The sequence below is a fragment of the Stegodyphus dumicola genome, chromosome 3 (genome assembly GCF_044657685.1).
Source record: "Stegodyphus dumicola isolate Sdum_Otavi_A_Nest chromosome 3, ASM4465768v1".
Lineage (NCBI taxonomy): Eukaryota > Metazoa > Arthropoda > Arachnida > Araneae > Eresidae > Stegodyphus > Stegodyphus dumicola.
Window position 1 is genome coordinate 100,107,936 of NC_140770.1, and position 72,089 is coordinate 100,180,024.

Consider the following 72,089-nt stretch of genomic DNA (forward strand, 5'->3'; position numbering starts at 1 on the left):
ATATCCCCACGTTAAAGTTAATCCCTTGGCTTCCATTTCAGCTCTTGTACGCTCATTCGCGGCAAATTAATCGCCGCCCTCGAAATTTCATCTGTTTCCAACGCCCGTATTACGACTTCATTTCCATCTAAAATATTTCTCAATCTCACTTCAACTCTGCGACATGTTTGCAACCTAGGATCCTTTGCTCCAAATGAATAAATCTTTAATGTTTCTGACCCTAGACATTTTAATCCCAACTTCATAGATACATTTCTTTTAATAAAACTCTTCTCACTACCGTTATCAAACATTGCAATAACTGCACCTGACGATTTACGACCAACAATTTCTGTCCTAACACACTGCAATAAAATCACATTCCTATCATTTACGACTGAATTCGAAATAGTAGGCTGAATTTCCAATTCCTTTGGTTTTTCTTCTTCCGGTTTTGAATTAGATTTACACTTGCTAGAATTTTCAAATTTAAAACAAATAGCTTTGGCGTGTCTACCAAAGCAGAATGAACACTGTTTAGCATTACATTTTTTCACAAAACAGTTTGTGTTACAACATAACAGACATCTCCTTTCATTAATTAATTTATCCCTTTTTTGCTGTACAGTCATGCTTTCACATTCAGTCTTACAGTGACCTTGACCGCAGAATAAACAAACTTCGGAAGTTTTCGCCATAAATTCTGTTACTGACGCGTGTTGATTATTGCGACTCGGATGAAAGTTTCGTTTCTGATTTCGAAAATTGTTTTGTTTGTGTTGGTTAGAATGAAAATTATTATATGAAGATACATTATTAGAATTAAAACGGAATGCCTTTTCTCTTGCACTAATAGCATTGTGTAAAAACTTCATCAATTCCTGTAAATCATGACAATTATTTATATTTTGCTTAGAAAATTCAAGAGTCAATTCTCCTGGCAGATTTTTTAGTATTATGTTAGTCAGTATTTTTGTGTATGTTTCCGATTTGACATTTAATTCCTCTAAACATCTAATTTGAGTTTGGGCTTCAAAATAAAGGTTACGAAGGGCCTGAATGTTAGAAGCATTTTTTACAGGTGCCAGATTTAATAAATTTGACAAGTGAGCATTTATTAAAATGTCTCTTTAGCCAAATGTTTCCGAAATTAATTTAACAGCCTGTTTATAATTCTCTGGAGTAATTGAGAATCCTTTTATGCTAGCTGGGGCTTTACCACCTAATAACGACTTTAAATAGCAAAATTTGTCAACCTCAGTTAAATTAGAATTATTATGTACAGAATTCTCAAACTGATTCCAAAAATCTAAATATTCTGAAGGCTCACCATAGAATCGAGGAAGCGAAATTTTAGGAAGTTTAGTTCTGTTTTCTAAATGCAAATTTTTATTTTCTACGTGAACATTTTCTGGATTTACTGTTTGTTCACCTGACTGATATGGAACTTTTCCAATTGATTTAATTTTGTTTTGCAACTTTACTTTAACTGGTATTATTTTTTCGTTATATTCATCTACTGTGTTAATTTCATCCTTAATTTCTTGTTCTTCTTTCAACAATTCATCAATGTCACTATTTAGTATGTTAATAATTTCAATTTTACTATTCAGCTGTTCTAAATATGAATCACATACATCTATGTTAATATCTGATTCATTCAAATATATGTTTATTTTTTCTACTAACTTTAATGTTTGTTCACGATGTGTGTCACGCTTAGTTCGAAGCTTTAACAATTTAGCCATTTTCACAGTTTCTAGCAACAAATTTTACCCCTCAAATACTTTAACAATAAATTCTAATTCTAGAATTCTAAGAAAACAAACTGTAATTTTCAACAACAAATCACAAACAACAAATCACACTTCAAGCATTAACTACAAGTTCTAATTCTAAGAAAGCACAACATTTTCTTACTTGCAAATACCAATGCAAATATTCAGTAAATGCGAAACCTAAAGTTGTAAATTTTTACCAAACAAGATCAACAACATCAAACAACCCTACTACTTCAACAATTACAAAATATTCTATTCAACCAAATTTTCAACAAAACTATTTACTCACCCCACCATTACGATAATTCCCGGCGACAGCACCACATGTTACGAAGCGATTAACGATATCTAATGCGTAGTTCGCTAGGCTAGTAATACCTTGACTATTCTTGTTCGAACTACATTTTGTTTAAACGAGTTTGCATCAGTGGTAAATTTGATCTTGATTTGGATACAAAAAATTCATGACGATATCTTTCATTTATATTTAATGAAAGCACCAAATATATCTCAGTAATACACATTCGCAATGGCGAACTACAGTTACATAATGTAAAATAAAAAACAGAATTCCTTTGGCGCAACAGCGCCCTCTATCCTATGAAAAGTTCTAACAGACGGTTGAGAGGTAAGTCACAGGTATTCAAATACTTCTAGCAATATTATTAAAACCTGAACACTCAATTAAAATATGGCGGACTGATGAACAAACATTACAATTTCAACAAACAAAGCTTTCAAAAGGTGGTTATATGTTAATTTATTGTGACCATTTCTGAGGCGAGTCAGAAGAATTTCCTCCTTACGATTTCTAGTAAAACCTCAATGCTCAATTCTAGGATTTACACTTCTCAACTTCTTATGAAACTGACAGTCCCAAAGTTGCTGCTATTTTCTAGAATCTTCTCTTTGACGACACAGCAGATATCTGTAAGAGGGACGATGGCACTGGACAGTTCAGCAGCAGATTTCACTGTGATATCTGCTAGCTCCCTTTCCTTTATATCCCGCATAGCCAGGAAACCAGCAGTGCAGTATTTCATATCCACGATCCGTTAAGTTTATATTTATCTTGAGAAAATCCACTATTACGGAATTCTGAGAACTTGAAAAGATTCTAATGTTTTCAGCCCGGAAATACTATAGTGTATAAACCATGAAAATTTTTTGGTAGAGCTTTGAGATGTACAGAAGATAATAATGTATTGCAGTTAGTTCCGATTTTAAGACTGACAAAGCGTGATGCAACCGTTTGCCGTCTATGTGATCTGCAATTACAATTGCCATCCCAACATGAATGTTTGACTCGGATCCATCTGTATACATCGGATAACTGCTATATTTATGCATGTACTCAACAAAGAGTTGTCTGTAAATGAATTCGCTAGTGCTTGTCTTCACGTGATGATAGAAAACATCAGGAAGCTTTATCCGTACACTTTTCCAATGTGGAATTTCAAAATTCTGCACTGTTTGGGGCCACATATCAGAGGGGAGTGATCCTCAATGACAGGGCGAACTCTTAAAGGAAAGCACACAGGATGGATGTGCTTCAAATAAAGTGTTACACACATTATCAAGTACGCACATCTTATTAGGATGACCAGGTTGCCACAAAATATTAAAATACTGCAAAAGGGACAACTGCTCATGCTTCAGATGAAGTGATGGTTCGTTAGTCAAAATAAAGGCTCTCGATATGATATTTCCTGAAAGCTTCAGAAAAAATCCGCAGAGGTTGATGATGAACAGGATCCAGTTTTAACAAAGCTGAAGACCGAGCGGATCCGTAAAAAATTGAGCTACAGTCAAGTGCTCTGTAAATGCGGAGCATACAGGAGTGCTCTGCACCCCAGTACGTGTTCGCTAAGTCTTTAAAAATATTTAGTGTTTTTAAACACTTCTTTCTCGGGCTTAAGACACGAGAAAGGAAAATCAATTTTCGGTCGAATATCACTCCTAAAAAATTTATTTCAGGTGTAACTTTAATAATCGAAACATTCAAATGTGAATCAGGCTCAGGATGGAGACCTCGCTTTTTACAAAATTGGACGCACAAAGTCTTCTGCTTCGAAAATGTAAATCCTCCTTGTTTGTCTAACCATTCTTGGATCCTGCACAAAGCGTTCTACAATTGTCTCTCTATACGTTTCATGTATGTCTCTCGAGAGCTACACTATAGATCATCAACATATAAAGATCCCAAGATGAAGGTTGGAAGATTTTTAATACACTGTTTATTTTTATGCTGAACAGAGTTACACTAAGACACAGTACTGGCAGTTGATTTACCAGCACTCGCAAAAGACATCATTGGTCGTAGCTGAGTGCTTTGAACGAGCCTTCTAGCTTCTGCATACGAGATGCTATTAGCTACCTTCGCGGTCTGGACTTCATTTTTCAGTTTCCATTTTTGGCAGAGCGAGAAAATGTTTTCTGCTCACCCTTAAAATTAATGCACAGTGGCACAGATTTTCAGATTTCACTCTCGTGGCCAACCATCGAACAACATTCACATGTCAGATTACCACGGCATGAGATTTTAGAATGACTAAAACGGTGGGACTGGAAGCATCGCATGGGGTTTGGAATATATGAATATATGGTATTACGCGAGAGTTAGGATACCCAGCGTTAATATTCTTAGGCAGAACAGACGAGTTGAAGGTTAGGATTATATGCTTTGTGTCAATCAACTGACCTCCCTTACGCATCTTGATACATCTAGCAGCACGGACATTTTGATTGACAAGCTCGGAAACGAATTCTTCTTTAGAAACAAACCGACGGTCGATTTCTGAAAATACGCCTCGAAACCTGCATGTGCTGAAACGTTTTATGTCCCTCCTTTCCAGTTTACAGTTACCAGGACCCTCCTTTCCAGTTACTGTAGCATGCCAAAGTTTGGATACTCTAAATAAAGAATGAGACTGGGTGGCTGAAATCGTATCGATTACCAAGTCTCCAGAACGAAGACGTTTTACATGTGTTGGTTCACCAATCAATGACTGAATATGTTTATTTATTACAAATGGAGACCTGTTTTGCAATTCACCAGAAGGGCTACATATCACAAGGAAACGGGGCTAATATTAGGTTCACTAGCATTTGCGTATACGTATCTCCTTGTTGTTACATGAATTGCGACTCTCAGCTTTTGTTTCCTGAATTTCGCTATGCTTGTTTGTCACTGTTATAAGTTTTATATTTGTTGGAGCCATATTTGAAAGATATGATTCCGCCCCACCCACCACGCAGCCCTACAAGGGAACACAGAATCCTGTGTTAAGGCTAGCCAGACCAATACGCAAACTGAAGCCCCACAGAGGACTTTCCCGAAAGTAGATACAACTTAGAGCTTATTTCCAAGCCACTGACACAAGACTTAGTGACCAGCCGATTGACATCCGTGAGGAATACATGGGGCCTTCCCTCTAGCTGAAGCAGAGCCCAAAGCAGTGTATTGTTTAGCTGAAGCAGAGGCCAAAGCAGTGTACTGAAAGCCAGAAAAACGGGTCTCCGCGCACGGCAAACACTTGGACAGATTTCTCGCCACTTAAAAACTAGAGACAAGGGCTGTTCCAGTTTTTTGCGACGAGCTCCAATTTCCCAACTTCCGAAGAGGAAACTCACCAGAAAGAAGGCAAGGAAAGAAGTTTCAGCTCTGAGGAGAGGAGACGGAGAACAGGATAGATCACTGGGTCTTCAGGATCTTGACACCCTCCTCACCAAGAAGATGATGGGCTTGTGCTAGGGTACCTCGGAATTGCCACTACCATACTCACAAAAGTGAGTTCCAGAGAAGCTATAATCATAGATGTACAATTTTGTTAAATTTTATGCATAACGAAGTAAAATAATTAGTGACAACGTTTATATGTCAGAGAATGTAATAAATAACGTTTCGCAGATTGGAGGTAGAGCAATTTCTCCATGTTAAAAGAGAGCAGAATGCACTATTTATTATCATTTGCAATTTTTTAAGATCCTTCAGGATACCAGGTCTGTATCTAGATAGTTTAGGAAAGGGCTTCTAAGAGGCACGATGCTCAACGGAGATCGGTCAGCACTTTAATCAGCACTTTTAATCAGGCTCCAGAAGATTGCTTGACAATTAATTCGAGAAAATTTTTATTTCCACTTAAACATTAGATTGGAGCATTAATTTTCGCCTAAAGCTTTGCAAGAGAAGGATTTTTTTGCTAGAAAACCCAATGTTCGAGTGCCGCGCCGGACGAGTGCTCACACAGGACAGGATACCCGGCATGAGGCAAAGAACATCAGCCTTGAATACAAATTTAGTGACCCCTAGGTTTTGCCAGTGACGAAGTCTTGGCTGTTAATTCTCAGATAGCTTCATCACTAAAGAACCTGAGACCTGATACCATTCCTCGAGGATCAGAAAACAATATTAAATAATACTATATCAGTGGTGGCGCCATTGATTTGGCAAGATCATGTTCGTTGCCCAATACCCTCCATGTCTTTAACACACTCTTGAGAGATACAGAGATCTTGAGAATACCTTAGTGCATTATGTGCAACGTTTTAAGAGAAAGCATGAGTCTCATTTACATTTTGGACGATAATGATCATCCACATAAAGTTTAAATATCTGATAAATTTCTTCAAAGCCAGTAAATTCAGCCACTGGATTGTCTAAAAAGACCTCTACGGGACTACCGAAAGGAGAAGATGCAGTAAAGGATTAAATTATAAAAAACTGAATAATTAACATATTCACTATGAAAAATAATTAAATTTGGAAATTGAATAACGGATTCTAAAGTAAATAACTTTTCGTTTACAATTTTAAATACTTGTAATCTTTCAGATGAGTAACGTTTTAAATATATTAGCAAATTCAATAGGTTAAATTTCTTTAGAGCATATTTATAAATATTAAAGTTTTTCTTGTAGACACAGTACTAAGCTTTATTCAAAGCGTTTAATACACACTTACTATTATAAAATCATGGAAACAATGTCTGTAAAAATTAAGATTTTGTTGAAAGTTACTTCATATTACTGAAACATTCATACAATTCAACGTGCTTGTTTGCAAAAGGATACTATTAGCATAAGTAATATCTCAAGAAATGAAAAATTAATTATTGCACTATTAAAATACTTTTAATAAAGTAATTAAAGTGATTAAATTTGAGGAAATTCTCTGTTCATTCCTTCCATGAATGCTATCGTCCGTTGAAAGGTGAAGTTAGTTAAAACCCGTAGGCTGGTAAAGTAGAAATCGCTAAAAATTCCATGCACTTGATTTAACGGTTTATATGCAACTGTTTGACTGTTACAAAATAAATACGTCTAAGTTGCTATGCTATGAAAGAAAACAATTAAAAAAAAGGGGAAATAACTCATATGAGAGTTTCGAGATGTTCACTCGTCTTTATGGATTATTCGAGATGTTCCTCTATGAATATAGATTTGTTTTCTTTCCTTAAATAGCTCTTGGTCACTTAGGACGGATAAATTGTTTCAAAAAGAGCTGTCATAGCTGGATGCCATGCTCTTTATCAAAAGTGGTGCTATATATGTTCCACACTTCTCTTTTCCATTTTATTCTTAGATATAATAGGATCATTTTGTAATCTGTACTCAGGAAGATATCAACGGGCATGAAATTTCAGCGCATTAAATTGCGACAACAACATGCCTGATGTAAAAATGTCATCGAAATATATGTAATGATTTGAAGGAACTTTTCATCGTACTTAAATGATATGTTATATCTGCACATAATCCAAGATCAGACAATGTCTTTGAAGATTATCTTGAATATAAATCAAAATGATATAAATGCTCATCATGGAACATAAAACACCAGACATTGTACTCGAAACGAATGTGCTTTCCTATTTTTGTTTTTTTTTTTTCATTTGAAAACATGCAGACTCTCTGTGCACCACATGTACAGCACGGGGCTTACAGAAATAAGTCAACTAAAACATTAAAAGTTACATGCATAAATAAAATGAACAAAAACAGAGAACAGTGGTCTGGACTTCACGAAAAAGATAAGTTCAAAGGCCTAATCACTCCGAACACTTTCAAATCGTTCTGCTAGCATAATCTAGGGCCATCAAATGTAGGGCATGAGAAAATCAAATGTTCCACATCATGAGGTACTCTTTTTGAACATTCACATAAACTGCTTGATCTTAGATTAAAACGAAACAAGTAACTTGCAAATTTACCGTGACCAGATAAAAACCGAGAAACTTTAAAATTTATAGAGAAAAAATACTCAGAATGCAGTCTATGGTAAATAGAAGGAAAGAACGTTTTGATGACCTCAGCATTACAAGATGAAATATATTCCTCATTCCACTTAGCTAAAAGCTTCTTATAATGAAAGGATTTGCAATAGCTCCTTGGAATGCTAAGGTTGATATCAATGGTAAATTTAAGGAATCCTCAGCTAAGAAATCAGCTCTTTCAATTTCCATAGAAACCGTGATGAGTACGCACATAAACAAAGTGGATATCAGTTCCCCTATTTCTAACGCACATAAACAAAGTGGATATCAGTCCCCCTATTTCTAATACAGTTCTACTGACAGTTAGTAGAGTTTCTAAGCTTCTCCTTTCCTCTAAAATAAGAATTCTACAATCGAATACGTATGTAAAACTGAATCATGCCTTAATGGTATTTGCCGAATCCTTATGATGAGTCAGTATCAAATTATATGTCTTTACACTGCTAAACAAAATTCTCGCTCCATTCATCAGTTCCAATTTTATGTTGAATTTCCTAAATTCACTCACTATGTTTCACTTAAATATACTTTTAGAAATAAAAATTTCGACACAAGGGCTGAAGATAATGATCTGCGGTTTCATGTTAATGTTACTATATAGTCTTAATGCAGAATTTTAAAGTTTGCTTCTAAAACGTTTAACTGAATCCTACGTTTCTGAAAATGATATTGATGAGAAAATATGAAACCAGGATTTATAGGCATTTTGGGTAATTTATGACATTTTAGAAATGAATTCATCCAACTGTTTACTCAGAAGGTTTTAAGATTTTCTTGTTTAGTGCATTGATGAAATATTCTGAGACTACATTACTGATCAATGAACAGTTTACTGTAGATTCATATAATCCTATTATGATGGGAGGTTTCAGTGTAGACGTTAAGCAAAATGGAAAGATATATAATATAAGCAATCATTTTATTTTATGAAACATCATGTAAATCTCTATAGGGTGCCTAAGTAACTATATCTCTATAGGGTGCCAAGTAACACTTGGCAACTTATTTATAGATTTAAATTTTACTAGAGACATAACTGCATATATCAAATTATGCATCTTATTTCTCCCGTCATCGATCAATTTAAAATAGGGAAATTTTGAGTAAATATATGTAATAAATATAACATTAAATATATGTGTGCGCAAAATCTTCTATTATGTTTAGCTCAAAAATATAAAAGTAAAATTATTCCTCACTTCTTTTTGCGCTTACAAATCACTATGTAAATATACATCCTATAATTTTTAAAGAAAATTAAAAAAGAATTTTTTTCTGAAAAACACGTCTGTGATATTATCGAAGTGCAATGATTTTCTGGTGATTTATGTTTTTCCATGATATTTTCCAAGACGATAATTTAAAACTTCGAAATTTTCGAACCGCTTTACTTTTTATGATGATGTTTTGTACCACAATATTTTAGAACTGCACTGTTTTGTCCTTGCTTTCTTTTCTCCTACGATGACTTGTAAGACGATGTTTTCGCCTTGCCATGTTTTCTTCACGGCGTTTTAGTCCTCGATGTTTTTGACAGGAGTGATTACATATTGTTCAATAGTATGATGATGTTTAATATGTAATATTATATATTGTATAGTAACATATTAAATACATTACAGAAATACAATGTATTTTTTAAATTTGCTGACAAGATAGAACTTCAGGCGGGCCGTAGTTTTTCTCTCTCTTGAGCAGATGATAAAAGGAATAACTATTTTAATCATTTCAAGGTTTTCAGAAGTAAAATATTGAATATTAGGAAAATCAGAACATAAGAGTTTGAAAAATTCCTCTTATTATATTATTTTTCAAACTTCTAGAATCTTCATCTCAGTAAACATATTTTAAAGAATTCGAAAAAAACAGTTGCTCCAATAATTGTATTCACATATTTGCTTTCTGTGCTACTTTCAATGCATGCATTCAACTTCTTTATTATTATATTTTTATCAACAATATAAGCAATCATTTACAATTTTTAAGTTAAATGCTCCTGGAAACAAAACTAGACGTTCCATTGTTTTGCTTATATTTTTATATAAAAACATGGAATTATTTGACCTCATCGAGAGATAGGGAAAGCACTTTTATCTTTGATGTAAAGAATGAACACTTTACAAATTAAAACAATTCCTCTAAATCGTTCTGATAATAAAGCCTAAAAAAGCATAAAAAGCGTTTTCTGAATAATATGCGAATCACAGTTAAGTTCTTGATTACAGCTAAGTAAGTTCATTAATTGAAGATTGTTACTCAACCGGCAATTACGTGACATGACATCTCGGAATCGATTGACACGGACGTACTTCAGCTCTTCTTTTAAAAGTTTAAGGAAAGTAATCTGCAGAAGCTATTTTCAGGATACGTGTAATTAATGACGAACAAGATAATTTTAATACGCGTTTCACTTTCCTGCTAATAGTAATTAAATATGAGTGAAGATTTTTCGGCTTTATATATTTGTGCATCAAGGCTACGATATCAATATATGTGATTCTGACATATATACATTTCTTTAGTATCATTTCATACGGGTGACCGTTCTCTAACGATCGTTCTCTAACTATTTGAATGTTATAAAACACTAAATCAAAAATCGAATAAAGGAATGCGTATAAGTTATAGGATTAAATTAATACCAAAACTAAAAATATGCAAAATTAAACCCAAAATATGGTGCCTGTTTGAAACATTCTATCCATTTTTAAGGAATACAGCTACGAAGTCTCTCTTCTACAAGTATTTACTGGTGCACATTGGTATTCCAACAATTATCTTATGAAACCTTGATTGTACAACTTTTTTAATTCAGACAAAACATCTTAATAATTTAATAAATAGGTACTTTCTTTTTTTCTCATAGAGTATATAGTGCTTTCCTTATAAGGAAGTAATTCAAAACAGCGTGATTACGTACTAATGAAGGCCACATACAACTCGGTTAAAAATTACTAACATGTGGAACTGTGGAAAGTACATTCACAGAATGTGAAAAGCATGTTTCGCGTAATTTAAAAAGTGTGTGTCTCCACTTTATATTTCTGTTATGTGCATTATTAGTTCTTTTACCCAAAGATGATTATAAGTAAGCTATCATCGAGCTACACATGTAATGAACAGCAAAAAAAAAAAAGATTACGATGCGTTATAGAACATTTTGGCAGTGACATTTTTAAGACTTAGGCATTGCTAATAGCAGCATTGTTTTCTTAGTAGACAAGTTCTCATAGAAAATGGTTAATTTAACTGCCCACTACACCAAACTCCATCGGTTTGTCCTTGATCAATTAACAAACCATGATTTCAGACAATTTAAGCTCTTTGTATAAAGCCCGAATATGTCATTTGCAATGTATTATCAATTAATCTGCATCATTTTCTATTTACCTTATATGATTCGTTTGCCTATTTTTATTTTTATTTTTTTCAAGACTTTTGATTTTATGATGTTTTTGCAGTGGGTCACCAATTCACTAAATATATTTAGATATATTAACTTTTTTGAAATATCCTTTCACACTGTAAATCTGTTATATCATTTGAAGAATTAAAATGAAGAACAGATAAAATATTTGGAATTTTGGAGCTCGAATAAACTTGATATCATTTATGGGTCAAGGAATTTTCAGGAAATAGTATTTCTTAAATTTAAATTTTAACAATGCAATATTTGTTAAAAATAAAAGCAATGTCTCGCTACGCGATTCAGATGATTTCAACAATGCTTTTCGTATGGATAGCCATCTTACTACTTCAGAGGGCAACAGAAGTGCAGTATGTTACCTGTCCATTTCAGTTTACATAAAATGAAGTAATCTGAATTGAAGTGGTCTCGATTTATACATTGTATCATCTTGATAACTGTACCCAAAATATTTATTAAATATACATATATTGTGTTTGTAACAAACGTCTAACTGTGATAAACATAGTAATTTTTGTTGTATTTGCAATTTCTTCCAAAATGCGCTACAAATTCTCTTCAATTTGCCCACCATTGCCTTGCGTACCATCTGAACATTCGTTGGTATACTTTTTCCAATCAAGTTTGCCATTGTAAATAGAATTAATGCAGTTAATTATATTTTCCCCCTCTGCTGTCTTGTAGAGATGTTTGCAAAAGTGTGAATGTTCTTCAACATAGCGCACAAATACCAGGAAATCAGACTGACCTGTAGCTTACTTCATTTGAAAAACAAATTCATTACAAAACTGAAGTCGATTAATTAGCCCTATCTCTATATCCCAACAACTCGGCTTGCACATTTCTGTCAAATCCGCGAAAAGACCAGCAGTTCCTCTCGAAACATTTTTGTTGGATAATTATGACGAATCATTTCTAGATATCTCTTCACTGAAGATGCAGGGCACAATATTTTTATACAAGTTTAATAATATCAACAATCATATAAGTTTCATCATTATATCTATTGCGATAACTCATGTAATATAATGGCTGTACTTGCTATCGATTTTCCAATGTTAGTGAATTTTATAATTTAAAGTTCATAATCGCAGTTAAGCTGTCTCTTAAGGGAAGGTATAGTTTTTTTCTTTGTAATCAGTACTCTTCATTTCGAAATGTTTACGAAATTCATCTGCAGCGAAAGATCTACTTGATAGAATTTTATTACATACAGCTTACACTGTATTGGTGGCATTTATTGCAGTACGTAAAACTGCAATATATTTCTCACGTCATATTGAAATTTTCACACTCTCTCTCATGACCCTATTTTTAGAATGGAACTGCACATTTTCATCAATTGCAGGTACAATAAGTACCTCTTTTTTTTTAAATATTATCGTTTTTAACAAAGAATCCATTTTTTAGAACTAAAATGCAGATAAAGGAAAACCATTATAAAAATACAGCAAAAAGTGGGATATATTTATTTTAAATAATTTCGTATAAAATAGTTAATTAACATTGGCTGAAAAGAGGATAAAGTAATAAAACATTAATTTAGGTAGAAGAGAACACTAGCAAAATTATTTATAGTGTTATATATTTAAATTTTGGCGGCTATCATTAATAATAATAGCCTTTATTGAATCGCAAAATGGGCAATGAAATATATTAATATGGTAATTCGTTAACATAATTCGTAAAAATAATATTTTTTAAAAAACAGAGATGGTTCTCCCATTTTTTAGACGATTTTGCTTCACTATAAGAAAAATTGTCTGCTTGGAAATTTTTTTAAATTGCAACCATATTTTTTAAAGTATAAATTATCGGCTTCTACTTGACAGTTTCGTTTTCATACTAAATGGCACTTTTTAAAGAAGCAATGGATGGGAGGGTAGGTTTCTATTCTTTCCAAAGAGAATTATTCGTAACAAGCAATTGAAAACGTGGTGAAAGGCCTGGTTTTCAAATATCTAAATCTACCAGAAGTAATATTGTCAACAAAAAGGGAACACGATTGACTTCAAGTGCAAATTCAAAGGACAGGTGCAAAATCATTTAAGTGCTCAGTGTCAGCTATAAAGAAAATGATGATTAATGCTGATTCGAAACCTAAAACGACGAAGAAACATAATGTCTATCGTCTTTCTCCACGACATATCACCGAAAGCAGAACGGGATGTAGATTTCTTGATTAGAAACATTTATCCGGATAAAAATGAAAAAAAAATTGTCACGACACAATCTTGGGTGTATTTAAATAAGTGCAATAAAAATTGATTCATTTATTAGCATCACATAGGAGGAAAACGTTCTTCTATAACTTCACCTAATGTAGAATTACAATATTTATTTTCGAAAACAAAACAATTTTTGAGAAACCAATCTAACTATAACAGGGGACATTTCCTTCACTGCCTTTGTCTTACCCAAGCTGCAGCCTATAATGTTTTATAGACATTTGTTAAATTCCATGCATGATTTGTTTTTGAAGGAGTAATTTTTTAGGAAAAGATTCTTCCTATTTTTCGTTATCAGTAGCCAAACAAGCTTCAAGGTATGATACTGGATCTGTTGCTTTTCTTGACTCTGTGCTGTAAATGAACTGATATTGTATCTATAACTAGGAACATGATTATGTTGTCTAGGTATTCGTCTCGGTCCTGTATTTTGTGAAATAACCTCCTATTCTAAATTATCTCTAAAGCGAATACTATTCTTTTGCTTTTCCTTATGTTGGGAATATTTTGAAATAAATGTTACATCACGACGATTTACGACAGAAAGATTTTCCGTGTTCTGCAAACTTCCGTTCCTTCTTCATATCGATACAAAATAGTCTAATAAAATGAACGTCCAGTTTCTGCATCTTATCTTTTGGCATGTGCAGATCATGGACCTTATAAGAAATAGACTAACCCAAACGGGTTTTCTCCATCGTCTGAGGCGTTGCTGGCTGTCACCTTGATCACATCCGGATGAGTAGGGACGACGTGCAGAAATTTAACATTGGTTGCCTATTGCAGCGTGTATAATTGTCAAGTAAAAGCTTGTTGTAGCGCCTCATTTCACAAATTAGAATTTCTACATATTTTTGTTTTTGAAATTGACATTGATTTTTAAAAATTTAGCATATTTATCAAGCATAATGAACGTTCCAAATAATTATAAAGCTATTGCATGCTTTCAGGGTTGGATATGTTTTTTGCTTTTCCTATACTGTAAGGAAATTTGTAACCACTTCTTTTAGAAAATAATATTTTAAATCTGAACTGATAGAAAATTTCAAACAAGCAATTTTCTCTTGTAATTTTTATGCTTTTTATTGGTGTAAGTAAGTAAAAAGCACTAAAATATTTAAAAAGAATTTTTGAAAGTTTTGCTTAAAATTCTAAATGGTGCTGCTTTTTTAAAATTATAGATGAGTATTATAGCACAATTTCTATAAAGGAATATTATTTTAATTATATTTCATAATACATCATAATGATAAACACTTTTGACTCCTACAAATTTTTATGCATTTAATTCTAATAATAAAATAGTATTTAACCGTAATAATTAATTTTGCTTGTATTTTAAAGTGATTATTTGTTTAATTTATTTTTAGTCCTGCATAAGATTTTTTATTTACTGTTAATTTAATTTATTAACCCAAAGTGACGTTCGCCTAGAAAGTCTGTTAATTTCGAAGCGGCATTTTGCGCTGTTTTACTATAATTGTCCCTGCCTCTTTGCAAATTCTTGTTACCAAATATTATCGCCCTATATTATATGTAAAGAAATTAAATAATGAAGAATCTGAATGAATACATGCATGTTTCTTGCACTGTGACAAAAACGACCGTATCTAGACCCATCAAATTTTGAATAATGTAACCCTCCACCCGAACACGGGCATCTGGACGGCCGAATTTCGTATTTGTTTTAATCTATTTCATATTTTGTAAACCTTTAACGAATTTTTGATTAACAAACTCAACGAGTTCAGAGCGAACACTGTACGGAAAATAACAGTTTTATCTCCAGTGAGGAAATTCTAAAGATATGCTGTTTTCAAATGTATGTGGTTTACTGCCGAATAACATGATATTCAATAAATATAGGTAACACAAAAAACTTTAAAAAAAAGTTCCTTTTGGACCTAATATAAAATCTGAGTGCTTCTAGATTTTATTTTAGCCTTTCCCCCCCCCCCCGTCATTACGCTCAGAAAATTTTGTGCTCCGAATTTTATGGATTATTAAATTAACTAATCCACTTTAATGTTAATAATTTAATGATGATATAATCAAATAAATATGATCGTTTTGTCATGTTATTATAGTTTGGAAAATCACTGCCTGAAAATGTTCATTAAATTAAAAAAATATTTTATATAATTTTGTTTAATTTTACCTTATTTATTTCAAAGCATCACATACTATCAATCTTATTTAATTTACTTTTACGCAAAACTAAGTTCATAAATTTTGTGCTTTGAGTTTTTACCGGTTTACCAAAGTAAAGATGTTTGTACGAGAATTACGCGTGAAAAAAATGCGCGAAATGCAGTGAAAAGTACTTTAATGAGATACATTAAATCCTATTCGGAAAAAACTGTGGCTTTCATAATCTCATCACTATACAACGTATCACATTTAATAATTGAAAATAGTTATGTGATACAAACGCCATAGGTTTCAGTGTTAAAGTAAACCAGATCGTCCCTACTCTTTCTCGCCGACATGTGGGTGACGCGCGCCCCGCCCACTGGGTTAGTCTATCTCTTATAAGGTCCATGGTGCAGATATGCTAAATACTAAATCCATCTATATGTGTTACTGATGGTTTCTTTTTATATTATTTCTTATAGGGAACAACTGTGAGTTCTTTTGTCTGCATTCGATTTAGTAGGTATTTTACTGTCATGAAAATATTCAAACTAAAATTTGCTTGGAAGAATAGTGCCTTTTAGAACTGGACTATTAATGTGTGGGTCTTTCTTTTATTTATTTAATTTTATTGTGGAGAAAAAGGTCAGTATTTTCGTGTATTATTCCTTTTCCCATGAGAAATGTCCGAAGTCATTGCTTACATTTTCTTCTCTTCGATCAGACCTCAGTCATTTTGCTTCGTTCCCAAAATTTCTCGAATTTCACTTCCTGGAAAATGATCCATTGCATGCTTTGGTAGAAATGTGATCTTCGAAAGTCAATACGTTGAAACAGGAAGAAATATTCATGCATTCATTCATAGCTTCTTCACTTGTCCTTATAATGTATGCCGGCTTTCTATAGCCTAATTTTATACGGCAATCATTGAAAGCATTTCCCATAGGCTTGTTTCACATGAAAAGGATGTGTATTTCCCTTAAGAGCATATAAAACTTTTCTGATGTAGTTGTTAGGTATGTTATGATAACTAAAAAATATTATGATTTGATTTAAGCTTTACCATAACTTCTGCTTTCCATAGTCCTCATCAGAATGCAAATTAGTTGTTTTGTGTATTTAAGCTGATTGGTTTTAACTGTTTAGATTATAGCTTCTGGCAGGAGCGTCTTGCTGTAGCTTAAACTTATCAGCTTGCCTAAAACTATATTCTGATTTAGCGATTTGCTAGGCGACGTTTCAAAATACTCGTAAATGTCTTAGCTAGCTTAATTGATCTCGTTTATGTTTATGTTTAGTGCTCGACTACATTACCTAAATTTGACTTTAACCTTTTGTTATGCTAATTTAAATGTCTTCAAGATAGCAGAGAAGCTCTTTTGTGACAGAAACTGTGCGTGCTCTGTTCAGTTGAAGCTTAAATGGAAAGTTTATATTAATCTTCTTCCGACTTATATTATTTCAGACTTACAAAAGGTTTGCTAGAAGTATAGTAGGATTTGCAAGATAAGCTTCCGGTTAAGGCAGAGTATCACATAATCGTAACCTACTATATTCTTCTTATTATTATTATTATTGACAATATGATATTCAGCACTTAGATATTTACTAGGTTTTATTCACCACCTAGGTAGTTTTTTACTTATCCATTACCGAGTCTCTTCTTAATGGATGACAGTTTGCAGATAGCTGCGGGAAAAAAGATACTTCTGTTACCCAACGTTATTCACTTTGGACCGGATATGCTGTCAGAAGTAATGAACAAGATTTTATCATTACACATGTGAAATGTGGGTTTAGATTCAGTATGACACTATCATCTTTGTACGAGAATAATGATTAGAAATTTGTGCTTCATTAATATCACCTGAATTCATACCCGCATTGATTTTAATCTTTTAATTATACTTTATTTTCATTTTGTATATTTATTACAATCAGCTTTTATGTGTCCCAATTTTTTGAGAAAGAATTTTGTGAGTACTTTATTTTCATCATTTTAAATGTTTCTCAAAGAACAGTATAACTTTAAATCTTTATTTTCGTTATAAGAGTGATAATCTTTAGTTTTGTTTTGATGATATTTTCTTCCATATATTTATTCTTAGCCAATTCTACTATTAAACCTCGTCTCGTTTTTTAAGCTTGAATTTCAATGTATAATACAAATTAGCTGCTATCGTTTACCTTTCTAATGAATGCGCGATTTAAATCCTGTAGCCGAGGTTACAGTTTATTAGTTTTATTCCAAAACTGCTGATTCTAAATTATTCTGCATTATTATAAAGACGTATCCAGAAGACTTACGTGCATGACCACAACGTCAAAGCTAAACACTGCTGATTACAATTAAGTGTTTGATTAGAAAAATAGAAACGCACTACAGCGAGTATATAGTATACAGCCATAATTGCATTCAATAGAAATTTAAACAAAAACAACAATTATTGCATCTCAATGGAAAGTGAAGTACAAATATAACGACAAAAGGCTGTATCCTAATAAAACTGAATTTATCCAAAATATCATTATCACAATATTAGACGACCATATAATATTAAAAAATAGTTGTGCATGTTAAGGTGTCCAGTGTAGACTAGAAAATTTGCATTTTATTTTAGACAAACTCTGATCCCAATTCATTGGCTTGAAATTGCCACTTGTATAAATCTAAATATTTGTATTCAATAGAATTCAAACTTGCACAAACCCTTACTATCTGCATCTATCCTTCTGGAGGATGGGGGTCTTGGCAGGGATTTAAAACACACAGTTTTGACATTTAATTTCAAAGCCAAAAGTTCCTTTGTTCCCTGTCAAAATTATAATTTCCATATTTTTACTAAAATTATTACATAATCAAATTTAATCTAGCCTAACAGTCTAAGTTATTTGACACGTTTATTACACAAGAACTAGGAATCCACAACCAACTATTGAAGAGAAATTTCATTGTATATTATGCTTAAATCACTTTGCATATTTTCATTAATTTATTACACATCTAACAGTAATTTAATATTGTAAAAAGTCTTAAAATAATGTGAACTATTTCCTAACCTCATCAAAGAGGAAGTAATTACAGTGCGGAATATATAAATTACCTTCTACCATAGATATAAATTATCTTCTACCTTTACTTCAACCGGGACTCTAGGGATGGTTTTTCCTTAAAATACGAGGGAAGTAATCTGTTAACAGCTAACGATCAAGGCCCACCAGCGGCCGAGCGGTAAAAGCCGCTGAACACTGGTAGTTCGTTCCGGGGTTCGAGTCCCGGCGAACGGGCTGACTGCATGGGCGTTTTCGTGGTTTTCCCCATGTGTAACGTGGATACGAACCAGAAAAAGACCTCCACGGGGCATCCCTCCCTTTCCGTGTAGTGCCTAAGGGCGGAGCACGTAATAAATAAATAATAATAATAACAGCTAACGATGTTTCTTTATTATTTTATCTTTTAATTTAATTTCGTTTTATTTTATTTATCGCAAATCAAAGCACATACTAAGTTGAGTATAAAAAATGTTTTAATCTTATTGTAGCTGTCTTCTTGAACTAAGCAAGATGATTTAAAGCAACTGAAGTAATGTGAATGTGTCAAATTGTGAATTCTTTGAGCCGTATGAATCTGTTAAGAACTTTATTGTCTGTAGACTTAGCAACAGAAAGTTTTCTCTTCTTTGGTATAACAATTATATTTTTCGTACGTCCTACTTTTCTTAGTTGGAGCCTGGAGCTTATAAGCATTCCCCATGCGTAAAAAAAGTGTGTAAGTGGTAGCACTTGTTGCTAGCATTGAATGTTCATGGTTAGAATCGACAATAGGACGCAAATGAGTAAAAAAATCACTAACGTAACTATGGTGGTACATAAATTAAATGTGATTGGTGATAATTATCCACAAATAGACATTGATGAACTGAGCTTCGTGCTTCTCCCCAGTCGCTTTGTAGACTGGGGAGAAGCAGAAAATCAGAGACTGTAAGGAATTAGTACATTCTCTCGAGCTTGCTTTCATTGTCCAATGGAAGTCCTTGCAATTACATAACAAATGAAAAAGGAAAAGACGTGGCTCGAAGTATAGCACGGTCATATTTAATTTTTCTAATTTCCTTCTTTCTCTCTCCTCTCGTCTCCAATCAGAAAAAACGGTTTCTGCAACTTTTCTGCGGTTAATATTTTTTTGTTTTTCATGTTAAACATTCACTTTTCTAACTCTAGTTCAATCAGCATCCCAACCTGAAGCTTTCTGAGTTTTTCAACAACAGTGAAAAACAGCCTTATTCTTCTTACTGAGGAACAATACAAATAAAATATGCAGACTTCTCATGTAACCTTTCAAGTTCAAACAGAAAAGAAATTATTTACCTTCCAATTACTATCCTTCCACAAATTCTGATACTTACTAAGGTACAAAAGGGCAAGAAGACATTTCTACTCGATTACCAGAATTTAAAATCAACTGTAGAAAGTTACTTCCTTTTGCACATTATTTTATTTGTTTTTTAATTATTCGTTTAGGAATCCTGCAATATGATATTGCATATTATATTTTACTTAATACAAACTGCAAGCGCGATAGAGTACATTAGTTTATCACTTCATTACAGAAACATAAAATGAAAAATTAATGCAGCGCATTTCCCCGTGCTTATTTCTTGTGAGTTAAATTCAAAAACTCATAGTGTTATCAACGATAACAGAAAGTCTCCAAATCAAACATACTGAATTATGTTGCTACCTATTCTACGGAGCTAATATTACTCTGCATTGGCCTATATTTTTATAAATTAGTCTGCTTTCCTTCGAGAATGTGTGGTTTAAAAGGTTATTAAAGTTGTTCTGCATAAGAGAAATTTGCATTGCAATTTAATTCTTTCAAGCCAATTTTCCATATAAGAATATTTATCACGCTCTATACATTAAATTTGTTTTTCATTAAATTAAGTTAATATAGGCTGTATCAAGCACTTGCAATAGAAATTTCCATATACGAACAAGTATTGTGTATAGAATTCTAATATTTTTAGAATTATCAGATATTTGTTGAATTCCTCCTAATTTTCTATATATGAATATTTATCACGCATTATATATCAAGTTTGTTTTCTTGAAGTTAATATATACTGTATCAAGCACTTTCAATAGAAATACCCGTGTATAAACAACTAGCATAAGTTTTCTAAATAAGATAATTGTTGTTTTCTGAGCATTTGGGGAACTTCTTAAACAGAAGTGTAACTCACGTTTCTAAATTCAAGATATGGATACAATACTCCGGTTGTCTATTTAGATCCTTTGTAGTTAAAATTCAAAAATTTAAGTGAGATTCGGCTTGCATAAATATTCTGGGAAGAACTGAGTTCACAATTTCACTTTTATCGCACTCAGTTGGGGAAATGTGATAGCGTTTGTTCAAACTATAATTTTGAGGTTTTTTTTTTATTTTATGCAAATTTACGTTCAAGAAAGAATTCCTGAGACATATGTTGGGTGTTTGAAATAAAATGAGTTATTTTCGAGTTGTATTTAATGCCACTAAATAACAAAGTTTAATTTTTATGATATTGTAGGTGTAGGTTCTATTAAGAAAAGAAGAACAACATTTACGCATTTCATCATTTTTTATTTTTAATGATTTTATATCTTGAGTTTCGAGGCCAAGGTTAAATAGCTTTACTTCAGGGTACCATGTTATATCTGAAATTCCTATATGTTAAATGTTAAATATGAAACTACTTGCCGTGAAAGGTAGTGATCGTATAGTGAAACGTGTACAGCATTTTTGCGTTGTGAAAAAAAATGCATCCCGGGACCGCGCCGTGAGAGGATCGAAACATAAGAAAAACATATACAAGAAATATAGGAAAAACATATTAAATATATAAAGAAAACATACTGTAAGAGGTTCCAGATTAAATATCAGTTTATTCAATCACATCACAATAAGAAAAATCTTAACCTCATCTGAGAGTCTTTTCATTTAAATTCATAAAAAAAACTTAAGGTTTGTCTGGTAATTTAAAAGAAAGGAAAGGGAAACAATTTAAGGCCTGAGAATTAAATTTTAGATTCGACGTTGTTTTTTTACTGCTAAGGACGTTTTTGAAAAGCTTGCCTAAAGTTCAAACACACCCAAAAAAAAATAAAACTTATCTTGAGGGGACATCTTGAAGTGGAGGACTCGTATCTTATCAAGCGTTGATGTCGGCCGGGCTCATCTTGACACTGGTTCTAAAAGGGTCGGCGCCAATTCCCACTGGAGAACCGAAACAGGAGCACTGCTGCCCAGGACGGCTATCCGCTTGGTCCTGAAAGTCCTATGTCAACACGCAGGTAACTCGTTCAAATTTCGCCTCTTTACCAGCACGCCGCAAGGAAGAGGGTTTTCAGCCTCAGGTCAGAAACGTTTTTTCTAGGCAATTACGGCTCGCCTGTTCTTACTCATCCCAAGAGCAAGCTTCACGAGTAACGTCCCAAGTAAGTTCCACCCGCCAGTCAGTAAGAGAGAGAATCCAACTCGAATTTCCTTCGTCTCCTTCACAAAACGGGCTCCCACTATGGCTTTACTTATCGCCCCCTTAATTATGGCAAAATCTTCGTTTTCAACACCTGAATGCCGAAATAAGGGTGATCGCGCATGCGCGCCCTTCTTCACTTAGCCAACAACCGGACCCTCAATCGCCAAAAACCTGAATGACTTACATTGAAAGACAAGTAGCAACCTTTGACCTTTCTGTCACGTACTTTCCTCTCTTAAGGTCAACTAACAATGAAAATTCTTTCTCGAACATTCTAGAGGACAAAGCGCGCAAAATCATGACTTGGTAAAAATTGCCTCCCTTTCCCTGCTTCTTTCACAATGAATAAAAGTTTGTACAAGATTTGCAAATAGAGGAAAATAAATAATATTCATTTAAACTAAATAATATTTCCAGAAGCATCTGTTTTTCCCCAAAATTAAAGCCTTAAAATAAATAATTCATAATCAAATAAAAATTAAGATTTCCATAAATCGTAAAATCATTCACCTAATTTTTATAACGCTATCAGATAATTTCTCTACATAACATTCCTTTCCCCTAAGGAATTAAATTTTGGTTTACCAAAATTTAGCAGACAGACACTTCTTGAAATACCATGACTCATACTGTGCAATAAGGCTAAAGGATAACATAATGTAACAATATTTCACACGACTCCTTGGTACAGTGACGTTACTGACACATTAAATTTAAAGTCCAAAATGTGCAAGTAAAACAACAAGATTAATCAAAGCAATTACTAATTAAAATACTCAAGGAAGATCATCAAAATAATTAATCAAAAACATCAATTAAATCACTTAATTAATTAAACCTAGAAATACTCAGAACACATACAAAAATAAAAATAAAAATAAGGCGTTAATCACAAACAAAATATGTCTAAGATCAATCAATAATGACAAAAAGAATTTCTCTTTTTTTTTTCCAGTTCATTGCATCACATTAGTGTTGCAGTCTCTGTGTGGCCACATTTCTGAACGTTTATTTATCTATTCATTCCTTTTCAGTCCATTAATGTAAACAATTTCACCTGAGGTCGAACACATTCTACTATTGTGACAATTTCTGCTGAGCACAATCATGGAGTACATTAAATGAGTACGGAGTTGTCAATGCAAGCGAGGGAAAACCCTGTAGTTAGAAATCATTGTGTTAGCAACTCCCCCCTGCAGCCTTCAACGCGAGAAAATGAAAGCAACCAACCCCGGAATGTGAACTCAGCACCACAATACTCCTTAGTAGAGGAACTTGACCTTAAAAGAAACCAGATTTCACCCTCCTACGTCTCACCTTCGACCAAGGAAGAACAATCACTCTTTCAAAGTTGAAGACTTTATCTTTCAATTTTTCCCTTACGATAGATAAGCTACTGAATGTGTTCGGATACACACACCCGAAGAAAGAAATAATCTAATCCAATTGTTCACACCAAAAAAAATGAAATAAATAAAAATAAGATAATTAACGCGCCGCAGATACATAAAATACATTCCTGAGAAAATAACACACTAATAATTCAAACAATTCCAGATAAAATATGTCACATGAACGTATTCAAATAAGGAGTAAAGACCCCTAAGTACTACGAAATTTATTAACTTCCAGGAATGAATCCCAAACAATCACGTCTAAGAACAGAAGCGGCCTGATCAGGGCCAAGCATTAGAAAAGAAAAGAACGTTACAACACAAGGAACCTCGGAACCAGCCGAAAATACCCCACACAAAAAAATCAGAAAAAAGAAAACGTGATTGTCCAAAAATTCAGTTCAACTAAAATCAATTCCGAAAATAGCATCCAGAATACGCTGTGCAAATACCAATTAGAATTTCATCCAAGACACACAAAAAATAATAATAATAATACAACCTAATGCATGTACAAAATAACGTTTGGCCAAAAATTTACAGATACTACCAAGATACACATATACACCAAAAATGAAAATACAATTAAACTGTAAAACATTTCGTACATAATTCAAATGAGCAATGAGATCAGTGATACTTAAAAAAAAATTAAACTGCAATACCTAAACAAATACACAAATAGTCATTGCGTTAAACCATATCAAGTCAAAAATATTTCACAGTAATTCAAATCAAGCCAAAAAAAATCAACCAGCAAGAGTGAAGTGTCGCTAAAAATTTCAAACCTTAAAGTAAACACTAGTGAGTAACAACACCATATTTAAGTCCCCTTATTAAGACAACAAAAATTCAGTAATTCTAAAAAATCCACTAAGTCCAAAAAATTTTTCAAACTAGTCAAAGAAATCAATCAAAGCTGGACTGAAGCACGTTACTAGAACACTAAATAAAATATCACAAATCAAAAAAGTGTTCAAAACAAACCCCCCCAATTTTAGGCAAAAACTGAGATCTATTCTGCATCAGACTTCCAAAACATTGTATAGTAACCTAAGTAGCAGCCTTCAGCAACACCTCCACCCAAACAATAGAAACAAAGTAACTCTTTACCGCGTCCATGTAAGCTGAGAAAAGCGCTGTATTATAAATGACAGACTCAAACTTTACGTATCAAGCAAACCTCCAGACACGTTGAAAGAGAACATAAGATCTCTTATCTCGGAAAGAAAATAGCGCTGACTGAAACGTTACCAGTCTGAACCAACACAATGAAAAAAGATACAACAATAGTTTTCTCAGATAACAAGTTCCTGTTTCTCCCGGTGTAAGAGGTCAAGTGCCACCATGAAGTGCAAGTATTTACAAGAAAACGAGCTTTCAGGACATTACAACTTCACGCAAGACCTAACTGCAAGCAACAAATGCAAAGTTCTCAAAAGTGCTAAACTAAAAAAGTACTTACTCATAACTCAAAGATCCCTAAAAATCACACAAATGAAATCCATAACTCAAATTCTACTATTTTCCTATAACCACAGAAATCTCAATTCTTCCACAGAAACTAAACATCAGAGAACTTACATTTTTCGGACCTTGGCAGATACCACCAGAAAACAAAACAAAAACCTGATACAACTATCTTGATACTACCAATTCAAATACAAAACTTAAGCCAAAACAAGAATTAACCCCGAATTCAGCAACAAGTCCAACCAAGAAAGAGAATTCAATAACTCAAATCAAATCTATTACGATTCACTAGCAAATTCAAGACAAACTACTTGTAATCAACAGAAAATTCCCACACATGAGTACAGAGCAAAAGTAACTAATCTTCTCAAACTTATCTAAAAATTTCCACAAAACAAATTCCCGTTGTCACCAAAATTCTCATTAAAATTCACTTTCTACAATTCACAAGACTAAATTTCTACTGTTTAAACAATTCTCACATGACAACTCTTCACAAACTTAAAACTCAGAAGATAACTAATCTCAATTACTCTGACTCATTAAACTAATTAGAACTTCACTCAAGCTGATGAATTCAATCCAAAAAAAAAATTAAATATGCAAACATCACTATTGCTGATCTCAGGCAAAAATTCAAATCTAATCCATGTTCACTTTAAAACAGAATTTTGCAATTGCAAAGCAATCTACAATTTTTACTCATTCATTTGTATCATTATGTCTTCAGAACTTATAAAATTCATTGCTCAGTACTAAATTAAATTTTCTAACACATTACACAATATACTGGAACCATAACAAAACATTGTAAATCAAAAAGCAATAATATACTACGCTAGAGAATCATGAATCATGAAAACATTACATACATTTCACAAAATATTATTCAATCAAGTCAAAAAAATCAAAATTTCTCTAACGTTACCCCTCACAATTACACATTTCACAAGATTCTAGGTTAAATAATTAGCAAAAACACACACAAAAGAAATTTCTAGCTACGCATAGCTATGGCTTGACTCATTCAGTAAAATAATTAGAGTCCTTAAGTCTCGCTCTCTTAATAGTGCTCAAAAAATGAGTCCAGTTTTTACCGACAAGCACTCGAAACTTTATACAAGGATACACAAATAGCATAGGATTATCGTGAAATAATTCATTTTCCATCTTGTATCAGAAATCAGAAATCAAAAGTATACATCCAGAAAACACTCAAGGATTCTCAACAGTAAAAATGTACAGTACCTATTCTGCTACATTAAAATATATTTTTTTCCTAATTTTAAAGTTCAATTCTGTTTGCCTAACGTTAAAGTCCAAAATTTTTGAAATTCACACACATTTTCAAACTTTATCACTCTCGTATTAACAAATAAGCAAACACAAATCAAAAAACTCTAATTAATCCTAGCACATAAAATTTAACTCCCTCCTTAAAAAGTAAATTACACAAAATAGATAAATTCAAAATCCAAATTCAATTCTCGATCCGATCCCCCACTAAGCAGAGGTCACGGCACCAATGTTATGTTGAGAAGTTTCGTGAAAGGATCGTATAAACACAAAAAAATATACACTTATGTGTTAAGACATCTAATGTTATATCTGAAGTTTCGAGACCAAGGTTAAATAGCTTTACTTCAGGGTACCATGTTATATCTGAAATTCCTATATGTTAAATGTTAAATATGAAACTACTTGCCGTGAAAGGTAGTGATCGTATAGTGAAACGTGTACAGCATTTTTGCGTTGTGAAAAAAAATGCATCCCGGGACCGCGCCGTGAGAGGATCGAAACATAAGAAAAACATATACAAGAAATATAGGAAAAACATATTAAATATATAAAGAAAACATACTGTAAGAGGTTCCAGATTAAATATCAGTTTATTCAATCACATCACAATAAGAAAAATCTTAACCTCATCTGAGAGTCTTTTCATTTAAATTCATAAAAAAAAACTTAAGGTTTGTCTGGTAATTTAAAAGAAAGGAAAGGGAAACAATTTAAGGCCTGAGAGTTAAATTTTAGATTCGACGTTGTTTTTTTACTGCTAAGGACGTTTTTGAAAAGCTTGCCTAAAGTTCAAACACACCCAAAAAAAAATAAAACTTATCTTGAGGGGACATCTTGAAGTGGAGGACTCGTATCTTATCAAGCGTTGATGTCGGCCGGGCTCATCTGGACACTGGTTCTAAAAGGGTCGGCGCCAATTCCCACTGGAGAACCGAAACAGGAGCACTGCTGCCCAGGACGGCTATCCGCTTGGTCCTGAAAGTCCTATGTCAACACGCAGGTAACTCGTTCAAATTTCGCCTCTTTACCAGCACGCCGCAAGGAAGAGGGTTTTCAGCCTCAGGTCAGAAACGTTTTTTCTAGGCAATTACGGCTCGCCTGTTCTTACTCATCCCAAGAGCAAGCTTCACGAGTAACGTCCCAAGTAAGTTCCACCCGCCAGTCAGTAAGAGAGAGAATCCAACTCGAATTTCCTTCGTCTCCTTCACAAAACGGGCTCCCACTATGGCTTTACTTATCGCCCCCTTAATTATGGCAAAATCTTCGTTTTCAACACCTGAATGCCGAAATAAGGGTGATCGCGCATGCGCGCCCTTCTTCACTTAGCCAACAACCGGACCCTCAATCGCCAAAAACCTGAATGACTTACATTGAAAGACAAGTAGCAACCTTTGACCTTTCTGTCACGTACTTTCCTCTCTTAAGGTCAACTAACAATGAAAATTCTTTCTCGAACATTCTAAAGGACAAAGCGCGCAAAATCATGACTTGGCAAAAATTGCCTCCCTTTCCCTGCTTCTTTCACAATGAATAAAAGTTTGTACAAGATTTGCAAATAGAGGAAAATAAATAATATTCATTTAAACTAAATAATATTTCCAGAAGCATCTGTTTTTCCCCAAAATTAAAGCCTTAAAATAAATAATTCATAATCAAATAAAAATTAAGATTTCCATAAATCGTAAAATCATTCACCTAATTTTTATAACGCTATCAGATAATTTCTCTACATAACATTCCTTTCCCCTAAGGAATTAAATTTTGGTTTACCAAAATTTAGCAGACAGACACTTCTTGAAATACCATTACTCATACTGTGCAATAAGGCTAAAGGATAACATAATGTAACAATATTTCACACGACTCCTTGGTACAGTGACGTTACTGACACATTAAATTTAAAGTCCAAAATGTGCAAGTAAAACAACAAGATTAATCAAAGCAATTACTAATTAAAATACTCAAGGAAGATCATCAAAATAATTAATCAAAAACATCAATTAAATCACTTAATTAATTAAACCTAGAAATACTCAGAACACATACAAAAATAAAAATAAAAATAAGGCGTTAATCACAAACAAAATATGTCTAAGATCAATCAATAATGACAAAAAGAATTTCTCTTTTTTTTTCCAGTTCATTGCATCACATTAGTGTTGCAGTCTCTGTGTGGCCACATTTCTGAACGTTTATTTATCTATTCATTCCTTTTCAGTCCATTAATGTAAACAATTTCACCTGAGGTCGAACACATTCTACTATTGTGACAATTTCTGCTGAGCACAATCATGGAGTACATTAAATGAGTACGGAGTTGTCAATGCAAGCGAGGGAAAACCCTGTAGTTAGAAATCATTGTGTTAGCAACTCCCCCCTGCAGCCTTCAACGCGAGAAAATGAAAGCAACCAACCCCGGAATGTGAACTCAGCACCACAATACTCCTTAGTAGAGGAACTTGACCTTAAAAGAAACCAGATTTCACCCTCCTACGTCTCACCTTCGACCAAGGAAGAACAATCACTCTTTCAAAGTTGAAGACTTTATCTTTCAATTTTTCCCTTACGATAGATAAGCTACTGAATGTGTTCGGATACACACACCCGAAGAAAGAAATAATCTAATCCAATTGTTCACACCAAAAAAAATGAAATAAATAAAAATAAGATAATTAACGCGCCGCAGATACATAAAATACATTCCTGAGAAAATAACACACTAATAATTCAAACAATTCCAGATAAAATATGTCACATGAACGTATTCAAATAAGGAGTAAAGACCCCTAAGTACTACGAAATTTATTAACTTCCAGGAATGAATCCCAAACAATCACGTCTAAGAACAGAAGCGGCCTGATCAGGGCCAAGCATTAGAAAAGAAAAGAACGTTACAACACAAGGAACCTCGGAACCAGCCGAAAATACCCCACACAAAAAAATCAGAGAAAAGAAAACGTGATTGTCCAAAAATTCAGTTCAACTAAAATCAATTCCGAAAATAGCATCCAGAATACGCTGTGCAAATACCAATTAGAATTTCATCCAAGACACACAAAAAATAATAATAATAATACAACCTAATGCACGTACAAAATAACGTTTGGCCAAAAATTTACAGATACTACCAAGATACACATATACACCAAAAATGAAAATACAATTAAACTGTAAAACATTTCGTACATAATTCAAATGAGCAATGAGATCAGTGATACTTAAAAAAAAAATTAAACTGCAATACCTAAACAAATACACAAATAGTCATTGCGTTAAACCATATCAAGTCAAAATTATTTCACAGTAATTCAAATCAAGCCAAAAAAAATCAACCAGCAAGAGTGAAGTGTCGCTAAAAATTTCAAACCTTAAAGTAAACACTAGTGAGTAACAACACCATATTTAAGTCCCCTTATTAAGACAACAAAAATTCAGTAATTCTAAAAAATCCACTAAGTCCAAAAAATTTTTCAAACTAGTCAAAGAAATCAATCAAAGCTGGACTGAAGCACGTTACTAGAACACTAAATAAAATATCACAAATCAAAAAAGTGTTCAAAACAAACCCCCCCAATTTTAGGCAAAAACTGAGATCTATTCTGCATCAGACTTCCAAAACATTGTATAGTAACCTAAGTAGCAGCCTTCAGCAACACCTCCACCCAAACAATAGAAACAAAGTAACTCTTTACCGCGTCCATGTAAGCTGAGAAAAGCGCTGTATTATAAATGACAGACTCAAACTTTACGTATCAAGCAAACCTCCAGACACGTTGAAAGAGAACATAAGATCTCTTATCTCGGAAAGAAAAGTGCGCTGACTGAAACGTTACCAGTCTGAACCAACACAATGAAAAAAGATACAACAATAGTTTTCTCAGATAACAAGTTCCTGTTTCTCCCGGTGTAAGAGGTCAAGTGCCACCATGAAGTGCAAGTATTTACAAGAAAACGAGCTTTCAGGACATTACAACTTCACGCAAGACCTAACTGCAAGCAACAAATGCAAAGTTCTCAAAAGTGCTAAACTAAAAAAGTACTTACTCATAACTCAAAGATCCCTAAAAATCACACAAATGAAATCCATAACTCAAATTCTACTATTTTCCTATAACCACAGAAATCTCAATTCTTCCACAGAAACTAAACATCAGAGAACTTACATTTTTCGGACCTTGGCAGATACCACCAGAAAACAAAACAAAAACCTGATACAACTATCTTGATACTACCAATTCAAATACAAAACTTAAGCCAAAACAAGAATTAACCCCGAATTCAGCAACAAGTCCAACCAAGAAAGAGAATTCAATAACTCAAATCAAATCTATTACGATTCACTAGCAAATTCAAGACAAACTACTTGTAATCAACAGAAAATTCCCACACATGAGTACAGAGCAAAAGTAACTAATCTTCTCAAACTTATCTAAAAATTTCCACAAAACAAATTCCCGTTGTCACCAAAATTCTCATTAAAATTCACTTTCTACAATTCACAAGACTAAATTTCTACTGTTTAAACAATTCTCACATGACAACTCTTCACAAACTTAAAACTCAGAAGATAACTAATCTCAATTACTCTGACTCATTAAACTAATTAGAACTTCACTCAAGCTGATGAATTCAATCCAAAAAAAAATTAAATATGCAAACATCACTATTGCTGATCTCAGGCAAAAATTCAAATCTAATCCATGTTCACTTTAAAACAGAATTTTGCAATTGCAAAGCAATCTACAATTTTTACTCATTCATTTGTATCATTATGTCTTCAGAACTTATAAAATTCATTGCTCAGTACTAAATTAAATTTTCTAACACATTACACAATATACTGGAACCATAACAAAACATTGTAAATCAAAAAGCAATAATATACTACGCTAGAGAATCATGAATCATGAAAACATTACATACATTTCACAAAATATTATTCAATCAAGTCAAAAAAATCAAAATTTCTCTAACGTTACCCCTCACAATTACACATTTCACAAGATTCTAGGTTAAATAATTAGCAAAAACACACACAAAAGAAATTTCTAGCTACGCATAGCTATGGCTTGACTCATTCAGTAAAATAATAAGAGTCCTTAAGTCTCGCTCTCTTAATAGTGCTCAAAAAATGAGTCCAGTTTTTACCGACAAGCACTCGAAACTTTATACAAGGATACACAAATAGCATAGGATTATCGTGAAATAATTCATTTTCCATCTTGTATCAGAAATCAGAAATCAAAAGTATACATCCAGAAAACACTCAAGGATTCTCAACAGTAAAAATGTACAGTACCTATTCTGCTACATTAAAAAATATTTTTTTCCTAATTTTAAAGTTCAATTCTGTTTGCCTAACGTTAAAGTCCAAAATTTTTGAAATTCACACACATTTTCAAACTTTATCACTCTCGTATTAACAAATAAGCAAACACAAATCAAAAAACTCTAATTAATCCTAGCACATAAAATTTAACTCCCTCCTTAAAAAGTAAATTACACAAAATAGATAAATTCAAAATCCAAATTCAATTCTCGATCCGATCCCCCACTAAGCAGAGGTCACGGCACCAATGTTATGTTGAGAAGTTTCGTGAAAGGATCGTATAAACACAAAAAAATATACACTTATCTGTTAAGACATCTAATGTTATATCTGAAGTTTCGAGACCAAGGTTAAATAGCTTTACTTCAGGGTACCATGTTATATCTGAAATTCCTATATGTTAAATGTTAAATATGAAACTACTTGCCGTGAAAGGTAGTGATCGTATAGTGAAACGTGTACAGCATTTTTGCGTTGTGAAAAAAAATGCATCCCGGGACCGCGCCGTGAGAGGATCGAAACATAAGAAAAACATATACAAGAAATATAGGAAAAACATATTAAACATATAAAGAAAACATACTGTAAGAGGTTCCAGATTAAATATCAGTTTATTCAATCACATCACAATAAGAAAAATCTTAACCTCATCTGAGAGTCTTTTCATTTAAATTCATAAAAAAAAACTTAAGGTTTGTCTGGTAATTTAAAAGAAAGGAAAGGGAAACAATTTAAGGCCTGAGAGTTAAATTTTAGATTCGACGTTGTTTTTTTACTGCTAAGGACGTTTTTGAAAAGCTTGCCTAAAGTTCAAACACACCCAAAAAAAAATAAAACTTATCTTGAGGGGACATCTTGAAGTGGAGGACTCGTATCTTATCAAGCGTTGATGTCGGCCGGGCTCATCTTGACACTGGTTCTAAAAGGGTCGGCGCCAATTCCCACTGGAGAACCGAAACAGGAGCACTGCTGCCCAGGACGGCTATCCGCTTGGTCCTGAAAGTCCTATGTCAACACGCAGGTAACTCGTTCAAATTTCGCCTCTTTACCAGCACGCCGCAAGGAAGAGGGTTTTCAGCCTCAGGTCAGAAACGTTTTTTCTAGGCAATTACGGCTCGCCTGTTCTTACTCATCCCAAGAGCAAGCTTCACGAGTAACGTCCCAAGTAAGTTCCACCCGCCAGTCAGTAAGAGAGAGAATCCAACTCGAATTTCCTTCGTCTCCTTCACAAAACGGGCTCCCACTATGGCTTTACTTATCGCCCCCTTAATTATGGCAAAATCTTCGTTTTCAACACCTGAATGCCGAAATAAGGGTGATCGCGCATGCGCGCCCTTCTTCACTTAGCCAACAACCGGACCCTCAATCGCCAAAAACCTGAATGACTTACATTGAAAGACAAGTAGCAACCTTTGACCTTTCTGTCACGTACTTTCCTCTCTTAAGGTCAACTAACAATGAAAATTCTTTCTCGAACATTCTAGAGGACAAAGCGCGCAAAATCATGACTTGGTAAAAATTGCCTCCCTTTCCCTGCTTCTTTCACAATGAATAAAAGTTTGTACAAGATTTGCAAATAGAGGAAAATAAATAATATTCATTTAAACTAAATAATATTTCCAGAAGCATCTGTTTTTCCCCAAAATTAAAGCCTTAAAATAAATAATTGATAATCAAATAAAAATTAAGATTTCCATAAATCGTAAAATCATTCACCTAATTTTTATAACGCTATCAGATAATTTCTCTACATAACATTCCTTTCCCCTAAGGAATTAAATTTTGGTTTACCAAAATTTAGCAGACAGACACTTCTTGAAATACCATGACTCATACTGTGCAATAAGGCTAAAGGATAACATAATGTAACAATATTTCACACGACTCCTTGGTACAGTGACGTTACTGACACATTAAATTTAAAGTCCAAAATGTGCAAGTAAAACAACAAGATTAATCAAAGCAATTACTAATTAAAATACTCAAGGAAGATCATCAAAATAATTAATCAAAAACATCAATTAAATCACTTAATTAATTAAACCTAGAAATACTCAGAACACATACAAAAATAAAAATAAAAATAAGGCGTTAATCACAAACAAAATATGTCTAAGATCAATCAATAATGACAAAAAGAATTTCTCTTTTTTTTTTTCCACTTCATTGCATCACATTAGTGTTGCAGTCTCTGTGTGGCCACATTTCTGAACGTTTATTTATCTATTCATTCCTTTTCAGTCCATTAATGTAAACAATTTCACCTGAGGTCGAACACATTCTACTATTGTGACAATTTCTGCTGAGCACAATCATGGAGTACATTAAATGAGTACGGAGTTGTCAATGCAAGCGAGGGAAAACCCTGTAGTTAGAAATCATTGTGTTAGCAACTCCCCCCTGCAGCCTTCAACGCGAGAAAATGAAAGCAACCAACCCCGGAATGTGAACTCAGCACCACAATACTCCTTAGTAGAGGAACTTGACCTTAAAAGAAACCAGATTTCACCCTCCTACGTCTCACCTTCGACCAAGGAAGAACAATCACTCTTTCAAAGTTGAAGACTTTATCTTTCAATTTTTCCCTTACGATAGATAAGCTACTGAATGTGTTCGGATACACACACCCGAAGAAAGAAATAATCTAATCCAATTGTTCACACCAAAAAAAATGAAATAAATAAAAATAAGATAATTAACGCGCCGCAGATACATAAAATACATTCCTGAGAAAATAACACACTAATAATTCAAACAATTCCAGATAAAATATGTCACATGAACGTATTCAAATAAGGAGTAAAGACCCCTAAGTACTACGAAATTTATTAACTTCCAGGAATGAATCCCAAACAATCACGTCTAAGAACAGAAGCGGCCTGATCAGGGCCAAGCATTAGAAAAGAAAAGAACGTTACAACACAAGGAACCTCGGAACCAGCCGAAAATACCCCACACAAAAAAATCAGAAAAAAGAAAACGTGATTGTCCAAAAATTCAGTTCAACTAAAATCAATTCCGAAAATAGCATCCAGAATACGCTGTGCAAATACCAATTAGAATTTCATCCAAGACACACAAAAAATAATAATAATAATACAACCTAATGCATGTACAAAATAACGTTTGGCCAAAAATTTACAGATACTACCAAGATACACATATACACCAAAAATGAAAATACAATTAAACTGTAAAACATTTCGTACATAATTCAAATGAGCAATGAGATCAGTGATACTTAAAAAAAAATTAAACTGCAATACCTAAATAAATACACAAATAGTCATTGCGTTAAACCATATCAAGTCAAAAATATTTCACAGTAATTCAAATCAAGCCAAAAAAAATCAACCAGCAAGAGTGAAGTGTCGCTAAAAATTTCAAACCTTAAAGTAAACACTAGTGAGTAACAACACCATATTTAAGTCCCCTTATTAAGACAACAAAAATTCAGTAATTCTAAAAAATCCACTAAGTCCAAAAAATTTTTCAAACTAGTCAAAGAAATCAATCAAAGCTGGACTGAAGCACGTTACTAGAACACTAAATAAAATATCACAAATCAAAAAAGTGTTCAAAACAAACCCCCCCAATTTTAGGCAAAAACTGAGATCTATTCTGCATCAGACTTCCAAAACATTGTATAGTAACCTAAGTAGCAGCCTTCAGCAACACCTCCACCCAAACAATAGAAACAAAGTAACTCTTTACCGCGTCCATGTAAGCTGAGAAAAGCGCTGTATTATAAATGACAGACTCAAACTTTACGTATCAAGCAAACCTCCAGACACGTTGAAAGAGAACATAAGATCTCTTATCTCGGAAAGAAAAGTGCGCTGACTGAAACGTTACCAGTCTGAACCAACACAATGAAAAAAGATACAACAATAGTTTTCTCAGATAACAAGTTCCTGTTTCTCCCGGTGTAAGAGGTCAAGTGCCACCATGAAGTGCAAGTATTTACAAGAAAACGAGCTTTCAGGACATTACAACTTCACGCAAGACCTAACTGCAAGCAACAAATGCAAAGTTCTCAAAAGTGCTAAACTAAAAAAGTACTTACTCATAACTCAAAGATCCCTAAAAATCACACAAATGAAATCCATAACTCAAATTCTACTATTTTCCTATAACCACAGAAATCTCAATTCTTCCACAGAAACTAAACATCAGAGAACTTACATTTTTCGGACCTTGGCAGATACCACCAGAAAACAAAACAAAAACCTGATACAACTATCTTGATACTACCAATTCAAATACAAAACTTAAGCCAAAACAAGAATTAACCCCGAATTCAGCAACAAGTCCAACCAAGAAAGAGAATTCAATAACTCAAATCAAATCTATTACGATTCACTAGCAAATTCAAGACAAACTACTTGTAATTAACAGAAAATTCCCACACATGAGTACAGAGCAAAAGTAACTAATCTTCTCAAACTTATCTAAAAATTTCCACAAAACAAATTCCCGTTGTCACCAAAATTCTCATTAAAATTCACTTTCTACAATTCACAAGACTAAATTTCTACTGTTTAAACAATTCTCACATGACAACTCTTCACAAACTTAAAACTCAGAAGATAACTAATCTCAATTACTCTGACTCATTAAACTAATTAGAACTTCACTCAAGCTGATGAATTCAATCCAAAAAAAAAATTAAATATGCAAACATCACTATTGCTGATCTCAGGCAAAAATTCAAATCTAATCCATGTTCACTTTAAAACAGAATTTTGCAATTGCAAAGCAATCTACAATTTTTACTCATTCATTTGTATCATTATGTCTTCAGAACTTATAAAATTCATTGCTCAGTACTAAATTAAATTTTCTAACACATTACACAATATACTGGAACCATAACAAAACATTGTAAATCAAAAAGCAATAATATACTACGCTAGAGAATCATGAAAACATTACATACATTTCACAAAATATTATTCAATCAAGTCAAAAAAATCAAAATTTCTCTAACGTTACCCCTCACAATTACACATTTCACAAGATTCTAGGTTAAATAATTAGCAAAAACACACACAAAAGAAATTTCTAGCTATGCATAGCTATGGCTTGACTCATTCAGTAAAATAATTAGAGTCCTTAAGTCTCGCTCTCTTAATAGTGCTCAAAAAATGAGTCCAGTTTTTACCGACAAGCACTCGAAACTTTATACAAGGATACACAAATAGCATAGGATTATCGTGAAATAATTCATTTTCCATCTTGTATCAGAAATCAGAAATCAAAAGTATACATCCAGAAAACACTCAAGGATTCTCAACAGTAAAAATGTACAGTACCTATTCTGCTACATTAAAATATATTTTTTTCCTAATTTTAAAGTTCAATTCTGTTTGCCTAACGTTAAAGTCCAAAATTTTTGAAATTCACACACATTTTCAAACTTTATCACTCTCGTATTAACAAATAAGCAAACACAAATCAAAAAACTCTAATTAATCCTAGCACATAAAATTTAACTCCCTCCTTAAAAAGTAAATTACACAAAATAGATAAATTCAAAATCCAAATTCAATTCTCGATCCGATCCCCCACTAAGCAGAGGTCACGGCACCAATGTTATGTTGAGAAGTTTCGTGAAAGGATCGTATAAACACAAAAAAATATACACTTATGTGTTAAGACATCTAATGTTATATCTGAAGTTTCGAGACCAAGGTTAAATAGCTTTACTTCAGGGTACCATGTTATATCTGAAATTCCTATATGTTAAATGTTAAATATGAAACTACTTGCCGTGAAAGGTAGTGATCGTATAGTGAAACGTGTACAGCATTTTTGCGTTGTGAAAAAAAATGCATCCCGGGACCGCGCCGTGAGAGGATCGAAACATAAGAAAAACATATACAAGAAATATAGGAAAAACATATTAAATATATAAAGAAAACATACTGTAAGAGGTTCCAGATTAAATATCAGTTTATTCAATCACATCACAATAAGAAAAATCTTAACCTCATCTGAGAGTCTTTTCATTTAAATTCATAAAAAAAAACTTAAGGTTTGTCTGGTAATTTAAAAGAAAGGAAAGGGAAACAATTTAAGGCCTGAGAGTTAAATTTTAGATTCGACGTTGTTTTTTTACTGCTAAGGACGTTTTTGAAAAGCTTGCCTAAAGTTCAAACACACCCAAAAAAAAATAAAACTTATCTTGAGGGGACATCTTGAAGTGGAGGACTCGTATCTTATCAAGCGTTGATGTCGGCCGGGCTCATCTTGACACTGGTTCTAAAAGGGTCGGCGCCAATTCCCACTGGAGAACCGAAACAGGAGCACTGCTGCCCAGGACGGCTATCCGCTTGGTCCTGAAAGTCCTATGTCAACACGCAGGTAACTCGTTCAAATTTCGCCTCTTTACCAGCACGCCGCAAGGAAGAGGGTTTTCAGCCTCAGGTCAGAAACGTTTTTTCTAGGCAATTACGGCTCGCCTGTTCTTACTCATCCCAAGAGCAAGCTTCACGAGTAACGTCCCAAGTAAGTTCCACCCGCCAGTCAGTAAGAGAGAGAATCCAACTCGAATTTCCTTCGTCTCCTTCACAAAACGGGCTCCCACTATGGCTTTACTTATCGCCCCCTTAATTATGGCAAAATCTTCGTTTTCAACACCTGAATGCCGAAATAAGGGTGATCGCGCATGCGCGCCCTTCTTCACTTAGCCAACAACCGGACCCTCAATCGCCAAAAACCTGAATGACTTACATTGAAAGACAAGTAGCAACCTTTGACCTTTCTGTCACGTACTTTCCTCTCTTAAGGTCAACTAACAATGAAAATTCTTTCTCGAACATTCTAAAGGACAAAGCGCGCAAAATCATGACTTGGCAAAAATTGCCTCCCTTTCCCTGCTTCTTTCACAATGAATAAAAGTTTGTACAAGATTTGCAAATAGAGGAAAATAAATAATATTCATTTAAACTAAATAATATTTCCAGAAGCATCTGTTTTTCCCCAAAATTAAAGCCTTAAAATAAATAATTCATAATCAAATAAAAATTAAGATTTCCATAAATCGTAAAATCATTCACCTAATTTTTATAACGCTATCAGATAATTTCTCTACATAACATTCCTTTACCCTAAGGAATTAAATTTTGGTTTACCAAAATTTAGCAGACAGACACTTCTTGAAATACCATTACTCATACTGTGCAATAAGGCTAAAGGATAACATAATGTAACAATATTTCACACGACTCCTTGGTACAGTGACGTTACTGACACATTAAATTTAAAGTCCAAAATGTGCAAGTAAAACAACAAGATTAATCAAAGCAATTACTAATTAAAATACTCAAGGAAGATCATCAAAATAATTAATCAAAAACATCAATTAAATCACTTAATTAATTAAACCTAGAAATACTCAGAACACATACAAAAATAAAAATAAAAATAAGGCGTTAATCACAAACAAAATATGTCTAAGATCAATCAATAATGACAAAAAGAATTTCTCTTTTTTTTTTCCAGTTCATTGCATCACATTAGTGTTGCAGTCTCTGTGTGGCCACATTTCTGAACGTTTATTTATCTATTCATTCCTTTTCAGTCCATTAATGTAAACAATTTCACCTGAGGTCGAACACATTCTACTATTGTGACAATTTCTGCTGAGCACAATCATGGAGTACATTAAATGAGTACGGAGTTGTCAATGCAAGCGAGGGAAAACCCTGTAGTTAGAAATCATTGTGTTAGCAACTCCCCCCTGCAGCCTTCAACGCGAGAAAATGAAAGCAACCAACCCCGGAATGTGAACTCAGCACCACAATACTCCTTAGTAGAGGAACTTGACCTTAAAAGAAACCAGATTTCACCCTCCTACGTCTCACCTTCGACCAAGGAAGAACAATCACTCTTTCAAAGTTGAAGACTTTATCTTTCAATTTTTCCCTTACGATAGATAAGCTACTGAATGTGTTCGGATACACACACCCGAAGAAAGAAATAATCTAATCCAATTGTTCACACCAAAAAAAATGAAATAAATAAAAATAAGATAATTAACGCGCCGCAGATACATAAAATACATTCCTGAGAAAATAACACACTAATAATTCAAACAATTCCAGATAAAATATGTCACATGAACGTATTCAAATAAGGAGTAAAGACCCCTAAGTACTACGAAATTTATTAACTTCCAGGAATGAATCCCAAACAATCACGTCTAAGAACAGAAGCGGCCTGATCAGGGCCAAGCATTAGAAAAGAAAAGAACGTTACAACACAAGGAACCTCGGAACCAGCCGAAAATACCCCACACAAAAAAATCAGAGAAAAGAAAACGTGATTGTCCAAAAATTCAGTTCAACTAAAATCAATTCCGAAAATAGCATCCAGAATACGCTGTGCAAATACCAATTAGAATTTCATCCAAGACACACAAAAAATAATAATAACAATACAACCTAATGCACGTACAAAATAACGTTTGGCCAAAAATTTACAGATACTACCAAGATACACATATACACCAAAAATGAAAATACAATTAAACTGTAAAACATTTCGTACATAATTCAAATGAGCAATGAGATCAGTGATACTTAAAAAAAAAATTAAACTGCAATACCTAAACAAATACACAAATAGTCATTGCGTTAAACCATATCAAGTCAAAAATATTTCACAGTAATTCAAATCAAGCCAAAAAAAATCAACCAGCAAGAGTGAAGTGTCGCTAAAAATTTCAAACCTTAAAGTAAACACTAGTGAGTAACAACACCATATTTAAGTCCCCTTATTAAGACAACAAAAATTCAGTAATTCTAAAAAATCCACTAAGTCCAAAAAATTTTTCAAACTAGTCAAAGAAATCAATCAAAGCTGGACTGAAGCACGTTACTAGAACACTAAATAAAATATCACAAATCAAAAAAGTGTTCAAAACAAACCCCCCCAATTTTAGGCAAAAACTGAGATCTATTCTGCATCAGACTTCCAAAACATTGTATAGTAACCTAAGTAGCAGCCTTCAGCAACACCTCCACCCAAACAATAGAAACAAAGTAACTCTTTACCGCGTCCATGTAAGCTGAGAAAAGCGCTGTATTATAAATGACAGACTCAAACTTTACGTATCAAGCAAACCTCCAGACACGTTGAAAGAGAACATAAGATCTCTTATCTCGGAAAGAAAAGTGCGCTGACTGAAACGTTACCAGTCTGAACCAACACAATGAAAAAAGATACAACAATAGTTTTCTCAGATAACAAGTTCCTGTTTCTCCCGGTGTAAGAGGTCAAGTGCCACCATGAAGTGCAAGTATTTACAAGAAAACGAGCTTTCAGGACATTACAACTTCACGCAAGACCTAACTGCAAGCAACAAATGCAAAGTTCTCAAAAGTGCTAAACTAAAAAAGTACTTACTCATAACTCAAAGATCCCTAAAAATCACACAAATGAAATCCATAACTCAAATTCTACTATTTTCCTATAACCACAGAAATCTCAATTCTTCCACAGAAACTAAACATCAGAGAACTTACATTTTTCGGACCTTGGCAGATACCACCAGAAAACAAAACAAAAACCTGATACAACTATCTTGATACTACCAATTCAAATACAAAACTTAAGCCAAAACAAGAATTAACCCCGAATTCAGCAACAAGTCCAACCAAGAAAGAGAATTCAATAACTCAAATCAAATCTATTACGATTCACTAGCAAATTCAAGACAAACTACTTGTAATTAACAGAAAATTCCCACACATGAGTACAGAGCAAAAGTAACTAATCTTCTCAAACTTATCTAAAAATTTCCACAAAACAAATTCCCGTTGTCACCAAAATTCTCATTAAAATTCACTTTCTACAATTCACAAGACTAAATTTCTACTGTTTAAACAATTCTCACATGACAACTCTTCACAAACTTAAAACTCAGAAGATAACTAATCTCAATTACTCTGACTCATTAAACTAATTAGAACTTCACTCAAGCTGATGAATTCAATCCAAAAAAAAAAATTAAATATGCAAACATCACTATTGCTGATCTCAGGCAAAAATTCAAATCTAATCCATGTTCACTTTAAAACAGAATTTTGCAATTGCAAAGCAATCTACAATTTTTACTCATTCATTTGTATCATTATGTCTTCAGAACTTATAAAATTCATTGCTCAGTACTAAATTAAATTTTCTAACACATTACACAATATACTGGAACCATAACAAAACATTGTAAATCAAAAAGCAATAATATACTACGCTAGAGAATCATGAAAACATTACATACATTTCACAAAATATTATTCAATCAAGTCAAAAAAATCAAAATTTCTCTAACGTTACCCCTCACAATTACACATTTCACAAGATTCTAGGTTAAATAATTAGCAAAAACACACACAAAAGAAATTTCTAGCTACGCATAGCTATGGCTTGACTCATTCAGTAAAATAATTAGAGTCCTTAAGTCTCGCTCTCTTAATAGTGCTCAAAAAATGAGTCCAGTTTTTACCGACAAGCACTCGAAACTTTATACAAGGATACACAAATAGCATAGGATTATCGTGAAATAATTCATTTTCCATCTTGTATCAGAAATCAGAAATCAAAAGTATACATCCAGAAAACACTCAAGGATTCTCAACAGTAAAAATGTACAGTACCTATTCTGCTACATTAAAATATATTTTTTTCCTAATTTTAAAGTTCAATTCTGTTTGCCTAACGTTAAAGTCCAAAATTTTTGAAATTCACACACATTTTCAAACTTTATCACTCTCGTATTAACAAATAAGCAAACACAAATCAAAAAACTCTAATTAATCCTAGCACATAAAATTTAACTCCCTCCTTAAAAAGTAAATTACACAAAATAGATAAATTCAAAATCCAAATTCAATTCTCGATCCGATCCCCCACTAAGCAGAGGTCACGGCACCAATGTTATGTTGAGAAGTTTCGTGAAAGGATCGTATAAACACAAAAAAATATACACTTATCTGTTAAGACATCTAATGTTATATCTGAAGTTTCGAGACCAAGGTTAAATAGCTTTACTTCAGGGTACCATGTTATATCTGAAATTCCTATATGTTAAATGTTAAATATGAAACTACTTGCCGTGAAAGGTAGTGATCGTATAGTGAAACGTGTACAGCATTTTTGCGTTGTGAAAAAAAATGCATCCCGGGACCGCGCCGTGAGAGGATCGAAACATAAGAAAAACATATACAAGAAATATAGGAAAAACATATTAAACATATAAAGAAAACATACTGTAAGAGGTTCCAGATTAAATATCAGTTTATTCAATCACATCACAATAAGAAAAATCTTAACCTCATCTGAGAGTCTTTTCATTTAAATTCATAAAAAAAACTTAAGGTTTGTCTGGTAATTTAAAAGAAAGGAAAGGGAAACAATTTAAGGCCTGAGAGTTAAATTTTAGATTCGACGTTGTTTTTTTACTGCTAAGGACGTTTTTGAAAAGCTTGCCTAAAGTTCAAACACACCCCAAAAAAAATAAAACTTATCTTGAGGGGACATCTTGAAGTGGAGGACTCGTATCTTATCAAGCGTTGATGTCGGCCGGGCTCATCTTGACACTGGTTCTAAAAGGGTCGGCGCCAATTCCCACTGGAGAACCGAAACAGGAGCACTGCTGCCCAGGACGGCTATCCGCTTGGTCCTGAAAGTCCTATGTCAACACGCAGGTAACTCGTTCAAATTTCGCCTCTTTACCAGCACGCCGCAAGGAAGAGGGTTTTCAGCCTCAGGTCAGAAACGTTTTTTCTAGGCAATTACGGCTCGCCTGTTCTTACTCATCCCAAGAGCAAGCTTCACGAGTAACGTCCCAAGTAAGTTCCACCCGCCAGTCAGTAAGAGAGAGAATCCAACTCGAATTTCCTTCGTCTCCTTCACAAAACGGGCTCCCACTATGGCTTTACTTATCGCCCCCTTAATTATGGCAAAATCTTCGTTTTCAACACCTGAATGCCGAAATAAGGGTGATCGCGCATGCGCGCCCTTCTTCACTTAGCCAACAACCGGACCCTCAATCGCCAAAAACCTGAATGACTTACATTGAAAGACAAGTAGCAACCTTTGACCTTTCTGTCACGTACTTTCCTCTCTTAAGGTCAACTAACAATGAAAATTCTTTCTCGAACATTCTAGAGGACAAAGCGCGCAAAATCATGACTTGGTAAAAATTGCCTCCCTTTCCCTGCTTCTTTCACAATGAATAAAAGTTTGTACAAGATTTGCAAATAGAGGAAAATAAATAATATTCATTTAAACTAAATAATATTTCCAGAAGCATCTGTTTTTCCCCAAAATTAAAGCCTTAAAATAAATAATTGATAATCAAATAAAAATTAAGATTTCCATAAATCGTAAAATCATTCACCTAATTTTTATAACGCTATCAGATAATTTCTCTACATAACATTCCTTTCCCCTAAGGAATTAAATTTTGGTTTACCAAAATTTAGCAGACAGACACTTCTTGAAATACCATGACTCATACTGTGCAATAAGGCTAAAGGATAACATAATGTAACAATATTTCACACGACTCCTTGGTACAGTGACGTTACTGACACATTAAATTTAAAGTCCAAAATGTGCAAGTAAAACAACAAGATTAATCAAAGCAATTACTAATTAAAATACTCAAGGAAGATCATCAAAATAATTAATCAAAAACATCAATTAAATCACTTAATTAATTAAACCTAGAAATACTCAGAACACATACAAAAATAAAAATAAAAATAAGGCGTTAATCACAAACAAAATATGTCTAAGATCAATCAATAATGACAAAAAGAATTTCTCTTTTTTTTTTTCCACTTCATTGCATCACATTAGTGTTGCAGTCTCTGTGTGGCCACATTTCTGAACGTTTATTTATCTATTCATTCCTTTTCAGTCCATTAATGTAAACAATTTCACCTGAGGTCGAACACATTCTACTATTGTGACAATTTCTGCTGAGCACAATCATGGAGTACATTAAATGAGTACGGAGTTGTCAATGCAAGCGAGGGAAAACCCTGTAGTTAGAAATCATTGTGTTAGCAACTCCCCCCTGCAGCCTTCAACGCGAGAAAATGAAAGCAACCAACCCCGGAATGTGAACTCAGCACCACAATACTCCTTAGTAGAGGAACTTGACCTTAAAAGAAACCAGATTTCACCCTCCTACGTCTCACCTTCGACCAAGGAAGAACAATCACTCTTTCAAAGTTGAAGACTTTATCTTTCAATTTTTCCCTTACGATAGATAAGCTACTGAATGTGTTCGGATACACACACCCGAAGAAAGAAATAATCTAATCCAATTGTTCACACCAAAAAAAATGAAATAAATAAAAATAAGATAATTAACGCGCCGCAGATACATAAAATACATTCCTGAGAAAATAACACACTAATAATTCAAACAATTCCAGATAAAATATGTCACATGAACGTATTCAAATAAGGAGTAAAGACCCCTAAGTACTACGAAATTTATTAACTTCCAGGAATGAATCCCAAACAATCACGTCTAAGAACAGAAGCGGCCTGATCAGGGCCAAGCATTAGAAAAGAAAAGAACGTTACAACACAAGGAACCTCGGAACCAGCCGAAAATACCCCACACAAAAAAATCAGAAAAAAGAAAACGTGATTGTCCAAAAATTCAGTTCAACTAAAATCAATTCCGAAAATAGCATCCAGAATACGCTGTGCAAATACCAATTAGAATTTCATCCAAGACACACAAAAAATAATAATAATAATACAACCTAATGCATGTACAAAATAACGTTTGGCCAAAAATTTACAGATACTACCAAGATACACATATACACCAAAAATGAAAATACAATTAAACTGTAAAACATTTCGTACATAATTCAAATGAGCAATGAGATCAGTGATACTTAAAAAAAAATTAAACTGCAATACCTAAACAAATACACAAATAGTCATTGCGTTAAACCATATCAAGTCAAAAATATTTCACAGTAATTCAAATCAAGCCAAAAAAAATCAACCAGCAAGAGTGAAGTGTCGCTAAAAATTTCAAACCTTAAAGTAAACACTAGTGAGTAACAACACCATATTTAAGTCCCCTTATTAAGACAACAAAAATTCAGTAATTCTAAAAAATCCACTAAGTCCAAAAAATTTTTCAAACTAGTCAAAGAAATCAATCAAAGCTGGACTGAAGCACGTTACTAGAACACTAAATAAAATATCACAAATCAAAAAAGTGTTCAAAACAAACCCCCCCAATTTTAGGCAAAAACTGAGATCTATTCTGCATCAGACTTCCAAAACATTGTATAGTAACCTAAGTAGCAGCCTTCAGCAACACCTCCACCCAAACAATAGAAACAAAGTAACTCTTTACCGCGTCCATGTAAGCTGAGAAAAGCGCTGTATTATAAATGACAGACTCAAACTTTACGTATCAAGCAAACCTCCAGACACGTTGAAAGAGAACATAAGATCTCTTATCTCGGAAAGAAAAGTGCGCTGACTGAAACGTTACCAGTCTGAACCAACACAATGAAAAAAGATACAACAATAGTTTTCTCAGATAACAAGTTCCTGTTTCTCCCGGTGTAAGAGGTCAAGTGCCACCATGAAGTGCAAGTATTTACAAGAAAACGAGCTTTCAGGACATTACAACTTCACGCAAGACCTAACTGCAAGCAACAAATGCAAAGTTCTCAAAAGTGCTAAACTAAAAAAGTACTTACTCATAACTCAAAGATCCCTAAAAATCACACAAATGAAATCCATAACTCAAATTCTACTATTTTCCTATAACCACAGAAATCTCAATTCTTCCACAGAAACTAAACATCAGAGAACTTACATTTTTCGGACCTTGGCAGATACCACCAGAAAACAAAACAAAAACCTGATACAACTATCTTGATACTACCAATTCAAATACAAAACTTAAGCCAAAACAAGAATTAACCCCGAATTCAGCAACAAGTCCAACCAAGAAAGAGAATTCAATAACTCAAATCAAATCTATTACGATTCACTAGCAAATTCAAGACAAACTACTTGTAATTAACAGAAAATTCCCACACATGAGTACAGAGCAAAAGTAACTAATCTTCTCAAACTTATCTAAAAATTTCCACAAAACAAATTCCCGTTGTCACCAAAATTCTCATTAAAATTCACTTTCTACAATTCACAAGACTAAATTTCTACTGTTTAAACAATTCTCACATGACAACTCTTCACAAACTTAAAACTCAGAAGATAACTAATCTCAATTACTCTGACTCATTAAACTAATTAGAACTTCACTCAAGCTGATGAATTCAATCCAAAAAAAAAATTAAATATGCAAACATCACTATTGCTGATCTCAGGCAAAAATTCAAATCTAATCCATGTTCACTTTAAAACAGAATTTTGCAATTGCAAAGCAATCTACAATTTTTACTCATTCATTTGTATCATTATGTCTTCAGAACTTATAAAATTCATTGCTCAGTACTAAATTAAATTTTCTAACACATTACACAATATACTGGAACCATAACAAAACATTGTAAATCAAAAAGCAATAATATACTACGCTAGAGAATCATGAAAACATTACATACATTTCACAAAATATTATTCAATCAAGTCAAAAAAATCAAAATTTCTCTAACGTTACCCCTCACAATTACACATTTCACAAGATTCTAGGTTAAATAATTAGCAAAAACACACACAAAAGAAATTTCTAGCTACGCATAGCTATGGCTTGACTCATTCAGTAAAATAATTAGAGTCCTTAAGTCTCGCTCTCTTAATAGTGCTCAAAAAATGAGTCCAGTTTTTACCGACAAGCACTCGAAACTTTATACAAGGATACACAAATAGCATAGGATTATCGTGAAATAATTCATTTTCCATCTTGTATCAGAAATCAGAAATCAAAAGTATACATCCAGAAAACACTCAAGGATTCTCAACAGTAAAAATGTACAGTACCTATTCTGCTACATTAAAATATATTTTTTTCCTAATTTTAAAGTTCAATTCTGTTTGCCTAACGTTAAAGTCCAAAATTTTTGAAATTCACACATATTTTCAAACTTTATCACTCTCGTATTAACAAATAAGCAAACACAAATCAAAAAACTCTAATTAATCCTAGCACATAAAATTTAACTCCCTCCTTAAAAAGTAAATTACACAAAATAGATAAATTCAAAATCCAAATTCAATTCTCGATCCGATCCCCCACTAAGCAGAGGTCACGGCACCAATGTTATGTTGAGAAGTTTCGTGAAAGGATCGTATAAACACAAAAAAATATACACTTATCTGTTAAGACATCTAATGTTATATCTGAAGTTTCGAGACCAAGGTTAAATAGCTTTACTTCAGGGTACCATGTTATATCTGAAATTCCTATATGTTAAATGTTAAATATGAAACTACTTGCCGTGAAAGGTAGTGATCGTATAGTGAAACGTGTACAGCATTTTTGCGTTGTGAAAAAAAATGCATCCCGGGACCGCGCCGTGAGAGGATCGAAACATAAGAAAAACATATACAAGAAATATAGGAAAAACATATTAAACATATAAAGAAAACATACTGTAAGAGGTTCCAGATTAAATATCAGTTTATTCAATCACATCACAATAAGAAAAATCTTAACCTCATCTGAGAGTCTTTTCATTTAAATTCATAAAAAAAAACTTAAGGTTTGTCTGGTAATTTAAAAGAAAGGAAAGGGAAACAATTTAAGGCCTGAGAGTTAAATTTTAGATTCGACGTTGTTTTTTTACTGCTAAGGACGTTTTTGAAAAGCTTGCCTAAAGTTCAAACACACCCCAAAAAAAATAAAACTTATCTTGAGGGGACATCTTGAAGTGGAGGACTCGTATCTTATCAAGCGTTGATGTCGGCCGGGCTCATCTTGACACTGGTTCTAAAAGGGTCGGCGCCAATTCCCACTGGAGAACCGAAACAGGAGCACTGCTGCCCAGGACGGCTATCCGCTTGGTCCTGAAAGTCCTATGTCAACACGCAGGTAACTCGTTCAAATTTCGCCTCTTTACCAGCACGCCGCAAGGAAGAGGGTTTTCAGCCTCAGGTCAGAAACGTTTTTTCTAGGCAATTACGGCTCGCCTGTTCTTACTCATCCCAAGAGCAAGCTTCACGAGTAACGTCCCAAGTAAGTTCCACCCGCCAGTCAGTAAGAGAGAGAATCCAACTCGAATTTCCTTCGTCTCCTTCACAAAACGGGCTCCCACTATGGCTTTACTTATCGCCCCCTTAATTATGGCAAAATCTTCGTTTTCAACACCTGAATGCCGAAATAAGGGTGATCGCGCATGCGCGCCCTTCTTCACTTAGCCAACAACCGGACCCTCAATCGCCAAAAACCTGAATGACTTACATTGAAAGACAAGTAGCAACCTTTGACCTTTCTGTCACGTACTTTCCTCTCTTAAGGTCAACTAACAATGAAAATTCTTTCTCGAACATTCTAGAGGACAAAGCGCGCAAAATCATGACTTGGTAAAAATTGCCTCCCTTTCCCTGCTTCTTTCACAATGAATAAAAGTTTGTACAAGATTTGCAAATAGAGGAAAATAAATAATATTCATTTAAACTAAATAATATTTCCAGAAGCATCTGTTTTTCCCCAAAATTAAAGCCTTAAAATAAATAATTGATAATCAAATAAAAATTAAGATTTCCATAAATCGTAAAATCATTCACCTAATTTTTATAACGCTATCAGATAATTTCTCTACATAACATTCCTTTCCCCTAAGGAATTAAATTTTGGTTTACCAAAATTTAGCAGACAGACACTTCTTGAAATACCATGACTCATACTGTGCAATAAGGCTAAAGGATAACATAATGTAACAATATTTCACACGACTCCTTGGTACAGTGACGTTACTGACACATTAAATTTAAAGTCCAAAATGTGCAAGTAAAACAACAAGATTAATCAAAGCAATTACTAATTAAAATACTCAAGGAAGATCATCAAAATAATTAATCAAAAACATCAATTAAATCACTTAATTAATTAAACCTAGAAATACTCAGAACACATACAAAAATAAAAATAAAAATAAGGCGTTAATCACAAACAAAATATGTCTAAGATCAATCAATAATGACAAAAAGAATTTCTCTTTTTTTTTTCCACTTCATTGCATCACATTAGTGTTGCAGTCTCTGTGTGGCCACATTTCTGAACGTTTATTTATCTATTCATTCCTTTTCAGTCCATTAATGTAAACAATTTCACCTGAGGTCGAACACATTCTACTATTGTGACAATTTCTGCTGAGCACAATCATGGAGTACATTAAATGAGTACGGAGTTGTCAATGCAAGCGAGGGAAAACCCTGTAGTTAGAAATCATTGTGTTAGCAACTCCCCCCTGCAGCCTTCAACGCGAGAAAATGAAAGCAACCAACCCCGGAATGTGAACTCAGCACCACAATACTCCTTAGTAGAGGAACTTGACCTTAAAAGAAACCAGATTTCACCCTCCTACGTCTCACCTTCGACCAAGGAAGAACAATCACTCTTTCAAAGTTGAAGACTTTATCTTTCAATTTTTCCCTTACGATAGATAAGCTACTGAATGTGTTCGGATACACACACCCGAAGAAAGAAATAATCTAATCCAATTGTTCACACCAAAAAAAATGAAATAAATAAAAATAAGATAATTAACGCGCCGCAGATACATAAAATACATTCCTGAGAAAATAACACACTAATAATTCAAACAATTCCAGATAAAATATGTCACATGAACGTATTCAAATAAGGAGTAAAGACCCCTAAGTACTACGAAATTTATTAACTTCCAGGAATGAATCCCAAACAATCACGTCTAAGAACAGAAGCGGCCTGATCAGGGCCAAGCATTAGAAAAGAAAAGAACGTTACAACACAAGGAACCTCGGAACCAGCCGAAAATACCCCACACAAAAAAATCAGAAAAAAGAAAACGTGATTGTCCAAAAATTCAGTTCAACTAAAATCAATTCCGAAAATAGCATCCAGAATACGCTGTGCAAATACCAATTAGAATTTCATCCAAGACACACAAAAAATAATAATAATAATACAACCTAATGCATGTACAAAATAACGTTTGGCCAAAAATTTACAGATACTACCAAGATACACATATACACCAAAAATGAAAATACAATTAAACTGTAAAACATTTCGTACATAATTCAAATGAGCAATGAGATCAGTGATACTTAAAAAAAAATTAAACTGCAATACCTAAACAAATACACAAATAGTCATTGCGTTAAACCATATCAAGTCAAAAATATTTCACAGTAATTCAAATCAAGCCAAAAAAAATCAACCAGCAAGAGTGAAGTGTCGCTAAAAATTTCAAACCTTAAAGTAAACACTAGTGAGTAACAACACCATATTTAAGTCCCCTTATTAAGACAACAAAAATTCAGTAATTCTAAAAAATCCACTAAGTCCAAAAAATTTTTCAAACTAGTCAAAGAAATCAATCAAAGCTGGACTGAAGCACGTTACTAGAACACTAAATAAAATATCACAAATCAAAAAAGTGTTCAAAACAAACCCCCCCAATTTTAGGCAAAAACTGAGATCTATTCTGCATCAGACTTCCAAAACATTGTATAGTAACCTAAGTAGCAGCCTTCAGCAACACCTCCACCCAAACAATAGAAACAAAGTAACTCTTTACCGCGTCCATGTAAGCTGAGAAAAGCGCTGTATTATAAATGACAGACTCAAACTTTACGTATCAAGCAAACCTCCAGACACGTTGAAAGAGAACATAAGATCTCTTATCTCGGAAAGAAAAGTGCGCTGACTGAAACGTTACCAGTCTGAACCAACACAATGAAAAAAGATACAACAATAGTTTTCTCAGATAACAAGTTCCTGTTTCTCCCGGTGTAAGAGGTCAAGTGCCACCATGAAGTGCAAGTATTTACAAGAAAACGAGCTTTCAGGACATTACAACTTCACGCAAGACCTAACTGCAAGCAACAAATGCAAAGTTCTCAAAAGTGCTAAACTAAAAAAGTACTTACTCATAACTCAAAGATCCCTAAAAATCACACAAATGAAATCCATAACTCAAATTCTACTATTTTCCTATAACCACAGAAATCTCAATTCTTCCACAGAAACTAAACATCAGAGAACTTACATTTTTCGGACCTTGGCAGATACCACCAGAAAACAAAACAAAAACCTGATACAACTATCTTGATACTACCAATTCAAATACAAAACTTAAGCCAAAACAAGAATTAACCCCGAATTCAGCAACAAGTCCAACCAAGAAAGAGAATTCAATAACTCAAATCAAATCTATTACGATTCACTAGCAAATTCAAGACAAACTACTTGTAATTAACAGAAAATTCCCACACATGAGTACAGAGCAAAAGTAACTAATCTTCTCAAACTTATCTAAAAATTTCCACAAAACAAATTCCCGTTGTCACCAAAATTCTCATTAAAATTCACTTTCTACAATTCACAAGACTAAATTTCTACTGTTTAAACAATTCTCACATGACAACTCTTCACAAACTTAAAACTCAGAAGATAACTAATCTCAATTACTCTGACTCATTAAACTAATTAGAACTTCACTCAAGCTGATGAATTCAATCCAAAAAAAAATTAAATATGCAAACATCACTATTGCTGATCTCAGGCAAAAATTCAAATCTAATCCATGTTCACTTTAAAACAGAATTTTGCAATTGCAAAGCAATCTACAATTTTTACTCATTCATTTGTATCATTATGTCTTCAGAACTTATAAAATTCATTGCTCAGTACTAAATTAAATTTTCTAACACATTACACAATATACTGGAACCATAACAAAACATTGTAAATCAAAAAGCAATAATATACTACGCTAGAGAATCATGAAAACATTACATACATTTCACAAAATATTATTCAATCAAGTCAAAAAAATCAAAATTTCTCTAACGTTACCCCTCACAATTACACATTTCACAAGATTCTAGGTTAAATAATTAGCAAAAACACACACAAAAGAAATTTCTAGCTACGCATAGCTATGGCTTGACTCATTCAGTAAAATAATTAGAGTCCTTAAGTCTCGCTCTCTTAATAGTGCTCAAAAAATGAGTCCAGTTTTTACCGACAAGCACTCGAAACTTTATACAAGGATACACAAATAGCATAGGATTATCGTGAAATAATTCATTTTCCATCTTGTATCAGAAATCAGAAATCAAAAGTATACATCCAGAAAACACTCAAGGATTCTCAACAGTAAAAATGTACAGTACCTATTCTGCTACATTAAAATATATTTTTTTCCTAATTTTAAAGTTCAATTCTGTTTGCCTAACGTTAAAGTCCAAAATTTTTGAAATTCACACACATTTTCAAACTTTATCACTCTCGTATTAACAAATAAGCAAACACAAATCAAAAAACTCTAATTAATCCTAGCACATAAAATTTAACTCCCTCCTTAAAAAGTAAATTACACAAAATAGATAAATTCAAAATCCAAATTCAATTCTCGATCCGATCCCCCACTAAGCAGAGGTCACGGCACCAATGTTATGTTGAGAAGTTTCGTGAAAGGATCGTATAAACACAAAAAAATATACACTTATCTGTTAAGACATCTAATGTTATATCTGAAGTTTCGAGACCAAGGTTAAATAGCTTTACTTCAGGGTACCATGTTATATCTGAAATTCCTATATGTTAAATGTTAAATATGAAACTACTTGCCGTGAAAGGTAGTGATCGTATAGTGAAACGTGTACAGCATTTTTGCGTTGTGAAAAAAAATGCATCCCGGGACCGCGCCGTGAGAGGATCGAAACATAAGAAAAACATATACAAGAAATATAGGAAAAACATATTAAACATATAAAGAAAACATACTGTAAGAGGTTCCAGATTAAATATCAGTTTATTCAATCACATCACAATAAGAAAAATCTTAACCTCATCTGAGAGTCTTTTCATTTAAATTCATAAAAAAAAACTTAAGGTTTGTCTGGTAATTTAAAAGAAAGGAAAGGGAAACAATTTAAGGCCTGAGAGTTAAATTTTAGATTCGACGTTGTTTTTTTACTGCTAAGGACGTTTTTGAAAAGCTTGCCTAAAGTTCAAACACACCCCAAAAAAAATAAAACTTATCTTGAGGGGACATCTTGAAGTGGAGGACTCGTATCTTATCAAGCGTTGATGTCGGCCGGGCTCATCTTGACACTGGTTCTAAAAGGGTCGGCGCCAATTCCCACTGGAGAACCGAAACAGGAGCACTGCTGCCCAGGACGGCTATCCGCTTGGTCCTGAAAGTCCTATGTCAACACGCAGGTAACTCGTTCAAATTTCGCCTCTTTACCAGCACGCCGCAAGGAAGAGGGTTTTCAGCCTCAGGTCAGAAACGTTTTTTCTAGGCAATTACGGCTCGCCTGTTCTTACTCATCCCAAGAGCAAGCTTCACGAGTAACGTCCCAAGTAAGTTCCACCCGCCAGTCAGTAAGAGAGAGAATCCAACTCGAATTTCCTTCGTCTCCTTCACAAAACGGGCTCCCACTATGGCTTTACTTATCGCCCCCTTAATTATGGCAAAATCTTCGTTTTCAACACCTGAATGCCGAAATAAGGGTGATCGCGCATGCGCGCCCTTCTTCACTTAGCCAACAACCGGACCCTCAATCGCCAAAAACCTGAATGACTTACATTGAAAGACAAGTAGCAACCTTTGACCTTTCTGTCACGTACTTTCCTCTCTTAAGGTCAACTAACAATGAAAATTCTTTCTCGAACATTCTAGAGGACAAAGCGCGCAAAATCATGACTTGGTAAAAATTGCCTCCCTTTCCCTGCTTCTTTCACAATGAATAAAAGTTTGTACAAGATTTGCAAATAGAGGAAAATAAATAATATTCATTTAAACTAAATAATATTTCCAGAAGCATCTGTTTTTCCCCAAAATTAAAGCCTTAAAATAAATAATTGATAATCAAATAAAAATTAAGATTTCCATAAATCGTAAAATCATTCACCTAATTTTTATAACGCTATCAGATAATTTCTCTACATAACATTCCTTTCCCCTAAGGAATTAAATTTTGGTTTACCAAAATTTAGCAGACAGACACTTCTTGAAATACCATGACTCATACTGTGCAATAAGGCTAAAGGATAACATAATGTAACAATATTTCACACGACTCCTTGGTACAGTGACGTTACTGACACATTAAATTTAAAGTCCAAAATGTGCAAGTAAAACAACAAGATTAATCAAAGCAATTACTAATTAAAATACTCAAGGAAGATCATCAAAATAATTAATCAAAAACATCAATTAAATCACTTAATTAATTAAACCTAGAAATACTCAGAACACATACAAAAATAAAAATAAAAATAAGGCGTTAATCACAAACAAAATATGTCTAAGATCAATCAATAATGACAAAAAGAATTTCTCTTTTTTTTTTTCCACTTCATTGCATCACATTAGTGTTGCAGTCTCTGTGTGGCCACATTTCTGAACGTTTATTTATCTATTCATTCCTTTTCAGTCCATTAATGTAAACAATTTCACCTGAGGTCGAACACATTCTACTATTGTGACAATTTCTGCTGAGCACAATCATGGAGTACATTAAATGAGTACGGAGTTGTCAATGCAAGCGAGGGAAAACCCTGTAGTTAGAAATCATTGTGTTAGCAACTCCCCCCTGCAGCCTTCAACGCGAGAAAATGAAAGCAACCAACCCCGGAATGTGAACTCAGCACCACAATACTCCTTAGTAGAGGAACTTGACCTTAAAAGAAACCAGATTTCACCCTCCTACGTCTCACCTTCGACCAAGGAAGAACAATCACTCTTTCAAAGTTGAAGACTTTATCTTTCAATTTTTCCCTTACGATAGATAAGCTACTGAATGTGTTCGGATACACACACCCGAAGAAAGAAATAATCTAATCCAATTGTTCACACCAAAAAAAATGAAATAAATAAAAATAAGATAATTAACGCGCCGCAGATACATAAAATACATTCCTGAGAAAATAACACACTAATAATTCAAACAATTCCAGATAAAATATGTCACATGAACGTATTCAAATAAGGAGTAAAGACCCCTAAGTACTACGAAATTTATTAACTTCCAGGAATGAATCCCAAACAATCACGTCTAAGAACAGAAGCGGCCTGATCAGGGCCAAGCATTAGAAAAGAAAAGAACGTTACAACACAAGGAACCTCGGAACCAGCCGAAAATACCCCACACAAAAAAATCAGAAAAAAGAAAACGTGATTGTCCAAAAATTCAGTTCAACTAAAATCAATTCCGAAAATAGCATCCAGAATACGCTGTGCAAATACCAATTAGAATTTCATCCAAGACACACAAAAAATAATAATAATAATACAACCTAATGCATGTACAAAATAACGTTTGGCCAAAAATTTACAGATACTACCAAGATACACATATACACCAAAAATGAAAATACAATTAAACTGTAAAACATTTCGTACATAATTCAAATGAGCAATGAGATCAGTGATACTTAAAAAAAAATTAAACTGCAATACCTAAACAAATACACAAATAGTCATTGCGTTAAAACATATCAAGTCAAAAATATTTCACAGTAATTCAAATCAAGCCAAAAAAAATCAACCAGCAAGAGTGAAGTGTCGCTAAAAATTTCAAACCTTAAAGTAAACACTAGTGAGTAACAACACCATATTTAAGTCCCCTTATTAAGACAACAAAAATTCAGTAATTCTAAAAAATCCACTAAGTCCAAAAAATTTTTCAAACTAGTCAAAGAAATCAATCAAAGCTGGACTGAAGCACGTTACTAGAACACTAAATAAAATATCACAAATCAAAAAAGTGTTCAAAACAAACCCCCCCAATTTTAGGCAAAAACTGAGATCTATTCTGCATCAGACTTCCAAAACATTGTATAGTAACCTAAGTAGCAGCCTTCAGCAACACCTCCACCCAAACAATAGAAACAAAGTAACTCTTTACCGCGTCCATGTAAGCTGAGAAAAGCGCTGTATTATAAATGACAGACTCAAACTTTACGTATCAAGCAAACCTCCAGACACGTTGAAAGAGAACATAAGATCTCTTATCTCGGAAAGAAAAGTGCGCTGACTGAAACGTTACCAGTCTGAACCAACACAATGAAAAAAGATACAACAATAGTTTTCTCAGATAACAAGTTCCTGTTTCTCCCGGTGTAAGAGGTCAAGTGCCACCATGAAGTGCAAGTATTTACAAGAAAACGAGCTTTCAGGACATTACAACTTCACGCAAGACCTAACTGCAAGCAACAAATGCAAAGTTCTCAAAAGTGCTAAACTAAAAAAGTACTTACTCATAACTCAAAGATCCCTAAAAATCACACAAATGAAATCCATAACTCAAATTCTACTATTTTCCTATAACCACAGAAATCTCAATTCTTCCACAGAAACTAAACATCAGAGAACTTACATTTTTCGGACCTTGGCAGATACCACCAGAAAACAAAACAAAAACCTGATACAACTATCTTGATACTACCAATTCAAATACAAAACTTAAGCCAAAACAAGAATTAACCCCGAATTCAGCAACAAGTCCAACCAAGAAAGAGAATTCAATAACTCAAATCAAATCTATTACGATTCACTAGCAAATTCAAGACAAACTACTTGTAATTAACAGAAAATTCCCACACATGAGTACAGAGCAAAAGTAACTAATCTTCTCAAACTTATCTAAAAATTTCCACAAAACAAATTCCCGTTGTCACCAAAATTCTCATTAAAATTCACTTTCTACAATTCACAAGACTAAATTTCTACTGTTTAAACAATTCTCACATGACAACTCTTCACAAACTTAAAACTCAGAAGATAACTAATCTCAATTACTCTGACTCATTAAACTAATTAGAACTTCACTCAAGCTGATGAATTCAATCCAAAAAAAAAATTAAATATGCAAACATCACTATTGCTGATCTCAGGCAAAAATTCAAATCTAATCCATGTTCACTTTAAAACAGAATTTTGCAATTGCAAAGCAATCTACAATTTTTACTCATTCATTTGTATCATTATGTCTTCAGAACTTATAAAATTCATTGCTCAGTACTAAATTAAATTTTCTAACACATTACACAATATACTGGAACCATAACAAAACATTGTAAATCAAAAAGCAATAATATACTACGCTAGAGAATCATGAAAACATTACATACATTTCACAAAATATTATTCAATCAAGTCAAAAAAATCAAAATTTCTCTAACGTTACCCCTCACAATTACACATTTCACAAGATTCTAGGTTAAATAATTAGCAAAAACACACACAAAAGAAATTTCTAGCTACGCATAGCTATGGCTTGACTCATTCAGTAAAATAATTAGAGTCCTTAAGTCTCGCTCTCTTAATAGTGCTCAAAAAATGAGTCCAGTTTTTACCGACAAGCACTCGAAACTTTATACAAGGATACACAAATAGCATAGGATTATCGTGAAATAATTCATTTTCCATCTTGTATCAGAAATCAGAAATCAAAAGTATACATCCAGAAAACACTCAAGGATTCTCAACAGTAAAAATGTACAGTACCTATTCTGCTACATTAAAATATATTTTTTTCCTAATTTTAAAGTTCAATTCTGTTTGCCTAACGTTAAAGTCCAAAATTTTTGAAATTCACACACATTTTCAAACTTTATCACTCTCGTATTAACAAATAAGCAAACACAAATCAAAAAACTCTAATTAATCCTAGCACATAAAATTTAACTCCCTCCTTAAAAAGTAAATTACACAAAATAGATAAATTCAAAATCCAAATTCAATTCTCGATCCGATCCCCCACTAAGCAGAGGTCACGGCACCAATGTTATGTTGAGAAGTTTCGTGAAAGGATCGTATAAACACAAAAAAATATACACTTATCTGTTAAGACATCTAATGTTATATCTGAAGTTTCGAGACCAAGGTTAAATAGCTTTACTTCAGGGTACCATGTTATATCTGAAATTCCTATATGTTAAATGTTAAACATGAAACTACTTGCCGTGAAAGGTAGTGATCGTATAGTGAAACGTGTACAGCATTTTTGCGTTGTGAAAAAAAATGCATCCCGGGACCGCGCCGTGAGAGGATCGAAACATAAGAAAAACATATACAAGAAATATAGGAAAAACATATTAAACATATAAAGAAAACATACTGTAAGAGGTTCCAGATTAAATATCAGTTTATTCAATCACATCACAATAAGAAAAATCTTAACCTCATCTGAGAGTCTTTTCATTTAAATTCATAAAAAAAAACTTAAGGTTTGTCTGGTAATTTAAAAGAAAGGAAAGGGAAACAATTTAAGGCCTGAGAGTTAAATTTTAGATTCGACGTTGTTTTTTTACTGCTAAGGACGTTTTTGAAAAGCTTGCCTAAAGTTCAAACACACCCAAAAAAAAATAAAACTTATCTTGAGGGGACATCTTGAAGTGGAGGACTCGTATCTTATCAAGCGTTGATGTCGGCCGGGCTCATCTTGACACTGGTTCTAAAAGGGTCGGCGCCAATTCCCACTGGAGAACCGAAACAGGAGCACTGCTGCCCAGGACGGCTATCCGCTTGGTCCTGAAAGTCCTATGTCAACACGCAGGTAACTCGTTCAAATTTCGCCTCTTTACCAGCACGCCGCAAGGAAGAGGGTTTTCAGCCTCAGGTCAGAAACGTTTTTTCTAGGCAATTACGGCTCGCCTGTTCTTACTCATCCCAAGAGCAAGCTTCACGAGTAACGTCCCAAGTAAGTTCCACCCGCCAGTCAGTAAGAGAGAGAATCCAACTCGAATTTCCTTCGTCTCCTTCACAAAACGGGCTCCCACTATGGCTTTACTTATCGCCCCCTTAATTATGGCAAAATCTTCGTTTTCAACACCTGAATGCCGAAATAAGGGTGATCGCGCATGCGCGCCCTTCTTCACTTAGCCAACAACCGGACCCTCAATCGCCAAAAACCTGAATGACTTACATTGAAAGACAAGTAGCAACCTTTGACCTTTCTGTCACGTACTTTCCTCTCTTAAGGTCAACTAACAATGAAAATTCTTTCTCGAACATTCTAGAGGACAAAGCGCGCAAAATCATGACTTGGTAAAAATTGCCTCCCTTTCCCTGCTTCTTTCACAATGAATAAAAGTTTGTACAAGATTTGCAAATAGAGGAAAATAAATAATATTCATTTAAACTAAATAATATTTCCAGAAGCATCTGTTTTTCCCCAAAATTAAAGCCTTAAAATAAATAATTGATAATCAAATAAAAATTAAGATTTCCATAAATCGTAAAATCATTCACCTAATTTTTATAACGCTATCAGATAATTTCTCTACATAACATTCCTTTCCCCTAAGGAATTAAATTTTGGTTTACCAAAATTTAGCAGACAGACACTTCTTGAAATACCATGACTCATACTGTGCAATAAGGCTAAAGGATAACATAATGTAACAATATTTCACACGACTCCTTGGTACAGTGACGTTACTGACACATTAAATTTAAAGTCCAAAATGTGCAAGTAAAACAACAAGATTAATCAAAGCAATTACTAATTAAAATACTCAAGGAAGATCATCAAAATAATTAATCAAAAACATCAATTAAATCACTTAATTAATTAAACCTAGAAATACTCAGAACACATACAAAAATAAAAATAAAAATAAGGCGTTAATCACAAACAAAATATGTCTAAGATCAATCAATAATGACAAAAAGAATTTCTCTTTTTTTTTCCAGTTCATTGCATCACATTAGTGTTGCAGTCTCTGTGTGGCCACATTTCTGAACGTTTATTTATCTATTCATTCCTTTTCAGTCCATTAATGTAAACAATTTCACCTGAGGTCGAACACATTCTACTATTGTGACAATTTCTGCTGAGCACAATCATGGAGTACATTAAATGAGTACGGAGTTGTCAATGCAAGCGAGGGAAAACCCTGTAGTTAGAAATCATTGTGTTAGCAACTCCCCCCTGCAGCCTTCAACGCGAGAAAATGAAAGCAACCAACCCCGGAATGTGAACTCAGCACCACAATACTCCTTAGTAGAGGAACTTGACCTTAAAAGAAACCAGATTTCACCCTCCTACGTCTCACCTTCGACCAAGGAAGAACAATCACTCTTTCAAAGTTGAAGACTTTATCTTTCAATTTTTCCCTTACGATAGATAAGCTACTGAATGTGTTCGGATACACACACCCGAAGAAAGAAATAATCTAATCCAATTGTTCACACCAAAAAAAATGAAATAAATAAAAATAAGATAATTAACGCGCCGCAGATACATAAAATACATTCCTGAGAAAATAACACACTAATAATTCAAACAATTCCAGATAAAATATGTCACATGAACGTATTCAAATAAGGAGTAAAGACCCCTAAGTACTACGAAATTTATTAACTTCCAGGAATGAATCCCAAACAATCACGTCTAAGAACAGAAGCGGCCTGATCAGGGCCAAGCATTAGAAAAGAAAAGAACGTTACAACACAAGGAACCTCGGAACCAGCCGAAAATACCCCACACAAAAAAATCAGAAAAAAGAAAACGTGATTGTCCAAAAATTCAGTTCAACTAAAATCAATTCCGAAAATAGCATCCAGAATACGCTGTGCAAATACCAATTAGAATTTCATCCAAGACACACAAAAAATAATAATAATAATACAACCTAATGCATGTACAAAATAACGTTTGGCCAAAAATTTACAGATACTACCAAGATACACATATACACCAAAAATGAAAATACAATTAAACTGTAAAACATTTCGTACATAATTCAAATGAGCAATGAGATCAGTGATACTTAAAAAAAAATTAAACTGCAATACCTAAACAAATACACAAATAGTCATTGCGTTAAACCATATCAAGTCAAAAATATTTCACAGTAATTCAAATCAAGCCAAAAAAAATCAACCAGCAAGAGTGAAGTGTCGCTAAAAATTTCAAACCTTAAAGTAAACACTAGTGAGTAACAACACCATATTTAAGTCCCCTTATTAAGACAACAAAAATTCAGTAATTCTAAAAAATCCACTAAGTCCAAAAAATTTTTCAAACTAGTCAAAGAAATCAATCAAAGCTGGACTGAAGCACGTTACTAGAACACTAAATAAAATATCACAAATCAAAAAAGTGTTCAAAACAAACCCCCCCAATTTTAGGCAAAAACTGAGATCTATTCTGCATCAGACTTCCAAAACATTGTATAGTAACCTAAGTAGCAGCCTTCAGCAACACCTCCACCCAAACAATAGAAACAAAGTAACTCTTTACCGCGTCCATGTAAGCTGAGAAAAGCGCTGTATTATAAATGACAGACTCAAACTTTACGTATCAAGCAAACCTCCAGACACGTTGAAAGAGAACATAAGATCTCTTATCTCGGAAAGAAAAGTGCGCTGACTGAAACGTTACCAGTCTGAACCAACACAATGAAAAAAGATACAACAATAGTTTTCTCAGATAACAAGTTCCTGTTTCTCCCGGTGTAAGAGGTCAAGTGCCACCATGAAGTGCAAGTATTTACAAGAAAACGAGCTTTCAGGACATTACAACTTCACGCAAGACCTAACTGCAAGCAACAAATGCAAAGTTCTCAAAAGTGCTAAACTAAAAAAGTACTTACTCATAACTCAAAGATCCCTAAAAATCACACAAATGAAATCCATAACTCAAATTCTACTATTTTCCTATAACCACAGAAATCTCAATTCTTCCACAGAAACTAAACATCAGAGAACTTACATTTTTCGGACCTTGGCAGATACCACCAGAAAACAAAACAAAAACCTGATACAACTATCTTGATACTACCAATTCAAATACAAAACTTAAGCCAAAACAAGAATTAACCCCGAATTCAGCAACAAGTCCAACCAAGAAAGAGAATTCAATAACTCAAATCAAATCTATTACGATTCACTAGCAAATTCAAGACAAACTACTTGTAATTAACAGAAAATTCCCACACATGAGTACAGAGCAAAAGTAACTAATCTTCTCAAACTTATCTAAAAATTTCCACAAAACAAATTCCCGTTGTCACCAAAATTCTCATTAAAATTCACTTTCTACAATTCACAAGACTAAATTTCTACTGTTTAAACAATTCTCACATGACAACTCTTCACAAACTTAAAACTCAGAAGATAACTAATCTCAATTACTCTGACTCATTAAACTAATTAGAACTTCACTCAAGCTGATGAATTCAATCCAAAAAAAAAATTAAATATGCAAACATCACTATTGCTGATCTCAGGCAAAAATTCAAATCTAATCCATGTTCACTTTAAAACAGAATTTTGCAATTGCAAAGCAATCTACAATTTTTACTCATTCATTTGTATCATTATGTCTTCAGAACTTATAAAATTCATTGCTCAGTACTAAATTAAATTTTCTAACACATTACACAATATACTGGAACCATAACAAAACATTGTAAATCAAAAAGCAATAATATACTACGCTAGAGAATCATGAAAACATTACATACATTTCACAAAATATTATTCAATCAAGTCAAAAAAATCAAAATTTCTCTAACGTTACCCCTCACAATTACACATTTCACAAGATTCTAGGTTAAATAATTAGCAAAAACACACACAAAAGAAATTTCTAGCTATGCATAGCTATGGCTTGACTCATTCAGTAAAATAATTAGAGTCCTTAAGTCTCGCTCTCTTAATAGTGCTCAAAAAATGAGTCCAGTTTTTACCGACAAGCACTCGAAACTTTATACAAGGATACACAAATAGCATAGGATTATCGTGAAATAATTCATTTTCCATCTTGTATCAGAAATCAGAAATCAAAAGTATACATCCAGAAAACACTCAAGGATTCTCAACAGTAAAAATGTACAGTACCTATTCTGCTACATTAAAATATATTTTTTTCCTAATTTTAAAGTTCAATTCTGTTTGCCTAACGTTAAAGTCCAAAATTTTTGAAATTCACACACATTTTCAAACTTTATCACTCTCGTATTAACAAATAAGCAAACACAAATCAAAAAACTCTAATTAATCCTAGCACATAAAATTTAACTCCCTCCTTAAAAAGTAAATTACACAAAATAGATAAATTCAAAATCCAAATTCAATTCTCGATCCGATCCCCCACTAAGCAGAGGTCACGGCACCAATGTTATGTTGAGAAGTTTCGTGAAAGGATCGTATAAACACAAAAAAATATACACTTATCTGTTAAGACATCTAATGTTATATCTGAAGTTTCGAGACCAAGGTTAAATAGCTTTACTTCAGGGTACCATGTTATATCTGAAATTCCTATATGTTAAATGTTAAATATGAAACTACTTGCCGTGAAAGGTAGTGATCGTATAGTGAAACGTGTACAGCATTTTTGCGTTGTGAAAAAAAATGCATCCCGGGACCGCGCCGTGAGAGGATCGAAACATAAGAAAAACATATACAAGAAATATAGGAAAAACATATTAAATATATAAAGAAAACATACTGTAAGAGGTTCCAGATTAAATATCAGTTTATTCAATCACATCACAATAAGAAAAATCTTAACCTCATCTGAGAGTCTTTTCATTTAAATTCATAAAAAAAAACTTAAGGTTTGTCTGGTAATTTAAAAGAAAGGAAAGGGAAACAATTTAAGGCCTGAGAGTTAAATTTTAGATTCGACGTTGTTTTTTTACTGCTAAGGACGTTTTTGAAAAGCTTGCCTAAAGTTCAAACACACCCAAAAAAAAATAAAACTTATCTTGAGGGGACATCTTGAAGTGGAGGACTCGTATCTTATCAAGCGTTGATGTCGGCCGGGCTCATCTTGACACTGGTTCTAAAAGGGTCGGCGCCAATTCCCACTGGAGAACCGAAACAGGAGCACTGCTGCCCAGGACGGCTATCCGCTTGGTCCTGAAAGTCCTATGTCAACACGCAGGTAACTCGTTCAAATTTCGCCTCTTTACCAGCACGCCGCAAGGAAGAGGGTTTTCAGCCTCAGGTCAGAAACGTTTTTTCTAGGCAATTACGGCTCGCCTGTTCTTACTCATCCCAAGAGCAAGCTTCACGAGTAACGTCCCAAGTAAGTTCCACCCGCCAGTCAGTAAGAGAGAGAATCCAACTCGAATTTCCTTCGTCTCCTTCACAAAACGGGCTCCCACTATGGCTTTACTTATCGCCCCCTTAATTATGGCAAAATCTTCGTTTTCAACACCTGAATGCCGAAATAAGGGTGATCGCGCATGCGCGCCCTTCTTCACTTAGCCAACAACCGGACCCTCAATCGCCAAAAACCTGAATGACTTACATTGAAAGACAAGTAGCAACCTTTGACCTTCCTGTCACGTACTTTCCTCTCTTAAGGTCAACTAACAATGAAAATTCTTTCTCGAACATTCTAAAGGACAAAGCGCGCAAAATCATGACTTGGCAAAAATTGCCTCCCTTTCCCTGCTTCTTTCACAATGAATAAAAGTTTGTACAAGATTTGCAAATAGAGGAAAATAAATAATATTCATTTAAACTAAATAATATTTCCAGAAGCATCTGTTTTTCCCCAAAATTAAAGCCTTAAAATAAATAATTCATAATCAAATAAAAATTAAGATTTCCATAAATCGTAAAATCATTCACCTAATTTTTATAACGCTATCAGATAATTTCTCTACATAACATTCCTTTACCCTAAGGAATTAAATTTTGGTTTACCAAAATTTAGCAGACAGACACTTCTTGAAATACCATTACTCATACTGTGCAATAAGGCTAAAGGATAACATAATGTAACAATATTTCACACGACTCCTTGGTACAGTGACGTTACTGACACATTAAATTTAAAGTCCAAAATGTGCAAGTAAAACAACAAGATTAATCAAAGCAATTACTAATTAAAATACTCAAGGAAGATCATCAAAATAATTAATCAAAAACATCAATTAAATCACTTAATTAATTAAACCTAGAAATACTCAGAACACATACAAAAATAAAAATAAAAATAAGGCGTTAATCACAAACAAAATATGTCTAAGATCAATCAATAATGACAAAAAGAATTTCTCTTTTTTTTTTCCAGTTCATTGCATCACATTAGTGTTGCAGTCTCTGTGTGGCCACATTTCTGAACGTTTATTTATCTATTCATTCCTTTTCAGTCCATTAATGTAAACAATTTCACCTGAGGTCGAACACATTCTACTATTGTGACAATTTCTGCTGAGCACAATCATGGAGTACATTAAATGAGTACGGAGTTGTCAATGCAAGCGAGGGAAAACCCTGTAGTTAGAAATCATTGTGTTAGCAACTCCCCCCTGCAGCCTTCAACGCGAGAAAATGAAAGCAACCAACCCCGGAATGTGAACTCAGCACCACAATACTCCTTAGTAGAGGAACTTGACCTTAAAAGAAACCAGATTTCACCCTCCTACGTCTCACCTTCGACCAAGGAAGAACAATCACTCTTTCAAAGTTGAAGACTTTATCTTTCAATTTTTCCCTTACGATAGATAAGCTACTGAATGTGTTCGGATACACACACCCGAAGAAAGAAATAATCTAATCCAATTGTTCACACCAAAAAAAATGAAATAAATAAAAATAAGATAATTAACGCGCCGCAGATACATAAAATACATTCCTGAGAAAATAACACACTAATAATTCAAACAATTCCAGATAAAATATGTCACATGAACGTATTCAAATAAGGAGTAAAGACCCCTAAGTACTACGAAATTTATTAACTTCCAGGAATGAATCCCAAACAATCACGTCTAAGAACAGAAGCGGCCTGATCAGGGCCAAGCATTAGAAAAGAAAAGAACGTTACAACACAAGGAACCTCGGAACCAGCCGAAAATACCCCACACAAAAAAATCAGAGAAAAGAAAACGTGATTGTCCAAAAATTCAGTTCAACTAAAATCAATTCCGAAAATAGCATCCAGAATACGCTGTGCAAATACCAATTAGAATTTCATCCAAGACACACAAAAAATAATAATAATAATACAACCTAATGCACGTACAAAATAACGTTTGGCCAAAAATTTACAGATACTACCAAGATACACATATACACCAAAAATGAAAATACAATTAAACTGTAAAACATTTCGTACATAATTCAAATGAGCAATGAGATCAGTGATACTTAAAAAAAAAATTAAACTGCAATACCTAAACAAATACACAAATAGTCATTGCGTTAAACCATATCAAGTCAAAAATATTTCACAGTAATTCAAATCAAGCCAAAAAAAATCAACCAGCAAGAGTGAAGTGTCGCTAAAAATTTCAAACCTTAAAGTAAACACTAGTGAGTAACAACACCATATTTAAGTCCCCTTATTAAGACAACAAAAATTCAGTAATTCTAAAAAATCCACTAAGTCCAAAAAATTTTTCAAACTAGTCAAAGAAATCAATCAAAGCTGGACTGAAGCACGTTACTAGAACACTAAATAAAATATCACAAATCAAAAAAGTGTTCAAAACAAACCCCCCCAATTTTAGGCAAAAACTGAGATCTATTCTGCATCAGACTTCCAAAACATTGTATAGTAACCTAAGTAGCAGCCTTCAGCAACACCTCCACCCAAACAATAGAAACAAAGTAACTCTTTACCGCGTCCATGTAAGCTGAGAAAAGCGCTGTATTATAAATGACAGACTCAAACTTTACGTATCAAGCAAACCTCCAGACACGTTGAAAGAGAACATAAGATCTCTTATCTCGGAAAGAAAAGTGCGCTGACTGAAACGTTACCAGTCTGAACCAACACAATGAAAAAAGATACAACAATAGTTTTCTCAGATAACAAGTTCCTGTTTCTCCCGGTGTAAGAGGTCAAGTGCCACCATGAAGTGCAAGTATTTACAAGAAAACGAGCTTTCAGGACATTACAACTTCACGCAAGACCTAACTGCAAGCAACAAATGCAAAGTTCTCAAAAGTGCTAAACTAAAAAAGTACTTACTCATAACTCAAAGATCCCTAAAAATCACACAAATGAAATCCATAACTCAAATTCTACTATTTTCCTATAACCACAGAAATCTCAATTCTTCCACAGAAACTAAACATCAGAGAACTTACATTTTTCGGACCTTGGCAGATACCACCAGAAAACAAAACAAAAACCTGATACAACTATCTTGATACTACCAATTCAAATACAAAACTTAAGCCAAAACAAGAATTAACCCCGAATTCAGCAACAAGTCCAACCAAGAAAGAGAATTCAATAACTCAAATCAAATCTATTACGATTCACTAGCAAATTCAAGACAAACTACTTGTAATTAACAGAAAATTCCCACACATGAGTACAGAGCAAAAGTAACTAATCTTCTCAAACTTATCTAAAAATTTCCACAAAACAAATTCCCGTTGTCACCAAAATTCTCATTAAAATTCACTTTCTACAATTCACAAGACTAAATTTCTACTGTTTAAACAATTCTCACATGACAACTCTTCACAAACTTAAAACTCAGAAGATAACTAATCTCAATTACTCTGACTCATTAAACTAATTAGAACTTCACTCAAGCTGATGAATTCAATCCAAAAAAAAATTAAATATGCAAACATCACTATTGCTGATCTCAGGCAAAAATTCAAATCTAATCCATGTTCACTTTAAAACAGAATTTTGCAATTGCAAAGCAATCTACAATTTTTACTCATTCATTTGTATCATTATGTCTTCAGAACTTATAAAATTCATTGCTCAGTACTAAATTAAATTTTCTAACACATTACACAATATACTGGAACCATAACAAAACATTGTAAATCAAAAAGCAATAATATACTACGCTAGAGAATCATGAATCATGAAAACATTACATACATTTCACAAAATATTATTCAATCAAGTCAAAAAAATCAAAATTTCTCTAACGTTACCCCTCACAATTACACATTTCACAAGATTCTAGGTTAAATAATTAGCAAAAACACACACAAAAGAAATTTCTAGCTACGCATAGCTATGGCTTGACTCATTCAGTAAAATAATTAGAGTCCTTAAGTCTCGCTCTCTTAATAGTGCTCAAAAAATGAGTCCAGTTTTTACCGACAAGCACTCGAAACTTTATACAAGGATACACAAATAGCATAGGATTATCGTGAAATAATTCATTTTCCATCTTGTATCAGAAATCAGAAATCAAAAGTATACATCCAGAAAACACTCAAGGATTCTCAACAGTAAAAATGTACAGTACCTATTCTGCTACATTAAAATATATTTTTTTCCTAATTTTAAAGTTCAATTCTGTTTGCCTAACGTTAAAGTCCAAAATTTTTGAAATTCACACACATTTTCAAACTTTATCACTCTCGTATTAACAAATAAGCAAACACAAATCAAAAAACTCTAATTAATCCTAGCACATAAAATTTAACTCCCTCCTTAAAAAGTAAATTACACAAAATAGATAAATTCAAAATCCAAATTCAATTCTCGATCCGATCCCCCACTAAGCAGAGGTCACGGCACCAATGTTATGTTGAGAAGTTTCGTGAAAGGATCGTATAAACACAAAAAAATATACACTTATCTGTTAAGACATCTAATGTTATATCTGAAGTTTCGAGACCAAGGTTAAATAGCTTTACTTCAGGGTACCATGTTATATCTGAAATTCCTATATGTTAAATGTTAAATATGAAACTACTTGCCGTGAAAGGTAGTGATCGTATAGTGAAACGTGTACAGCATTTTTGCGTTGTGAAAAAAAATGCATCCCGGGACCGCGCCGTGAGAGGATCGAAACATAAGAAAAACATATACAAGAAATATAGGAAAAACATATTAAACATATAAAGAAAACATACTGTAAGAGGTTCCAGATTAAATATCAGTTTATTCAATCACATCACAATAAGAAAAATCTTAACCTCATCTGAGAGTCTTTTCATTTAAATTCATAAAAAAAAACTTAAGGTTTGTCTGGTAATTTAAAAGAAAGGAAAGGGAAACAATTTAAGGCCTGAGAGTTAAATTTTAGATTCGACGTTGTTTTTTTACTGCTAAGGACGTTTTTGAAAAGCTTGCCTAAAGTTCAAACACACCCCAAAAAAAATAAAACTTATCTTGAGGGGACATCTTGAAGTGGAGGACTCGTATCTTATCAAGCGTTGATGTCGGCCGGGCTCATCTTGACACTGGTTCTAAAAGGGTCGGCGCCAATTCCCACTGGAGAACCGAAACAGGAGCACTGCTGCCCAGGACGGCTATCCGCTTGGTCCTGAAAGTCCTATGTCAACACGCAGGTAACTCGTTCAAATTTCGCCTCTTTACCAGCACGCCGCAAGGAAGAGGGTTTTCAGCCTCAGGTCAGAAACGTTTTTTCTAGGCAATTACGGCTCGCCTGTTCTTACTCATCCCAAGAGCAAGCTTCACGAGTAACGTCCCAAGTAAGTTCCACCCGCCAGTCAGTAAGAGAGAGAATCCAACTCGAATTTCCTTCGTCTCCTTCACAAAACGGGCTCCCACTATGGCTTTACTTATCGCCCCCTTAATTATGGCAAAATCTTCGTTTTCAACACCTGAATGCCGAAATAAGGGTGATCGCGCATGCGCGCCCTTCTTCACTTAGCCAACAACCGGACCCTCAATCGCCAAAAACCTGAATGACTTACATTGAAAGACAAGTAGCAACCTTTGACCTTTCTGTCACGTACTTTCCTCTCTTAAGGTCAACTAACAATGAAAATTCTTTCTCGAACATTCTAGAGGACAAAGCGCGCAAAATCATGACTTGGTAAAAATTGCCTCCCTTTCCCTGCTTCTTTCACAATGAATAAAAGTTTGTACAAGATTTGCAAATAGAGGAAAATAAATAATATTCATTTAAACTAAATAATATTTCCAGAAGCATCTGTTTTTCCCCAAAATTAAAGCCTTAAAATAAATAATTGATAATCAAATAAAAATTAAGATTTCCATAAATCGTAAAATCATTCACCTAATTTTTATAACGCTATCAGATAATTTCTCTACATAACATTCCTTTCCCCTAAGGAATTAAATTTTGGTTTACCAAAATTTAGCAGACAGACACTTCTTGAAATACCATGACTCATACTGTGCAATAAGGCTAAAGGATAACATAATGTAACAATATTTCACACGACTCCTTGGTACAGTGACGTTACTGACACATTAAATTTAAAGTCCAAAATGTGCAAGTAAAACAACAAGATTAATCAAAGCAATTACTAATTAAAATACTCAAGGAAGATCATCAAAATAATTAATCAAAAACATCAATTAAATCACTTAATTAATTAAACCTAGAAATACTCAGAACACATACAAAAATAAAAATAAAAATAAGGCGTTAATCACAAACAAAATATGTCTAAGATCAATCAATAATGACAAAAAGAATTTCTCTTTTTTTTTTCCACTTCATTGCATCACATTAGTGTTGCAGTCTCTGTGTGGCCACATTTCTGAACGTTTATTTATCTATTCATTCCTTTTCAGTCCATTAATGTAAACAATTTCACCTGAGGTCGAACACATTCTACTATTGTGACAATTTCTGCTGAGCACAATCATGGAGTACATTAAATGAGTACGGAGTTGTCAATGCAAGCGAGGGAAAACCCTGTAGTTAGAAATCATTGTGTTAGCAACTCCCCCCTGCAGCCTTCAACGCGAGAAAATGAAAGCAACCAACCCCGGAATGTGAACTCAGCACCACAATACTCCTTAGTAGAGGAACTTGACCTTAAAAGAAACCAGATTTCACCCTCCTACGTCTCACCTTCGACCAAGGAAGAACAATCACTCTTTCAAAGTTGAAGACTTTATCTTTCAATTTTTCCCTTACGATAGATAAGCTACTGAATGTGTTCGGATACACACACCCGAAGAAAGAAATAATCTAATCCAATTGTTCACACCAAAAAAAATGAAATAAATAAAAATAAGATAATTAACGCGCCGCAGATACATAAAATACATTCCTGAGAAAATAACACACTAATAATTCAAACAATTCCAGATAAAATATGTCACATGAACGTATTCAAATAAGGAGTAAAGACCCCTAAGTACTACGAAATTTATTAACT